Consider the following 72,089-nt stretch of genomic DNA (forward strand, 5'->3'; position numbering starts at 1 on the left):
TGTGAATTGTGCTAGAATCAGAGTGCCTAAATATCTAGACTAAGAATCCTAAAAATTACATATTTGCACAAGAGTCAACATTTCAAGGTAAATGAGCTCCATTTTTATGTTTTTTTTCATTTTTTCAAATTTTTTTTTTTCAAAATTTTCAATTTTTCAAAAAGAAGGAGTTATGTTTTCAATTATAACATGTGATCGTGGTATCTATACCATACCCCCAAACCTAAACTAAACATTGTCCTCAATGTTTCAAAATATGAAAAGAATTATAACATACGAAGAGGATTATGCTGAGTAGAGAAAAAGGAAAGAGAATACCCGATTTGACGGCGAAAGCAAAATTATAACTCCGTTATTCAAGGAAAAAATCCAACAGTAACTTATGTGAAAGCACATTGGATTAGCACAATATATACAAAAGAAAACATAAAAGATTCTACTAAACATTACCTACCGGATTATATACAAGAAATTCACTATATACATACAGTCTAAAGAGTTGAGGATCAACCCAAAAGACGAAGTGCTGAAACATAGACAGTTTCAAACAACTATAATTGGACTGAAATGGGAGTGAGCGTGAAAAACCGGATGAATCACCCCCAAACCTATATTTTTCAACAGGTTTACTTTGAAGCACAAAATCTTTTAATTTTAGGGGTTCAGGATTCACAAGATCTAACTCAGAATGGACTTTTTGCGGGATGGTTAGAGAAATTAATTCCAACTGTGGTTCTTTAAAGATGTTATATTTAGCAGATAAATAGTCCAAGAGGACTTGGGAAGCACACAGTTCCAATCCTAGATTATGGACTCTCAGATTAGTTGGTTTAAAAGTTTTGTTACAAACCAAATCTAGGTTGGGAGGAATAATCTCAATTTGTGATTTAGGCACATCATGCACATATTCATCGAACAAAACATCAAGACCTAAATCGGTATCATGATTATCCGAAGTACGCAAATCAATATTAGAAGAAATAGCATATTGTGACTTAGGCAAGGAATCAGACACATCAAATTCGTTTTTATGCATAATAAAATTAGTGTCTACAGAAGATTCAACTTCTCCTATGTCATGTTCATCTTCACTGAATAATTGTACAATCCCCATATCAATATCAAGATCATATGAATTACAATGATTATTATAAGAAACAACATTCATGAAGGTCGAGGACGAGAAGCCATATGTTATTGAACCAAAAGGTTCCACAATATTTTCGGCAAAAACATGTTTTTCTAACATAACATCATCATAATCATCATAATCCTCATCATGGTAACATGCATATTGGTCCTCATTAAAAGTGATGGTGTCCTTAGTCGATTCATGTTCATCTAAATTAGGTTCATATTCAACATCATTTTCATGAATGGGACTAGACGCTTCATTAGGGACAACATACATTTCCTCATGAATTTCCTCCTTTTGTAGGTGAAGCAAAATCTGATCTAACTTCGCCTGAATTCGTGATGTAGATCTATCAAAGTTTAGCTCACTGAGAGCTTCTATGGTGGAGTCTAAATTCATGGGAGTACAAAATTCTTCATGTTCAAATTGTGGTGATTGGTACATGTGTGCATGGTCATTAGGGTCTACAAAATATTGATCGCAACCCTCAAAGGATTGATTATGGTCCCAATGACTACCGGCCTCACAATCTTTGGGCATTTCATAAGTTGGATTTTCATGGTATCCCCTAGATTGCCTAAATTCATGCAAAATATAGCAATATTCATCAAGGTGGTCTAAACCACCACATAAGGTACAAGCATGCATTTCCGGTTGGCTAGGTTGATACATGGGTGAATAGTTATACGGGTTTGCATATTGAGGCTCATGACCTTGAAAAGGTCCATAATTATAATCCCTATAACTATTGACATCATGGTCTGTGGGAGGCTCATAAGGTGAATCTTGCCCGTAAGCTTCTCTAATAGATTTATTCCCAGTGGCAGACCAAAATCCATTCAAGATTTAGGGCCGAAGTGATGCTTTTAAATGGATGGCAATAAAATCAATGATGCCCATAACAAGTTATACAAACAAAGCAAACCCATAATCTAAAAAGGTTAAGCCCAAAAACACAAAAACACAAACCCACAGAAAATAAAAACCCAACTGTTGGGTTTAATATTACAAGCCCACAAGAAAAAAAGGAAGCCCACAGGTTGGGTTCTCTCAATGGGTTTAGGCTTACCTATTTTTGGAGGGAAGCCCAGTTGGGCTTTGGTCCCTTTTAATTGTGTTGCAAAAGCCCAGTTGGGCTTGGATCTTTCCTGACCTTGTTTGTTTGAGGCCCAGTTGGGATTTTGTTTTCTTTATTGCACATCCCCAACAGAAGCTTGGCAGCAGGATCACTACTGCAGTTCAAACAGCAAGCCCAGCAGAATTGTTCAACAGCAAGTGGGCTTGTTCAATTGCAGCAGCTTTTGTTCTGAACCCAACAGCAAGGCAAAAGCAAGAGCAATAACAAGAGCAAGAGAAAGAAGCAAGACAATGCACTAAAGAGGTAAGACAATGCCTAACAGGAAGTGCAAGAACAGGGACTATGCTTACACTAAGCTAAGCTAAAAGATGCAACTAAGTAAGCAAGAACAACAAAGATGCTTGGTAATGCAAAACAGTATGCAAGAACAGCTAAGATGATGCAAGTATGACAACGGAATGATTATAACTACAATGATTTCTACAATAAAATGCTTACAGAATTGACTAACATGTAACTAAGCCAAGATGCAGCTAGTATGAAATGCAAGATACAAAAACAGCAAGCTAACATGAGAATGAACAAACAGCAAAGAGCAATGAAAGAAAAACAAAGAAATATAACAACAGCGCCGCCACCGAGTCCCCGGCAGCGGCGCCAAAAACTTGATAGCAAAAGGAATAAGTCCTAAAACTATGTTTTAACCTAAACCTGCAAGTATACAGGATCTAAAGTAGTGAGTGAGCAAATAAGGGGAAGTCCACAGGGACAAGGAGGGAGCTGGTGTTGTTTTCTAAATCTTTCTACTGATTTCTAAGTTTCCTAACTATTTCTAGTGACAGTGACTAAAAGCACTAGGGAATTTGAATCCACCTAATAATCCTAAGCTAAGGCAATACCTATTCAACTTATGTTCTTGTTCCTTTCCAGGGAAGGATAAAATGGATAATATGCCAACCATTCTCACTAACTCACCCCTAGCATAAACTGTCTTCTTACAGTACAGCCTATCACAGGTTCATTTGATCAATTTAGCTAACTATCATCCCTAACAGGATAAAATGGATAATAATTCTAGCTATGTTATCTAATTCACTCCTAGCATGAACTGTCTTCTCACAGTACAACTCATCACAAGTGCATTTGAATGCTTTAGCTTATCATCCTACAACAGTGAACATCATAAGAACATTAAATTGAACGAAATTTTCTCAACATATGACTAAGGGTTTCATCACACCCTAGCAAGAGTAATTAGAACATACTAGACATGGTGAACAAATACAATTGAAATTACTGAACTTGAAATTAAACAAGAAGTAACGGTAGAGAGCACTGGCTAGTCCAGGCATCTAAGGTGGTGCTCTGGCTAATCCAGGCATATCTTTAACACAACACACAAGCCTTCTATTTATACCCAAAATTAGGGTTTACAATTTTCCCCCAAATTCCCAAATCAACAGTTAGGGTTAGGGTTACAACAAAATTCGAAAAATTGATGGGACAATTGCTTACCCATACTGTTGTTGCTGCTCCTCTTCCTCTCCATGCTCTAGCTTCATATCCATCATCCTATTTCACCACTTTCACACGCCAACAGTGAGAAGAGGGGTGTGAAATCGATGAAATCGATTGATAGTTAGTAGGGAAGGTTGGTGGTGATGATGGGTTTCTGTAGTTGGTGAAGTAGAGTGGGTATGGCAGAGGAGAAGGCGGCTAGGGATGGTGGCGATGGCAGAGTTTTCTCTGCAGACGGTGAGGGAGAAGATGGGATCGATGGAATTTGGGGTAGGGGATGTTTGGTTCTATTTTGGGTATAGGGTTAGGTACTATAGTGTTGCGCGGAGCAGCAGGGTTTGATGAACAGCGATGATGTGCGTTGGATTGTCACTTCTGAAATGAATCTAACAGCAAGATGGAAGCAGGCGTGGAGGGACCGTTGGATGTGTGATACATCAAAACAGACGTCTTAGATTGGAGTTAGGTACTATGATGTTTGACAGGAGCTTCAGAGTTTGATGCACGATGATGAGGAGAACGTTGGATGATGTGATGGATCCAATCTGACGGCTCTCATGAAAATGGGTATGGATATTGGAAATGGATTTGGGTAAGGGTTTTGGGCCTTGGGTATGCCAAGCCCATATCTTCTTTAAGGACAATTCTTCCTCTTCAAGCCCACTTCTAGTTGATCCGGCTCTTGCAAACATCATTCTTCGCTGCCTTTCTGCGGGAGTCTTTGCCGTTTCTTTGCTCTTTTCGCTCCGTGAATTAACCAGGCTTTATTTAGTACCTAAAAATGCAAAATTAATTGAGAAAAGTATTTATTCTTGAAAACAACGAAAACACAGAATATGGGATAAAATGTTGAATTAATGCACAAAAGATGAGTTAAATGCCAAGAAAAATATATAGAAATATGCACTTTTTAGCACTCATCACACACATTCTTATTGGAAGATTTTTCATTATCTTGACATGTGGCGTATTCTCATTCGGTGATGATGTGGTAGTGGTGAGTAGAAAAGGAAAGTGGATTCCTTTGAAAGCTATAAATACGTTGTGGATACAAGAAAAAGGAGAGGCCCGGAGAGTAGAGTTTTATTTCATTTATTTTAATTTATTTTTTTTAATAATGGAGTAATTTCTCCGCTAGGGTGGAGGAAGAAACTACTTCTAGCATGTAAGTTTTGATATTTAATTTTCTTTTAATTATTACTCTCCAATTAGTTTTAATTGTCTAGAAATTTTCTCTTCTTTATATGCTTCATAATAACTGTTTTGGGTAGTTTAGCTACTGATCTTTTATAAGCGAAGGAAAATTAGGCCTTATATTATCGACTTGAGTCGAATTGATATTTTATTAATGATAAATTTTCCAAGGCCTGAGATTGGGTTCAAAATTGCCTTGTGTAGTTTTGAGAGTAAATTAGAGAAATTAATTGTTACAACCGTTAGAAGTAGTGGAATCCGAAACCCTAGTCTCTCTCTCTTTGGTCAACAAAATTAGTTTTTCCTTAAAATATTTTCTTTATTAATCTTAAAACCAATCTTCATAAAAATCCGAGCAACGAACTTCTACTTACCACCTGTAAAACTACATCAAGGTTCTTAATGCAAACAATTCAATAATTAACAAACAACAAAAACATGTACAACAACTGCCTTTTGATAAGCTACTAAGTGAGATCGAACAAAATCAACATTTAACAACCCAGTTGGTGATGTTGAGGATGGCGATGATGAATTCGATATAGTGGAACCTCTTAATTAGATAATTGATGTAATAAATTGAGTTTTAAAATATTGCTTCTTTACAAATTTTGATTTTAAATGATATATTATTTGAATTTTAAAATATTGCTTCACTGCAAATTTTGATTTGAAATGATATATTATTTTTAATTTAACCTAATTCTATTTAAGAAGATTTATTATAAGGCCACGACATGGTATTAGAATCCCAAACGGGTAATGAGAAACTCCTTGAAGATGTGAAAATGAGCTTCGTATTCGAAATGTTTCTTTTTCATATTTGCGATTTCAAAACAAAATTTAAACATAGGTTTTTCCCCTAAATCTATATCAGTCAGAATTAAAACTATTGTTTTCTTATTGAAAATAGTCGACAGAATAATGTTGCACGCACCCGGTTGTGTGGTGAAATGACGAGGGTACCAAATACACCACAACTTTTTCGAAATCAACCTATAAAAGACACACCTTGTGTAATCTAATACAGATAAGCACTGTCAGGGATATTACTTAAACAAGTGTACACTTGGTATATAAAGTAAGTTGGAATCCAAACCAAACTATGGGATCAAACCAACTGCTGGATTAATGTACAAGTGTATTTACTTTAATTATAAAGAAAAAACAATATAACGGGGAACTAAAGTAAATCACACGACACATAAAATTTCATTAACAATGAAAACTGCAAGGCAAAAAAACCCGGGGACCTAGTCCAGTTTTGAATACTCTCGGAATTAAGCCGCTATACAAATACTACTACAACTTGTAAAGTTGATACCAAGTAAACTAACTCCAAGTTTCCCAGTTCCTTCGGTATCCCCCAGCCTACAACCAATCTGGTCTACACACGTGAACCATAAGATAGATTCCACCATCTTAAGTTGCTTCACTTGTTGTGAAGCCTTCAATCACTCAACTCCTTTGGATCGTATTCTAAAATTGTAAAGAACTAATTTGTTTCAATACTGCTCTATCAGTCTCCCATATCAACAATTTAATCAAATATATAGCTGAGTATAAAGGTTCTTCCGTTTAATCAATATAAAATTCTTTGTCCGGTTAGATGATCGAGATTAACGAAATAGTTAATCTTAGTTTATAAACTATAAAAATAGATCTCAAAGAAAAACATAAGGATAGATTGTCGAGCTATAAACAAGCTATAAAAGTATATACAAGATAAACCAGATTGTCGGTTCTCAGTCAATCTAGTGTGCACGAAGTTATCACAAAGATCAGAATACCAAAAAAAAATCTTCTAGTCTTCAATATTCAAAGTACCTTCGCACACAACTTGACTCAACTAATGATTGAACACACACATAATGGAGTCCGTTAACAGTGGATGATCAAAAGTCATATCTTCAGACCTTGAATCAAAAGATTCATATCTGAAATCGTTTATCCTTGAACTAGTTCGAGTGACCTTATACCTTAAGAGAATGATCACAAAATAAACAAATTAGATCTATCAAGGTTTAACTTCACCTTTAGTCAATCAAATTAATAATTGAAGACTAAAATAACAATACCATTCTAGTTTCCCGCCAACGGTACTACTAGTGCTTCTTTGATCCCATAAAAGGCTTTAAATTAAGCACACATAAGAGATTTCACCTAATTAGGATACTCTCCTCTCGAACGAGCATTACAAGAATACTTCAGTAGGTATAACACACAAACAATTAGTTAAGTGTATCCAACGGATAAGTTTGTAAGATTTAGAAACTTCACTATTTAAAATGACCAGGGAAGTTTGGAAAACAAAGAATTACCAAATCTGAAGATACTAAAGATGTGCAATACATGTTTATTTTCGGTTTTGTTAATATTCCAACTGTAATCCAACTCATACACCGAAATCTCTCATTAATGACAACTAATATTAGCTAGCATACAACATATACTTTACTAATATATTCACAGGAAAACATATAAATTCCGAATATCAAAATGATTTTTAGAATATTTCGGTTCGGGATCCGACCTTGAGTATCAAGGAAAATACTTGAGCATTAACTAATAAGAGTTTAACATACGTTCAAAATATTATATCGACATCTTATGAACTTTTCATATTAATCAAACACATTTCGGTATCTATGAAAACCTCTAAAGTAATAGATAAACTGATAACATTTATATTAGATCCATGAGATCGGTCCTAGTAGTCCTTGAGATCGGCCCTAGTAGTGATCATTGGGGATCAGTTCTAGTAGAGTTCCTTGTTTAACGGATCATTCGCAGAATAAATCTTTTGATTATTTCAATTACGAAGAAAGTTTTGTATATCTACTTCCTTAAACTCATGTAATTAAACATAGTCTTCGAGGTACGGAATCAACCTGAAATTTCAACACAGTTGTTAGACCACTGCTCGGTCGAACTCGCAAGCGTTGCTATCTCAAGCTTGTTTGTCAAGTTTGGTTGCCAAAACTGTAAGTCTTGATTTCTAGTCTACTTATAACTAAGTCTCGGATTAGGATAGAATGTATAGTTGAGCTTTAGAATCCACGTCGTTCATAGATTGAAGACGAAGAAATACTAAGGGGAGCTTGTGGAACTTCATAAACAAAAGGTATGTGGAGACTTGAACTCATCTATCGCTCAAAAGTATATCTACTCTATCTCCTATTTGAGACAAAAGTCGTCTAGCTATATAGACTTCGATTATACACATTTGATATTTCGAGCTGAGTTTAACTCGCTTACATATTTCTCGAAATATGTATTGGTAAACTTTCGCTTTAAACAAGTTCATCTTATATTCTTGACGAAAATCAAAAGATGATCATGTGAAAATCGCCTAGTAACATCTTACATGATTTGTGTGAGACAATCATTTGATGTAGACTCGAATTGTTTCGTATTGATCTATAGATCACTTAAAAATTGCTTTGAAGCTAATAGTTTGTGTGAGACATCTATTGTCGTCTTCTAAGAATGTTTCAATGATTGAAATGGGAGTTTAAAATAATTAACCATGATTGGATATAGCACAGTATGCGTACTTGTATGCTAACTGTTGCAAGTTATTCCAAGTCCGGGAACCAGAGTATGCATACGCGTATGCGTACTGGTTTGATAGTTGAAGTCTGGGAACTTATTATACATACTCGTATGCGTACCAGCATAAGTTCAAGTCCGATAATTAAACAGAGTTTGGTGGTGTACGACAGTATGCGTACCCGTTCGTATACTGGCGAACCCAGACCAAGTCCGGCTACTTAGGTATGCGTACCCGTTTGCATACTTGAGTAGGTTATCTTCTAAAATCGGTTTTTTCATGAACTAATACATTTATAAAATAAGATGCAATCTTTTGCAAACCGTGGCTATAATGTTCATGAATTGATTCGAGTGAACCAAAATCGATTTTGCTTCAATTGTGTCTGGTATACTTCTATAAGAATATAAACAATTGAACAACTCTATAACTAGTTTCATTTGAATCATTTGAACTAGTTGTGTTAAGATGAACAAGGTTGATATAAAAGTGTTCATATGGCTAACTTCGGTTAACTATTGTTGAGCCAACAAGTTGTACACCTTTAGGTGCGGTTACCCTTATCTAAATAAAGTCACTTTTCATTTGTGTGTAACAAGCTAAGTTCGATCTAACGGTTGAAAGATATTAGCTTGAGTCTAATCAGGTTTTCATCTAACGGTGAATATTGAATGCTTTGTTACTAAGGTAACATTGATTGCAAACCCTCATTTGAAGACTATATAAAGGAGAACTTTAGCAACTGGGAAACCTAATACCCACACCTCCTGTGTGATACTAGTTGCGACTAGAGTCGATTCTCCTTTAACCTAGGTTTTCCCTAAAACCATTATAGGTTAACGACTTAAAGACTTCATTGGGATTGTGAAGCCAGACCCAACTATTTTCTCTGTAGTTGCGTGTTCTGATCTTGCTGTATTTTATCGTATTGAGTATTATTTTCTCTAAGATTTGCTCGAGATTTAATCTCCGATAGGCAAGATAAAAATTAGTCACAAACATATTCATCTCATTGTTTGTAATTCCATAATATCTTGTTTCGCTACCATACGATTAAGATTATTGTGAGATGATTGATATTACTAGTCTGTTCTTCGGGAATATAAGTCCGGTGTATCAATTGGTTCATGTTCACCTTGATTTTTCAAAAGACGGAACAAAACTCACAGGTATTTCTGTGGGAGACAGATTTATCTATTCAACTACATTCCAGTCCAAAGTTAACTTGTAGTAGGATAATATCTGTAGCGGCTTAATACAGTGTGGTGTTCAAATTTGGACTAGGTCTCGGGGGTTTTCTGCATTTGCGGTTTCCTCATTAACAAAATTTCTGGTGTCTGTGTTATTTCTTTTCCCCATTATATTTTCGATATAATTGAAATATCACAGGTTGTGCGCAGTTCAACCAATTAGATAATCCAACCTTTGGTTGTTGATATTAATTGATTGACACTTGAACATTGATATTTGGTACCGTTCAAGTTGTTTCTCATAATAATCAGGCTCACGGATTCTATCTGTTTGATTTGTTGATTACATTGAGAAATGGAGATATAACTCTTGGATATATTTCCATTGATTGAGTCTGACTGTCTAGTTGATTCTCTTGGAAATTATATTGGAGTTTGTCCATACAGATTGTCTAAACGAAATATTGGGTGTGGTTGTTAGACCCCCGCTTTTCAATTGGTATTAGAGCAGACAAACACGATAAACCTAATAAGTTTGTGTTTTGATTGTTCCTAAAGACTGTCCCTATGGGAAATTTGTTCTGGGCATCTGTGACGCACACCAGAAATCTCCAAAGATTGTTCAGAGGTTATCCTTCTCTAGACTGCTGGTCTCTCAAGATAATCTCTTATCATCTAAGACGTCATAAATCCTAGATGATGGAAAACAATCTATAAGAGAAATTAAAGATTCCTTTAAAAAGGTTCGTTGCAGGAAACGTGCGAATAAAATATCAAAGATATGGAACCTCACTAGACTTCTTATTAATATTTTTGAGGAATACTATCGAGATGGATCAATTGACAAAGATCTATTTATGGCTTTTGAAAACGTTTTTAATTCTCTGGAACGACTTATCTTGATTAAGGAAATGGAATGTGCTGCTGTCATTCGTGAGACTCATTCGAGTTTTGGCAACGTCCCAGTCAAAATCGATAAAAAGATTTTTACAGGTTATGTTGCAAGTTCCAGCCATTGGAAAAATCCTTCCTTTAATCATAAGAAAAATGAGTCAAAATTTTCAAATAACCTTGAGTTTCATCATTACTATGATTATACTTCTGGTATATTTCACAAATATCGACCGGAGAAGGTGCATGAGGGTTCCTCTGCTCATCTTGCCTCTTGGTAACAAGATTGGCATCACCCCATTTGTATATAACTTGAAGTGGGGCAAGTAACTGTCTGATTTGTTTTGTGTCCTTGGATTATGGGTTAGTTTGTTTTTAACTTAAAAAAAATAAAAAAAATAAAAAAAAAATAAAAAACTCGTTCGACAGAATTTTTTGTCCATGTGAGGTTAAACAAAGTGATGTATTTCTAGTACTATCCTTTTAATGCAATTTGTTAATTTCACAGTGTGCGAACCTTGATGGTTGAACGTTGTAAAAAATCCCACCTTCCTTTTATGGGTCGTGGTTCATGAACGGGTCCAAGCCCATTAATAGGGAAATACGAGTTGTGGTACGCGTACCCTTCTTCTTCCTTCTCTTGTCTGCGTACGTGAACCTTTCTAGGGTTCATGTGTCATCTCAATTCAAATATCTTTGGAGATCCAAGGGAGGTAAAGGGTTTTATTAATCTTTGAGAAGTATATCAAGTAAGTTTTTCCTTCTTCTTGTTCTCTCATTTTCAGATCTCATGGGGAATTTCAAGGTTTCAAAGAAGGTTTCAAAAAACTTGGATTCATCCTCTTCTAGCATGATTATACCTAAAAATCAAGATTCTATTAGAATTAGATTTGTCAATGATTCTAGTAGTAAGATTTTTGAAAGAATTTCTTCTAGTGGTTTCATTATAGAAAAGAAATTGGATATGGTTAGTGGTCATAAAGAAGATTTGATTTGTTTTGAAAAATTTAATCTTGGAAACTTTTTCAATGGTCTTGGTGAAGGATTTGACACTCTCACAAGAATCTTCTATGCTAACATCCATGATGTTGATCTCGATGACATGGAATTCAAGACCATGATAAATAGAGAAAGGATTCTTGTTAATAGACAATTGATTTCAGGTATTACCAAAATCCCCTTAGGTAATTTTCGCCTTCCTAGACCAAGGGAAGAAAGACCATCCTATGAAACCATTTCTAATGTTCTTTGTGGCAATAATGTTGATTGGGTTGAAGGATTCCTACTAATTATCTTAGTCTTTCTTTGATGTCTTTCGGAAAACGTGGTATATCTAATCTTTGTCCCTCCACAATTGAGAACTCTCGGTGGAGTCATGAGTTTGCGGAGTTAGTCTATTTCCTTGAATTGGGTTCTCGAAGTCTTGATATTTGTGGATTCATCATTCTTCAAATGCTCTCAATGACGTCATCCAACAAGAAGTTAGGCTTTCCTTGCTTAATTAAGCAAATTTGTCGAGCATATTCTATTGCTCCTATTGGCAACTCTATTGGAACTCCCAAACTTGTTCGTCCTTGTACTTTCAAACATATAAAGGAGAATGCTTGCAAAATACAAAGATGTGATTCCCTTAACGGTTCTTGTGATCCTACCACCTTGAGTCTTCTTAATCAAATTCACAAGGGTGTGCGTAAGATCAATTCCAAGGTAAAATGTGTGCAAGAACAATTACGTGCGATTTCTACTAAGTTTCCCGAAATTAAGGAAGATATGGATATTGTTCAAGCCTCTTGGATGGTTTCTGATGATGAAGATGATGATTAAATTCCTTATCTCTTGTTGTTTTGATAAGTCTAGGAAACTTCTTATGAAAATTTATTCTTGTGTTTTAAAAAGGATAACTAGGGTTTGGAATAACAATTATTGTGAGTACACATAGCTATTGCCAACGTTTTTCATCTTGCAATGTTTTTAGATTTATTTATTTAAATTCTAAAGTTTATTTGGAAGATGATTTTGCAGTATTAATCTTTATTGATTTTTGAAATATTGGGTGTGGTTGTTAGACCCCCGCTTTTTCAATACTAACTAACAACAAGTTATCAACTAGTGTTATGTCGGACCCATGAAGTCCAAATATCTCAATTATACTTCGTAATCCAATATACCAAAGTTGTGTAAAGGAACTAGTATATTCTTCATTGACATTTTGATCATAATGAAAGTATCAAGTCACCAATATTAAAGATTCATAAATATACTTCGTATATTATTTTTTCAATGTAAATGACTTGAAAGAAATGTATATAGAAATGGAACAAGTAAAGTTTCGTTAGTAACCTCGAATGAAATGATGATGTGTTTGTTGATGCCGATACGTCTTCATGTTCTCCGGAGTAACACGAGCGAGTCTGTGACAGACCGGAAAATTACACTTAACATGTCAGGGCGTGCAGGCCATAACTCCCTGGTGCGCTACTCTGATGCTATAAATCGGTTTTTAAAATTTCTCTCTGCACCAGGCAAATGCACGTTCATTTGCGCTTGCAAGCATGTTTCCGTAAAACTTAACTTCCACTCCGTTCCAACTTATCCTTATCTACAAAGGGTTTAAAGCCATAGAGGCTAATGTCGATGCTTTGTTAATGTATCACTGGATTTCGTTAATTTTTAGGCATAGTACATGCCTGGTACTTGCACATATGCCACAATAAGCCTATTTCCAACTTCCATACTTAGCTTAGACATTGCTGAAAGTATGCAGTGATCTTGGTCGTGCGAAGGGTGCATCAATGAGACTCATGTCGTGCTTTCCTTAGACTTATGCAAGCTCTGCTAACTTGCATAAAAATATTGCTTACTTTCCTAGCGATGTCCAATGCGTCGTTGGTTCATGCCTATGTTGAACGACTCGATAGGAAGTATGAGCATTCCAGAATGGAATGCAACTTGACTCATCAAGTATGTCCACAATCATCTCTTGCATAGTACTACCGAGTCAGACGATATGAGAAGCCAATATATCACACTCATCTCACAATTAGATGATATGGGCGACAATGTGCTGGACTGGCAACGCTACAGCTCATTTGGGATGCCTACGTACCCTTCCCTATTCTGAAGGGATCAAGAACTGACCGTTGTTCATCCTCGAAGGGACAAACAATTTAAGTCAACTCTTATTGCAAGGTCGTGGCCAAGAAATAATAGCCTAGTCCGTATAGGCCATCCGTAAAAAAATGCATCAAGGAAATGCATTACTTAGTTCGCAACATGGCATAGTGATCGCATCATATTCCCTATTGTCAAGGCTAAATGAGGCCTAAGAACCATTTATGCTCTTCCAGCTAAGCTATGAAGCTTATGTTGTGCATAGTCCGCATATACACCTTCAACCACCTACCCCTCCCTATGTATGTCTTAAGGACATTTTTACAACTTAAACTCGGGGACTACTTTGATGTGCTTGCTTCACTATTCATGGTCGTTGCCATGTAATTCTGAATAACTGTCCATCATTGTTGTGTTCTCGTTTTGTCCCCTAGGCCAATTCCAATATTTATGGCCATGATGGTTGTACATTATCTCGTCCACCCTGCTCTGTCCTGATGCACCATTGTGGTACGATATTTTCCATAAGCGATTGACCCGCGTAAAGCGTTACGTTAGCGCTATATTGCTCAAGGCCATCCTCCCAACTGGCCTAATGCACCATTTGGTGCGACATTAGCTTTTGGCCAGCATAGCTTGCGTGTTGTGCATAGTAGCGCGTTATTGGCTCCAGGCCAATGTAACCCACGCAATGCGCCGTGATGGTATAATATTGGTCCTTGGACAATATAACCGAGGAAATGCGCCATACTTGGCGCAATACTGGCACCTGGATAATATGCCTAACAATGCGCCATTTTGGCGCGATTTGGCAAGTATGCCTCTTAACACGCAATGTAAACTTGAGATGAAGCTTCATCTCAGGTCATGCGCATCTCTGAGCATGCGCCATGCCAAAAATACGGGGTGTTACAAAGTCTCAATATTTTTATTGTTCCTAGTCTTACCTAACGAAGTTGACTCTAGTAATCTAATCAAGAAGATTCGAGTTTTGGAGTTAAAAATATGACAACCAAACTTGATATACCAACTCTTGGTTGGTTCAACCGAGCAATGATGTCACATGAGGGTTACATGCGTCATTGCAGAAGGTTTCATGAACTTTATCCCAATAACTCTGATTGACTAAACTATTTTCGCGCCCTTCTTCACCTTTTTTCGGGTAGTATATTACATAGTTTCTAGAAATACATAAACCTTCTTATAGAGTAAAGTTATGATTGGCCATTTTCTGGAGATTATGGAGTGAAAGTAGGATATTTTTGTAGAAGGTTAGTGTATAAGGTGTGATTTTTAAATGGGGATGAGTAGTGCATATAGGTGATTTGTTAAAAGCTAGTGGAAAAAACTAGCTCAAGTGTGTGTCACCCGATCAAATATTTTTACAAAAGGTAATATTTAGTAACAAACTACAAATAGATTAACAATCAATAAAAACCAACAAGCGACAATTGAATAGTTTTATAATAATTAATATTGGATAACAAACTAAAAACTAGTAACTAAATAAAATTCAAAAATCACGCCCATCAGATCTTCCATACTCTTCCCAAAGATTCACTTCCAGATCTTCTCTAAACCTGTTATACATATTCTGGTTCTGAAGGTAATAGCCATTTGCGCATAATTCGTTGCAGGTATCCCTCATTCTGGTTGAATCTCAGGCCTCAAATCTACATCATCATGATTAGTGAAATCCTTAGTACGACGAATTTCCTGAATTACCATGTTATATATGCAGATTTACATAAGTTAACATAGTCTTGTGCATTTTACGAGCACTTAAACCACGATATGGACCACAAACGAAAGTAAATTCCGCTTCAGTATTCCAAAAGCCTGTTCCACATCGTTCCTAAAATCCATTTGTCTACTGTGAAAATACCAGTATGAACGACCCAGTTTGTTGTCAAGGGGATGATGGTAACATTGAACTAAGGTTGAACATTTTGGATAAATCTCATCTGCAAGATAATACCCATGAGTGTATTGATAGTCGTTGATTGCGAAATGGACTTGGGGACAAATTGTATAATTTAGATCGAGGCGATTTGTGCAAAACAATAACGTCATTGTGTAAACCCATAATACAAAAAAAAACGTATCATATCTAACAATCATAAGAAGCAACAACTTCAAGAATAACAGTTGGTTTTGGGTAACGCCCATATATTTACCGGTCTAATAAGTAGGGCATCCTAGCCATACCAAATGCATACAATCAAGATTACCTAGCATTCCTGGGAATCTCTATCCTCGTTTCGCTTTAATATTTCTCTAATATCTCCACTCTGCTGGTTTTCGTAAATATGTTGGACCAGAATGAGTAATTATTACTTTGCAAAACAATGAAGGATACTTGTACGAAGTTGTTGTACTTATCATTCGAATCCACATGTTTACCATAATCTTGAATCCTTATGGTTAAGCTTTTGTTTAGGATTGTGACCTCTAATATTCAATACATCAAGCTGATAATTAAATCGAGGTTCTATCTGATAAAGCTCAGAAGTAATCTTTATCACCAAGTGCCGGGGCACAAAATCGGTGTTGGAATCTTGATCAGAGAACACAAGATCGGGAAGAAAATAATCGTGCATCGGCTTCCGGTGATACTCATCCCTCCCTCGGTACGCATATATGCTTGTGAGTACTTCTTTTGGCTTTGGATCTTTCTAGGAATTGTAAGGACCCTCAAACTCACCGCTATTAGACCAGTCAAGTGACGAATTAGACGTTAATGACTCGATTATTTTAACAAGAACGTTATTAATAAGAATTAATCTAACAATAATTTAGATACGAAATTAATATTACTAGATAGATATCGAAAATTTATGTGAAACGGACTATTAAAACGCGTCGATAGGACACCGAATGAAGAAGATATTGCACGCAGAGGTCGGAACCGAAAACGTTCACCATTGACCGGAACCGTTAACTTGACCTTAACTGTGACCGTTGACTTCTGTTGACCATACCTCTAGATTAGTGGACCTCTGTATAATAGGAAGATATCCCTTAGTATTCTGTTGAATATTAAATAGTAAAACTTAAGATAGAGTTTAAATGTTTTTGTGATATTAGAAGAGAGCGGATGTGACAGAGAGCTAGTGTGAGTTAGAAAAAGATCGGAAGGGATAAATATAGGTAGAGAAAAAAAATAGGTAAGAGTAAAAAAGAGTGATGGTTTAGTTGAGAAATTCCGTAAGAGTTAGAATAGTGAGGGATGGGTTAGAAAGCTTGTGAGATGAGAAGTGAAATCAAGAAGCTAGAGAGGTAGGGAATATTGAGAGTTAGTAGTAGTAACTAGAGAGGAAATATTATGGAGATGCTTAAGTAGATGGTGATGGAGGTGATTGAAGATAGTTAATGGTGTTGGTGATATTGATAATCATGGTGATGATGGAGTTTGGGTTCTAACCAATCCTTTACACAAAGTTAGTCTATATTAACAATGATCGATTAAAAAGATGAACCCGTTGATTGTGGATTTCAAGTTAGGCGTGGCTTGTCATCAAAACAGGTGGGAACTCTGTAATCTTCTTGTAATCATTGAGATTTCTTTATCTGCGAGCATGATGAGACTTTACTATCTGTGTGCATTTCGAGTATTTTGATGTACTACTCATGTATCTTTGAGTATGATGTATATGTTGAATCTGTATGTACGATGTATTGTGTGTGATACGCATTGTTAGATTTCCCTGCGAATAGTGTCTGTGTTTCCCCACAGCTCCTAGCTAAGTTAAGTATGGCGGTAAGTCATTCGTCGGCAATAGTATCAATAGAGCGGTAAGTCATCCATATGAATATTATTATAACTATTTCATTTAGTAGGTCGATAAGTCATCCGTTTGAATATTATTGTTTATTAAGATAGTAGGGCGATAAGTCATCCGTCGGCAATAGTATTAGTAGGGCGGTAAGTCATTCGTTTGATTATTATATATACTATTTTATTTTTGGAAAATCACTCGTGTGCATGTTATACTTGTTTGTTTAACTTTCTGATCTTGATGGTAATATTCTGAATCATGGTTTGTATGGGCACTCTGTGTGGACGATGTTATTATTATTGATTAGGGTTGCTCTCGCGTCGTCTTCTCCAATGATTTTGGCGAGGTTAGAGTGACACTTGCTTCTTTTTGCATAAATTATTGAATATATATATTCATTACTATTTCTTTCAATTAATTTTATTCTAGAACTGTGAAGCATGTTAGTGATTACTTGAGAGTTATACGTTTCCACTGGGAACCCCTTTCGGGATGATGTTGTCGCTCGTTCCCACTTCAGTGTTTTTCAGTTATCAAAAGTGATGGATCGCTTGAGGATATATGTTTCCGTAGTTTGAAAGCTTTAGCAGATTTAGAACGTTACGTATCTTTCATGTATATGTATTCTCTATTTTTCTGTAAAATAACACATTAATGTATACATACCGCTTGAGAGATTTTCATTTAAAATGTATCAGAGGGTTTGGGATTTATTTGATCTGCATTTTGTAAATATGATTCTGAAAATCGATAATCTAAACTTGATGCTTCAATTAGGTTGTAATCCTTTAGCTAAGCAGGTTTAGTAATTCGGGTGTCACAAGTTGGTATCAAAGCTCACTATTAGATCTTACATGGGCAACAACAGATGATAATTAGTATCAGCTAGTAAACTAGATAAGTTTAGAAATGGGTTGGGCTGTGAGATAAATTTTAATCACTAAAAATTTATATGATTAGTTTGATTGATTGACTCGTTTGCTTCTTGTGTGTATATGTTATGAAGTAAAAATTGTAGGTTAAACCAATTACATTGTGGTTTAGAAGTTGATAGAAATTATTGAATAATTAGTTTAAAGTTATAAGCTTTTAGTCAGTTCAATACTGAGAAAGAGTGAAGCTAGTAATTTTGATTTTTGACATATCCCAAATTCATTTTGAAACTTATTGAGTAGCTTTACATACATTTAAAACCATTAATCATTGAAATAGAAAGTTAGTGTAAATAATTTAGACTCCATACTTGTTAGAATTTAGAATAAGTTAGTTGAACCTAGAGATACAAATTTTATATTTTAGTTGTAGAAAACCATATAGGTTTGTGATGCATTTTTTTTTCTTCGAACTCATTTGAGATGAGTTGGTTTTTGCACATTTGTAAGTATGAGCAGTACTTTCCCGAGAGATAGTTTATCTCTATAAGGTGTGGAGTTTTGAAGACTAGAAGGATGGTTCGATTTTATAGGACGAAAATGAATAAGGTGGGGAGAACAAAAGGACCCTCAAGCTCGTCAACGCTATTAGACCAGTCAAGTGACGAATTAGCCGCTAATGAATCGATTAGTTTAACAAGAACGTTATTAATAAGAATTAATCTAACAATAATTTAGATACAAAATTAGTATTACTAGATAGATATCGAAAATTTATGTGAAATGGACTATTAGAACACGTCGATCGGACACCGAATGAAGAAGATATTGCATGCAGAAGTTGGAACCGAAAACGTTCACCGTTGACCGGAACCGTTAACTTGACCTTAACTGCGACCGTTGACTTATGTTAACCATACCTCTAGATTAGTGGACCTATGTATAGTAGGAAGATATCCCTTAGTATTCTATTGAATATTAAATAGTAAAACTTAAGATAGAGTTTAAATGTTTATATTAAGAAAATCGAATTTTGAATGAAGAATATCTCTTCATTTCTTTTCTCTTGCTTCACCTAGTTTTGTGATATTTGAAGAGAGGGGATGCGACAGAGAGCTAGTGTGAGTGAGAAAGATATCGGAGGGGATAAATATAGGTAGAGAAAAAAATAGGTAAGAGTAAAAAAGAGTGATGGTTTAGTTGAGAAATTCCATGAGAGATAGAATAGTGAGGGATGGGTTAGAAAGCTTGTGAGATGAGAAGTGAAATCAAGAAGCTAGAGAGGTTGGGAATATTGAGAGTTAGTAGTAGTAACTAGAGAGGAAATATTATGGAGTTGCTTAAATAGATGGTGATGGAGGTGATTGAAGATAGTTAATGGTGTTGGTGATATTGATAATCATGGTGATGATGGAGTTTGGGTTCTAACCAATCCTTTACACAAAGTTATATTCTATAATAACAACGATCGATTCAAAAGATGAACCTGTTGATTGTAGATTTCAAGGTAGGCGTGTCTTGTCATCAAAACAGGTGGGAACTATGTAACCTTGTTGTAATCATTGAGCTTTATTTGTCTGCGAGCATGATGAGACTTTACTATCTGTGTACATTGCGAGTATTTTTATGTACTACTCATGTATCTTTGAGTATGATGTATATGTTGAATCTGTATGAATGATGTATTGTGTGTGATATGCATTGTGAGATTTTCCTGCGAAGAGTGTCTGTGTTTCCCCACGGCTCCTAGCTAAGTTAAGTAGGGCGGTAAGTCATTCGTCAGCAATAGTATTAGTAGAGTGGTAAGTCATCCGTTTGAATATTATTATAACTATTTCATTTAGTAGGCCGGTAAGTCATCCGTTTGAATATTATTGTTTATTAAGATAGTATGGCGGTAAGTCATCCGTCGGCAATAGTATTAGTAGGACGGTAAGTCATCCGTTTGATTATTATTATATACTATTTTATTTTTGGGAAATCACTCGTGTGCATGTTATACTTGTTTGTTTAACTTTCTGATCTTGATGGTAATATTCTGAATCATGGTTTGTATGGGCACTCTGTGTGGACGATGTTATTATTATTGATTAGGGTTGCTCTCGCATCGTCTTTTCCAATGAGTTTGGCGAGGTTAGAGTGACACTTGCTTCTTTTTGCATAAATTATTGAATACATAGATGCATTACTCTTTCTTTCAATTAATTTTATTCTAGAACTGTGAAGCATGTTAGTGATTACTTGAGAGTTATACGTTTCCAATGGGCACCCCTTTCGGGATGATGTGCTCACTCGTTCCCACTTCAGTGTTTTTCAGTTATCAAAAGTGATGGCTCGCTTGAGGATATATGTTTCCTTAGTTTAAAGCTTTAGCGGATTGAGAACGTTACGTATCTTTCATGTATATGTATTCTCTATTTTTCTGTAAAATAACACATTAATGTATACATACCACTTGAGAGATTTTCATTTAAAATGTATCAGAGGGTTCGGGATTTATTTGGTCTGCGTTTTGTAAATATGATTCTTAAAATCGATAATCTAAACTTGATGCTTCAATTAGGTTGTAATCCTTTAGCAAAGGAGGTTTAGTAATTCGGGAAATCACAAATAAATTGAGTACTATCTTCTTTAAGATTTGCTCGAGATTTATTCTCCGATAGGAAAGATCGAAAAGTAGTCACAAACATCTTCGTCTCATCGTTTGTGGTTCCACAATATCTTGTTTCGTTAATCGATTAAGATTATTGTGAGGTGATTGATAATACTAGGATGTTCTTCGGGAATATAAGTCTGGATTATCAATTGGTTCATGTTCACTTTGATTTATCAAAAGACGGAACAAAACTCATAGGTATATCTGTGGGGGACAGATTTATCTATTCAATAGACTTTTCTGTGTGATACAAATTTGTTTATCAAGTCTTCGACTTTGGATCATAGAAACTCTTAGTTGTGGGTGAGATCAGCTAAGGGAATGAAGTGTGCAGAATCCGACGTGGTTCAAGAGGCGTAAGGAACTCAACTGTACCTTGATCAGTGTGAGATTGATTAGGGCTCAACTACATTCCAGACCGAAGTTAGCTTGGTAATAGGCTAGTGTCTGTAGCGACTTAATACAGTATGGTGTTCAAATCTGGACTAGGTCCCAGGGTTTTTCTGCATTTGCGGTTTCCTCGTTAACAAAATTTCTGGTGTCTGTGTTATTTCTTTTCCGCATTATGTTTTGTTATATAATTGAAATATCACAGGTTGTGCGTTGAATCGATTAATTGGTAAATCCAACCTTTGGTTGTTGATTGAAATTGATTGATCCTTGAACATTGGTCTTTGGTACCGTTCAAGTTATTTCTCTTATATTCAACCTGGCTCGCAAATTCCTATTTGTTGATTGCAGATTGAATTGAGAAATTGAGATACAACTCTTGGATATACTTTTCTTGAGATTGAGTAGTAATGTCTAGTTGATTCTCTCAAAAGTATATTGGAGTTTGTCCACACAGATTGTTAAGCGAGCTGTTGGGTGTGGTTGTTAGACTCCCGACTTTTCAATTTGGAAAAATAGCCATCGACGATCGATTTTTTGTCGCCCGATCAACTGAAACCGTAATTAAATAATTTTATAATAGTTAATAATGAATAACGAATTACAAACAGATTAACAATCAAATGAAAACCGCTAAGTAGAAATTGAATATTTTTATAAAAATTAATATTGCATAACAAATTACAAAGTACTAATAATTAAATAAAACTTATAAGTCACGCTCGTCGGATCTTCCGTACTCTTCCCAAAGCTTCACTTTCAAATCTTCTCTAAACCTGTCATACAAATTCTGGTTCTGAAGGTAATTAATTATTTGCGCATAATCGTTGCCAGTATCCCCTTTTCTGGTTGAATCTTAGGCCTCAAATCTTTATAATCATAGTTAGTCCAATCCTTATGACGACGAATTTCCCGAATTACCATGTTATGCAGAACTATGCAAGTTAACACAATCTTCTGCATTTCACGAGCTCTTAAACAACAATATGGCCCAGAAACGAAAACGAGCTCCCGCTTTAGATTTAAAATCATGTCCACATCTTTCCCCCAAATATATTTGTCTACTGTTAAAATACTGGTACGAACCCAATTCGCTGTCAGGGGATGTTGGTAACGTTGAACTAAGGTTAACCATTTTGAATAAATCTCATCTGCAAGATAATACCCATGACTGTGTTGATGGTCGTTGATTGTGAAATGGACCTAGGGACAAGTTATATGTTTTAGATCGAGGTGATTTCTGCACAACATTAATGTCATATTGTAAACCAGGAAGGAAAAAAAAAAGCATGTCATATCTAACAATCATAAGAAACAACAACTTCAAGGATAATAGTTGGTTTTGGAAAATGACCCTATATTTACCGGTTTAATAAGTAGGGTATCCCAGCAATTTCCAATGCATACAGTCAACACTACCTAACATTCATGAGATCCTCCTATCCTTGTTTTGCTTTAATATTTCTCTAACATCTTCACTCGGTTGGTTTTCATAAATACGTTGGACCAGAATGATTAATTATTACTTTGCAATACAATGAAATATACTTGTATGAAGTTGTTTTGCCTATAAAAAGGTACCTATCATTCGAATGCACAGGTTCGCCATAACCTTAATTTGTTCAAGACTATGTCCTTTAATATTCAATGCATCAAACTGATAATTAAATTGAGGTTGTACATGATAAAGCTCAGTAATAATCTTAATCACCAAGTGTCGGGCATGCAGAATCGACGTTGGAATCTTGATTAAAGAACACAAAATCGAGAAAAAATTTATCGTGCATCAACTTGGTGGTACTCATCTCTCCCTCAATACGTATATTTTCATTTGAATACTTCTTTTGGCTAGGAATATTGCCGAATGTATGAGCATCATAGTGTTGTTTAGTTTTCAGTTTTCATCTTCCTCTTCGTCAAGTTGTCGCAACATACACAAACTATTTCTTGTTGTGATTTAAACCGATCCATATGAAGTTGCATCTGTTCATCAAAATTCGCCATTAATTATGGAGTTTAAAGTAAGTAAATTTAGAATAAAGGTGAAAGAAATAGAAAAAAAGCGTAAAATTTATGTAAAAATGGGTGTGCGTAAATTAATGAAATAGGGGCATATATATAAAAGGATGAAGTAGGGAGAAATAACTGTTACAAAATAGCCGATAGAATAACCATCGAGCAATGGTACCTCCAACACCAGTGATCAATGTATCGCTGACGCTATCCACATGACTGCTTGATAGAAAGTCTACATTAAACACTTTTCCCATAATGACTCGAGTAATTTGTCTGGCTATCTAGCATGACAAATGGAAAAATAAACTAGTGTGCATCAGAAACCGGCCTTAATGCCTATATGTTTAAAAGCATATGAACATTTTAGATTTTTACTAATTCTTTTTATTTTTGTCAAAACCACAGTTTTCTTGAAAACTGTGGTCAACTCATAGGAATTAAAGATGTCAAAAGTAGCAAGATACATTGAATATATAAACTCAATCCGAAAGAATATTCACTGGACATTAATATAGGGAAAAGTTAGAATTGGATGCGAGGATAAGTAGCGGAATCAACCCACAGAGAGATGGACATGCAATATGACACATTAAGTTGCCTAAAGGCTGTAAAGTTGAGAATTAGTCTTTATTACTTTAATGAAATTGCATAGCTTGAAACCAATGAGGATAATCTAAATGCAAGAACAGGTAAGATTGTTACAAAAAGAGAAGAATGAATGAACACTGAAAGAGAGAGGAAACCAATGAAGATAATCTAAATGCAAGAACAGGTAAGATTGTTACAAAAAGAGAAGAATGAATGAACACTGAAAGAGAGAGGGTCATAGGTGGTGTCAATTCAATTGTCAATAATTCTTTGAAGCTGGACTGTTTGCCACATGAGAGAACACTTTAATGATGTATTTTTAAGATCCTAAAGTTGAGGCGTATAAGTTATCTGGAAAAAATTTCGCTTAAACTAAAGGTTTTCCAGGTTATTAAGAATAAGAAACAGTCATAGAGGTGGAATCATTTGGACCTTTTAGTCAAAGCTTCTAATAATCATATACTCCCTCTGCATAGCATATATAGGCGGAGGGACCAAATGTCTTATATTAAGAATTTTTTTTTGATTTCATAAATATCCATGATTTTTTCTGTTTTTCCCCTTATTATATTCCCTATGTTAGAAACATAAACTTAAATGTGAGGATAACCAAACAACATAAATAAGGGTACGATGGATAAAAATCATTTTGAAATTGTCATTCCGCCTATCTAATGATACAAAGAAAATGTCATACTCCCCCTATATAGTAGGCAGGGAGGGAGTATATTAACCCATGTGATTTGTTGATGAGTCATTGAATATTTAAACAGTTCATACGAAATCCAAAACGAATTAATAGTTTGAACTAATGACACATTAGCTCTAATCATTTTGTTGAGTTCAGAACATATAGACATAATTAATGATAGGATTCTTGATGCATGCTTTAAAAGTCCTCTCCCTATATGAGTTACTACCTAGTTAGTTAAAGTAAAGGAACTTATTCTTTCAAGAGCCACCAAACACCAAAAAAATTAGGAGTAAAAAAAAATATACTGTAATTGCCATTATAGATTATTTCATGGCAATTCCCAAGAATTTCAAGGGAATGGAAAATAGGTCAATGTCTAACAATCACAAAATACATAGTTTACTAGTTTCGGACTTGAGACAAAAATGGGTTGAGTAAATAAGTGGATAGGAGAGTTCTTGCTAGTTGTCTAATAATTGTAATTGCAGTTATTTGTTTCTACAAACGGGTACTTGTTTTTGCTTTCCCATACTGCCAGCTGCTTTTCATTCATTTGGTTATTCCAATTTCCTTTCACCTTTCTTTGGACTTCTATAAATTCACCACTCATATCATCTCATATTCCTCAATCACTCTCACATCCCACTCTCACTCTATTTTCTTGACAGCTTGGGTTGCAGATTCAGCCATTTGTAAGAGCTCTCGAAACTCTCTTATACAAAACCAATCAAATCTCTGAAGTTTTTTGTTTGTTTGTCTGAAAACCTTGAATTAATTTCCTATTTTGTGTACAGGCAAAAATGAAGTGTTTCCTTGGGTTTTCCTTGATAATCTTTCTCACATTTTTGAGAAGTGCTAAAGTCTATGGATCATATGGTTGGAATAGTGCACATGCTACTTTCTATGGGGAAGCTGATGCTTCTGGCACAATGGGTAAGAACAAAACAGAACTTAGTTTGAATCATCAAAATCTTGTAATTGTTTCTATTTCAAGAGTGTCAAATCTTAATTATGCTTTATTACGCTTGGTTCCATCAGGAGGAGCTTGTGGATATGGAAATTTATATACTCAGGGTTATGGGACTAACACAGCAGCACTAAGTACTGCTTTGTTCAACAAAGGATCAACATGTGGAGCTTGTTATGAGATCAAATGTGTTGATAGTCCAAATTGTTTAAAAGGATCTATTACTGTCACGGCAACAAATTTCTGTCCACCAAACAATGCTCTTCCCAACAATGCTGGTGGCTGGTGTAACCCTCCTCAGCAACATTTTGATCTTGCTGAACCTGTTTATCTCAAAATGGCTACTTACAGATCAGGAATCGTCCCTGTCTCTTACAGAAGGTATTAAATGCATTCATTCATGCTCTATCTCCCTCTCATTCTGTTGTTTTTTTCTTCTTCTTATAAGCCCATTTTGCTGTTATTACAGGGTTACTTGCAAGAAGAGCGGAGGGATAAGATTCACAATCAATGGGCATTCTTATTTCAACCTTGTGCTCGTAACAAATGTCGGTGGAGCTGGAGATGTTGTAGCTTTGGCAGTGAAAGGATCAAAATCTGGTTGGAAATCAATGTCAAGAAATTGGGGTCAGAATTGGCAGAGCAATGTTTACCTTGATGGTCAAGCACTTTCTTTTAGAATCACAACACGTGATGGACAAAGAATTGTGTCCAAGAATGTTGCTCCTCCCAATTGGTCTTTCGGTAAAACTTACTCCGGTCCGAAACAATTCCGTGCAGCTAGGTTCTAACCCGCCACTCCCGATCTCGATTTTACATTATTTTTTTTTTTGGATAACCTGGGGTTGTCCAGCCTTCTTAGAGCACCAATCTAGATCTTGGGTAGCGTCGCTCCTCTTATTCATTCTGTCTGTCTGTCTGTCTGTCTGTCTGTCTCTCTACTTAAACTAACCGAAAAACACCTTGCCATTTAAGCCTTTCTCCTCTTGCATTTATCAGAGTAGGACTAACTTAAAGAAGTTTAAATAGTACTCCATTAAAGTTATTTTGAGCCTTTTGAAATATCCTTAATGGTCTAACAATTTGCACCAACTCTTGTTTCTTTCTTTCTTTCTTTCTTTGCTCTTCTTCCTCTCTTTTTATGGGATCTGCAATATCTAAAGGGATCTTTAATTGGCTTAGAGTTGTTTCTCATTGTAATATCGATGGTAAATCTTAAAAAATATTTTTGTGTTTTAAGATTTCATTGAAATCATAACCTCAAATATTACTGTGTAAGATGTATTCTTGAAGTGTTATTATGATCAATGGAAATGTATATTTATTTATGCACTTTAAGCAATTTGTTGTATACAAAGTTCTATTATCTAAAATAAAAATGGAATTTGTATGGGTCGTATGGTTCTTTTTAATTGTTTTGCTTCTCTAACCACCTTCTCATTTTTGCTTCATTCACACCTAGAATCACTTAAAGAGATGTCTGTCTGGCACACGGTAATGAGGCTACAAGTCATCAATTTTAGGGTTTATTTTGCTTCATTTCATGGGGGAAAAAGTTTTGAAGAGTGTTATAGAAAATATAGTTCTAGTAAATTAAGGTTTGTAAACTAGTTGATGCATGCTCGTTCACCCACTAAATATTCACTGTTCTGTTTGTCTTTCCTTTTTACAGTGAAGGCTCCATGGATTCCTCTGGCTCTCTCAAGCAAGAAAACCTTAAATTTGGATTGTATCCACTTTGTCTTTTCACTTCCATGTCTCTTCTTACTTCTCTATGATCTCTTTTTTCTCCATGGAGTTAAGGTTGTGCGTCTCTTATCCAGGCTGAAAAGGGTGGAACTTACAGGTTTTAGACCAGTCTCTTCTCAGCATGTCCATGTACACACTTGTTAAATTTATCAAAATGAAACTAACAACCTTTTTTTTTTCTTTTTCTTTTTTCGTAGAGTTGGTGCAACTGGAGATATCGACACCATGGAGATTTTGGACCAGCTGATCAAGTAGCTCACTCCAGAAAGAGAATCTCAATGTGATGTTTGGAGTGCATTCCTGGTGAATCATGATATGCCATGAAATAACTTCCAACAATTTTTGTAACTTTTAAGAAAATTTTGCTTACCAATCCGTAGTTAATAAATCGTCTTATATGACATTAGTAGTTTCATTAGAGCTTTATTTATCTCAAGGATTAGAGGATGTTTTTTTCTTTTTTTTTTTGATCGTCTCAATTAGAGGATGTTATGCAAGAAGCCATATACAGTACTTCTTCAATCAATTTGGTATAGCGGTGTAATCCAGGTTTGGGTTAAATAAAACGAGACGTCTACTTTTTTTTTTTCAATCCTGCTCTTAAATTTTTATAACTAAGTACTATCCAAATAAGCAAGTACAAAATGACATCAATAAACCCTCTTGTTCTTCACAGAGCTGGATGAGTTCAATCAAGCTTATGTTTCATGTGTGCCTCTGTGAAAGAATCGCAGAATCATTTGTTTTTACACTGCACTGAGACTATGAAATTATGGCATCATTTTCTAGATAGCCTTATTTTCTGGCTATGTCGAGAAAGAAGAGTACAAGACTCATCAAACAGTTCTGGAGTCTCCTACCATTCCAATATGGTGGACATAGGAAGGAGAGGAACTGCAGATTCTACTGAACTGCAAACTGAAAAGATCCAAAGGAAAAAAAAAAAAAAAAAAAAAAAAAAAAAAAACGCCCACCGTGGGGCTCGAACCCACGACCACAAGGTTAAGAGCCTTGCGCTCTACCAACTGAGCTAGACGGGCTGTTGTTGATCTGACAGCTTGTTAAGGTCTCACTACAAAATCAAAGTTTGCATTTTATGCCTTGTAAACGGAAATGCCGCAATGCCGCAATGTATTGAATATTGCAACTTCTCCACGCCGAAAATTGCAACTTCTCCACGCCGAAAATAAATACAAATATATGGCACATGGGGAAATCCTCCGTGTGTAGAAAAAACCAAAAGTTAAATAGAGATGTATCATGTGCCCAAATTTCTGCGGAACTATGTTCATCAGCCAAATGAGTGCTCAACTTAACTCGAAGTGAGTTCAATCAGTCCACAAATGAAGATGATAAACTTAGGAACCACCCCAACCAATGAGAATGAACAAAACTATTAGTTGATTTTCATCGTCGTAGCCTCTTTGACTGTTGATCTAAATCCGTGACTACAAAATCTTCTGCTCGTACTTCTCCGCAGAAGAAAACCAAATGTGTTCTAAATCCTTACAAATATCCTCTTTCCTATCGAGAATTGGAGAATTGTGATTAGCATTAGGGATTATCCTAATCTCTGCAGAAGGCACCTTCAACTTTATATTGTGAATGCACTCTGAAGGAACTACTTCATCTTTATCACCTTGGATAACTGTTAGCATGAGTTCTGACGAAGTCACAGCCTCAAGATACCTGTCTATTAATTTTGCTCCTCCACATATTACATTATGCATGGTATGCCAGGCTGAATGATGCGTGTGCCTAGTCAAGTCCATGAACAGGAATGAAAGCTCCCTGAAAACACATGCACAGACATAATACTGGTGAGAGATTACTTTTAGGCATTCATATTGCTGAATTGGCGTAAGATCCCTACTTAACTGAATGAAAATTTCAATCTAATTAACTACTTCTTAACAAACTGATTGTTCCATAAAACTGATACTTATAAACATCCACATTTTTCTTATTCTTTTATGAAGTGCTTAATGAATTTACCTTTTTCTAGTGACTAGCTTGAGAAGCCATTCCCATGTTCTATGATTTCTGCAAATAATGAAACAAATGCTTCTCCCTACATGTTCATACCAGGACATAACTGAAGAGCCAAACAATAGCGGTGGCCATATTTTCCTCTCAGCTAGTCTATTGAGTGCATTTAAACTTGCTTGCTCTGTTGATGAAGGAAAGTAAGGCTGAAATATCAATAACAACAGTTATCAGTCTCCTGAAAATAAGCCATAAAACGTTTTACTTGCTCAGAAACATACCCTGCCAAAACATAAACTGCGATTGTACTTACAGGAGCAATCAAGGTTATTGATTTCACTGATTTTTGGTACTTAGCAGCTATGCCCAATGCAATTATACATCCCATAGAGTGAGCAACTAAATGGAACGAATCCAATTGAAACTGATCGATCACAGATTTCTCAACCATTTCTAAGTGATCGTTAATTGTATAAAAACAGTCACTTGGTTTGGGACTCTTTCCGAACCCTAAGAGATCCACTGCGAACAACCTGCAATTCTGATTTCCATTTTTTGAGAGATTAAGGAACACATTTTCTGTCCAAAGGTATGAAGAAGATAGAAACCCATGTAAAAGTATCACATTTTCAGCTGACTCCAAATTTTCTGTAGACAAAAATGAATTGAGAAAATCAGAATATTGTTTTCAAATCCATGATTCCACAGTCAAAGAGTGAAGTACGATTTTGTGTTGAGTCAGTACCTATTGGTGATGGTTGTTTAACAGCGACATGAAGATTCTGATCTTCAAATTTCTGCCATGAAAGACAAGATTCACACTTACAATCAGACCATCTATTTTTCACCATTACAGACCCCTCTTTCTTGATTAAACCCTCCTCATTCTCTTTTGTCAATTTAAAAAAACCCATATCTCTAAAAATGTTTTTTCTTTCGTAAAAAGTCTCTGAGAGTTCAGTATATTCTTCATTCTCACCATTAACATACTTTCTCTGTGTACCCCTGTTCTTACAGTAACAGAGGTGTGTGCTTCCTTCTTTAACACCATCAATAAATCTATAAAACAAGCATAACACAATGTCTAATAAATCAAGGAATGCAAACACAATGTAACTGATTGCTGAGACTAGGGTTTTGGAAAATATTCTAGGCAATTTTATAGGTACTACAAATGGAGACGGAGTCTTCAACATCTTTCAGAAGAAGGTGATTGGTTTGTTTTGGCCTGTAATAAGTCTTTGTTTTTATAGAGCTCTTGAGTCTTGATTCTTGAACACAAGTGGAAATAGTGATAACCGTTATGCCACGTCAAGCACCTTTCTTATCCAATAAAACGTTTTAATATTCACAAGTAATAGCGGTGGCCCTTCCAAAATTGTTTGGGTGCCTGTATCTGTAAGAACAAATCATGGTTTCTCAATAGATGGATTCTAAATGTTATTGGGTAAAAGATGCACCTAACACCTGCTCAGGCTACTCGGTGTATGGCAAACTCAGACAAACATATCCTTCTAAGATTAAGAAAACGATCAGAGTTACCCTCTCATCCAGTATTTATAACTAATTATCGCAGAAAAATATGCGGACACGGGACAGTAAATGCCGCAGTAGCAGCTTGAGCCTTGAATAAAACTGCAGACTAGGGACGGTACATGGCACAGTAGCAGCTTGACAAAGCTATCTGAATTACACTGGCGGTTTAGTATTGGCGATCTGACATCTGCTGTTTGGACTTTCCAGACTTTCCACACATTATCTCATGTTATCTAGCAGCTGGTTGATATAAGAAGTTAAACTAGAGTTATCTCACCACCTTCTATATCAATAAGCAAGTCAACTGGTTGATATAAGAAGTTAAACCTGGTGGTATTCCTGCATAACCGGAAAAAAAAAAGTCTGAGTGGTGCAGTTTTTCTAAAGTCAAAACCTCGAAAGAAAGAAATATTCAAGTACTACAACTTGTACCAAAAACATTAAAAAACAATGCAACTTGTACCAGAAACTTAAAAAAGAAGAAGAAGAAGCACTGACGTTCCACGGACCACAGTACTTAACGCCGTCTAATTAGTGAAAAAAGTCCACTATCTGATTTATTCTTTTCTGTGAAAGGGACTAAAATCTGAAAGACTTTCACAAAGTCTTTCAATATCCTTATATAATACTCAATCTTAGAGGATTAGATTTGCAAGAGAAATGTACGAAGGCATTTGTTCCTTCTTCTTTTATTTGCAAGAGAAATGGAGGATCAGATTCAAATTGTAGACGCATTCTCAGTCTTATTTAGACCAATAAGTAGTCTGACTCTGTGTTACATAACTTCTCAATCAGGCTAAATAGGTTAAGCTACTTACCATATGTGTTGGCTGTCATATTAGCAGTGTCGAAAGCACATAGTGTATCCAGCGAGTTTACATGAGATTATTCAATTCGAAAGTTACTGATCTGCATGAAATGGAAAGTTGTGTCTCGCTATTTACGTGAACTGATTGTTTACACAGATGTATAATTGTCAGACTATCTACGGTGTTGTTTACATGTATAAAGTTCTTCATTCTACAATATAACTGTATATCTGTTGCAATAAAATACTGCTTCTTGCTAATATAGACAGTTATCAACTTACAAGACACTAGTAAAAACAAAAAAACATATCTATGAAGTTGAACAAAACACATGCAGATGAACGAGTCTTCGTCAAATTGAATTAAATGTCGCACATCATCAAGATATACGACACAATCACTTTTAACTTGAGTACATAGTTGATGACATCTAATATTGATTATTAACAAGGTTAACTCAACTTGTGTAGGTCGTATGTGCAATGCGTAATTTGCGTCTCAACTCTTAATTCATTGAATTGGTCATACATGCATGTTAGCATAAAATAATAATTACATGTCTTTATTGGACAATTTGATACATAATCATAATATGATAACCCAAAACAAATAAGTATTCAGCAATGGTCCAATGAGGACCAAATATTTCTATTAACTTTACATGCATATTCAACTAACATAATGGTTTGAGACACACAAACCGTACATCTGGGATACAACTGAATCAAATTAAATTAGTATATACACTTAATACTAGGTGCATCGGAAGTATACTGCAGTTAAGGCAATGCATAAGCCATCTTTGCTGAGACACGCAAACTACGTATCATGCATATGATTTAATCAATTTCAATCAACAAATCAATATTGGGTGTCATTAGAAGTATGCTTCAACTAAGGTGATTCGTCACCATCTCAACCAAGTGTTATTTTTTAATTCAACAAACCAAGTGCTATTTTTTTAATTCAACTTGATCAAGAAACATTGCTCAACATCATACAAGTAATTCAAGTTAACACTGAGATCATAAAATCATCCAAAATAACTTTCCACGTCCATCAAGCAAAAACCATCTTAGATCAAGGATCAATTCATGTTGGAGTAGATACAACAACTAATGCTAAGATATGCTCATATTTTGTTTTTCTAATAAAATCATAAATCTGATCACCAAAAAGAGCACATTTTCAACTTAGTACCAGTTAAAAATTTACCTGGATATATTTACTTGAACCCCAAATCCAACTTCATAACTTACAAACCTACACATTGAGAAATTTGGTTAAAATCTTTACTTTCCCAGAACAGTAAAAATATATCAAAAGAAAATGAGTGATAGCAATGCATTAACCTGTACCCTTTTCCTCACACAACCCATGCAATATGCTTGACTTCATCAAGTATCCATGCCATCTTACTCAACACATACAAGACACAACCACTGAAACCCTCGAGCTGAACTGCTTAAAACGTGACTACCAAACCTTCAAAAATAATGGTTCAAGTATCATTTATCTCATTGGGGTTTGATGGAGATATGGTTTTAGCACCTGCTAAGCGTTTTAAACGAATTTCATCTAATCGTATAGTTGGCAATTCCCAAAACTAGCTTAAACTAGGGTTCTAATTTGTAACTGCCTAACTTCAAGGATAACTGATTTCTATGCTGGATTATCCTAAGATTCCTAACATGCAAAATGCTATTACTTAATCTCAATTTAGATATGGTCAAAACTCCCCTTGGATTGACATCCAACTTAGGTACTTAAATATTCCAACACGCTGAAAGTTTTTCCATTGTAAAGTCCGAATGGCCAGATTCTCCTCCAACTATCATCGCTACATAAAAACCTTAATTTCTCAACTTGAAAAACTTGAATTTCAATTTTTCTTTAACAATCAGAAAACAAAAGTTTTGCATCGAAATTGGTTTAACACTTGCTCTTAATCATCCCTGGGAACTTGAGAGTATTTCTTTGTCACAAATTGTCCCTTAAACTACAGATGCAAAGAGTTTTAATTAAAAGTAAAATCTCAAAATGGACAAAATGGTGGAATTTCACTTACTGATTTTACCTCTTCTTATCAATCCTTCGCCTTCTTCTATTAATCTGTCATATACACAATTTCTCCACCTAAATTTCTCACTCTCGCTTCTCCATTTGTTTTAATCTCGAAAATGTATTGTAAGATTCTTAACAAAATCATCACGGTGCTTCTTCTAAATTTGAAATTTCTGGAGTCCAACAATCGCAAATTTTTACCATTTCACCCTTTTCTTACCTGGCGTTTTTAGGGGCCACTCAAAAGGATTTAGGGGCCAAAAATAAAACAAAAAAGGTCACCCAAAGGGAAAATGTAGCCAACCCTTATCTCGCGTAATTCGTAATGGCGAAATTAGCCTTATATATTCGGAGGATATGATAACATTGTTACCCTCCGAATGCAATCGGAAGCCAAAATATTTCCCAGACTTCCGATTGTAGTCGGTGCAGTATTTCTTGGTTCGTGTTTTGGATTCAGCGTTAATCGGGAGTTAAATATATTACAAAACCTACCGATTATAAGTTGCCGCAAATTCAAATTTTGAAAGCTACCATAATCGGTAGATATGCTAAATCCAATACCTACCGATTATTGGTTTCTCCACATTCAACTTTCGTCAAATTAGCCGTTGGAGTTTTTGGGAAAAACAAAAAGAGCCGTTGGACCCTAAAACTATATGAAGAAACTCATATCTATCACCCCAATTGCACCAAACTCTTTCCTCTCTTCAGTTTTAATTTTCATAACAAAAAACATGGATATTGCTTTTGCCGAAAAAAAAGATTGTGCTATTTATAGAGCGTGGGTTGTGGTAAACAAACTACCGATTGTAATATTCGGTTATGTTATGAGTCAACTTTCTTTCCGATTATGGTGTTGTTTGGTTCCGATTGTAATATTAGGTTAGAATAATCGAAAGGGTAATAAAAATTAAACTTCCGATTATGTAATATGGCCCAAAAATCAGAATTTGGGAAAAACTGATACTTTTCAAATTTTGAAATTGAAATAATCGGAAGTTAAACAGTTACCCAAACTTCCGAATATGGGCTGTCTAACCTTCTATATTGGCCCTTGGAACCACCTAGAGCCATGGCGTGGTTTGTTTTGAACTTGTAATATTCGGAGGATAATTTTTTTTTTAAAGTTCCGAATGTACGATGGCCCAAAAATCAGAATTTGGGAAAAACTGATACTTTTCAAATTTTGAAATTGAAATAATCGGAAGTTAAACAGTTACCCAAACTTCCGAATATGGGCTGTCTAACCTTCTATATTGGCCCTTGGAACCACCTAGAGCCATGGCGTGGTTTGTTTTGAACTTGTAATATTCGGAGGATAAATTTTTTTGTAAAGTTCCGAATGTACGATGGCCCAAAAATCAGAATTTGGGAAAAACACAAATTTTGAAATTGAAATAATCGGAAGTTAAATTAGTTACCAAATCTTCCGAATATAACACACAAATCATTGTCATTTGAACTTGTTTAACTTAGTTACCCAAAAAAATTTCCGAATGTACAACAAAAATCATTGTCATTTATCTGCTCTTCTTTACTTTACGACCGTGACTACCTCCCAGTCCTGCACGACCACGGGTTTGAGCACCTTCAGTTGGAGCAGCTTCAGCGCTCGATGAAGCTCGAGTTCTTTTACCCGTCTTTGATACTGCCACCTTGGGAGGATGCCTCTTCGTGACTTTCTCCCCAAACTGGGCAGCATAATCTTCGTTATCCATATTATCAACTAGATCTCTAGCCTCTTTGATCTTCTCAGCTGGCATGGTATCTCCGCTCTTCAGGCATGCAGTTAACATTTTGGAAACACGCTTGAACCTATTCACCTGTTTTTTATACGTAATGACATAACATCAAACGGTAATTACCTAAGATTTATAGGAATCATATAAAATGAACAAAAATATAAGAACACGCACCAGTCTATCATAACCAACTGGTTTGTCTTTGATGATACAATTATAACTTGAACCCGCCGCAGTAGTGTTGGATTTGATTTCACGGATAACCAAAGGATGTGATACCTTGTTATACCAACTCATATAGTCTGGAGAAATTTCATCACCTCGGTTGGTTCGTCTACCAGTGTCGATAATGAAGTCATTCCTCTTATCCCAGTTATCAAGAACAGTAGGTGGGCCTGTGTGAACAATTGTAAGATTATCACCACTAGAAGAGCACAACTCCAACTCCAATTTGTAGTAATCCCCCATTTTCTCCAGAGGTTGTTGTTGTATATACCCGTGTTGTCGCATCACCCTAGAGGGGTTATACATCACATATCCTGTGGGGTGCCACAATGGTCCAAAATAAATGGACAAGTCCGACCGAAAATTTATATGCCCACTGGCTCGATCTTCCTTGTATGGATCAAAGCATACGTCCGAGGCCTTCAATTGGTCCAAAATCTCCCTCATGCGAATCAACTGCTGCTCTTTTGTCCTAGAACGGTTGTCTTCAAATATATACTTTGTTCCTCTAGGAGTACCTTTGCACCACCCCGGGTTCTCTCCGGCCAACTTCAGGATAGGGAAGTGGTCATAGATCCATGCCTATATACATAACAAATCAAGTTTTAGTAAATAGATTGTGTATATTCGGTAGTAATTTCCAAACATAATTTCCGATTATATATAATCGGAAACAAAACTGAGTACCTAGCCACCGAATAACAAACATTCGGAAAATAAGATGGATCAATTCCTACCGAATATGCGTCCTTTGGAGTTCAGTAACCTCTAGTTTTTCTGGCCTGTATATTCGGTGGTAATATCAAAAACATATTTCCGATTATATATAATCGGAAATAAAACTAAGTACCTAGCCACCGAATAACAAACATTCGGAAAATAAGATGGATCAATTCCTACCGAATATGCGTCCTTTGGAGTTATGAATATGCGTCCTTTGGAGTTATGAATATGCATCATATGTATTGTCTACCGAATAACTATAGAGTGAGTTATAGAGTTAAAGAAAAAACCTGCAATAGAGCCACGTTCCCGGCAACTTGGCAGGTTCCTAGCCTCGACGCCTTTCTCAACTCTTCCATCAAGAATGCTAGGCATGCCGTGCCCCAAGAATAGTCACCGACTTCATGGAGAGGATCCAAAGTTGTATAAGGTTGGCGTCGATCCGGTTGCCAGAAGTATTGGGGAATATGACACATCCCAATACACAGAGGAGATATGCAGTGGCAGCGTGGTTCACTTGCTCATCAGTTAACGTTCCATTCTTTTCCTTCTCCAAGGTGCCTCGGAACATATTCATCAAAGCTGTAATGTTGATCTGTCTTGTTCTATAACTGGCATGCCTCCTAAACTCTGCTGTTGTTGTCTCTCATCCCAACTAAGCACTTGTTAGTTAGAGAATAAAGTTGTGCCCAACTTAACTGCTTTGTGTAGTTAAACTTCACAGTTGTGCCTTGGTCGGGAAGGTTAAGAATCTGCACAACATCATCCGGGGTGATCGTCATCTCCCCAAACGGCATATGGAAAGTATCGGTCTCAGGATACATTCTCTCCACGAACGCTGATATGGCCACACGATCATGTTCCAACAATGAATTCTCGGCGGCATTAGCTAACCCCGAGTTGGCAACAATTTTCTTGAACCTTTCACATTCACCGGATAAAGGCCACGCAAGCATTTTTGTTGGTGCGGCGGTAGGTTTGAGTAGACGGACCGCATCTTGATGATCCTATTAAAGTACATAAAAAAATCCTTAATACAAGTATTACGATATAACACATAGACAATACATTAATAAAAAATAGTAATTTTATTACCTCGGTTTCATATATTTCTCTGGCCCATGAGTCTTTGTATCCAAATAACAATTTTCCTCCATCCGCTGGTAGTCCAAGGATTGTGCCTGCTGGAATACCCTTCTTCTTCAAGTGCTGAGGGACAAGATGTGATGCTTTCTTAGCAATATCCTTCCTTACAACATCTTTTCCTTTTTTGGATTTTTGGGTACCACTTGGTTGTCCTTCTTCTTATACTCTTGCCACTGGATCAACTGGTTCAACACTTGGTCCTGCACTTTGTTGAGCGGCTTGTTCAACACTTGGTCGCACCCCTTGTTCACTGCCTTGTTGTTCAACAGTTGGTTGCACTCCTTGTTGACTGCTTTGTTCTTGTTCGCTTTGTTGAGCACCTGAATTATCTTTGGCACTCCTTTCCCTCCTAGCACTAGCTGTCACTTTCTTCCTCCCTTCTCGACTTTGTCTAAACAACAAAGAAAGGAACAATATTTACAAACTATACAATCGGAAGACAAAGTATGGAAATATAACCCGAATGTACACATTCGGACGTAAGAAGACACATATTGTTCCCGAATACAAAACAATCGGAAGCTAACTAAACATATTTGCAACCGAATATACATCAATTGGAGTTCAGAAGCTGTAAATTTTTCATCCTACACAATCGGAAGACAAAGTGCACATCTATAACCCGAATGTACAAATTCGGAAGTAAGAAGACACATATTTTTTCCGAATGAAAAACAATCGGAATATAACTAAACATGTTTACAACCGAATATTCATCAACTGGAGTTCATAAACTCTAAAATTTTATCCTACACAATCGGAGGTATAAAACATTATATTGTCTTCCGAATAAATACTGGCCCCAAAATGGGATTTTTCCTATATCAGAAATTTTAAGATTTTTTCAATATATACATTCGGTAGTGAGTGTTCTTCCGAATACTTTGTGTCTACTTAAATATATTCGGTAGCCAAAAAATTCATTAAACTACCGATTATTAGCAGTTTGTATCCAGGAAGATATGGCCACCAATATTCGGCAGATAATCATCAAATATTTCTCCCGAATACTGTCGATGTTCTTGAAAAATGAGGAACACGACTACATTCGGAAGTAAATGAGCATGCATATCGTCCGAATCTGGATAAATAACCGAAAACCCTAGAAATTTTTTTTCTCGATTCGACGAATTAAAGCGAAATAAACCCCAAAAATGATAGATTCTTACCTAATTGGGGCCATTTGAAGTTGACGAAGTGTTTGAGTCTCGGAATCGCCACCACCGACTACATTGCCGGGTACTTCTTCTTCGCGTTCTTCGCGTTCTTCTTCATTTGCAGCAAGAATTTCTTTATTTCTTGCTAAAATTCCAATGTTTGGATCGATACCCTGAGCAACATTTTTGGTTCTAGGTCTGTGGGTTTCATTTATCTTATCCATTGTTTTATAATCGAATCGACGATGTTTTGATTTTACGATTAGTGGCGATGTTTCGGTTGAACGAGGAAATTTTTTTTTTCTTCCACAATCGGAAGATAATATGAAACTGGAAGAAGAATAGTTGAAATGAGTAGAATTTTTTTTGATTTGGTTTTTATACAGTTTTACCAGAAGGGCATTTATGTAACTTCAATATCATATAGGGTACCCCTTAACTAGAGTCTTTGGCTGGGTATAAATTGATGGCCCCTAAATCCTTTGGGGTGGCCCCTAAAAACGCCAGGTTTTCTTACCTTGGATACCAATTTTTTTCCCACGAGTGATCCACACATGTGATTTAACCTCATTGGACGGAAAAATCTAACAGAACGGTTAAAGATTTGATTTTGTTCATATACCAGAACCATCTTATTCGAATCTGGTTCAACGAAAAACCTCTACGCCTCCACTTCCTGAGAACGACGAGCGAGCGAGGAAGATGCTTCAACATCAGCCATCGGCGATAGCGAACCAGCAACAGGAAACAATGGAGACTGTAGAATCGACAGCAGAAGCACCACCTAAACAGGTAGCATTAGCTATGGAGAGATTATCAAGTGCAGCTCGTTTAATAGCAGATATTAGGTTAGGAGCTGATAGAATTCTTGAAGCACTCTTTGTTGCGGCACAACCTCATCAAACTAATAAACCCTTACATTTAATATTAAATGAAGAAGCTTCGATGCGTAAACACCTTCAAGATCTTCGAAACGTCGGTAATTGCTTTCATAAAATACCCTACTTTTGATATTTGGGGTTTGCTCATTCAATTCTAGTTTTGGGAATCACTGGCTTGGTATGATTTTAGCATACCAAGGTTGAATTGACCTAATGATAGGTGTATGATTTTAGCATTTGGAAATTTCAGTTATACCACTTAGAAATCTTCTATTAACCCTACTTATACAACTCAATGCTCTTAATACTTAGTTCAGTACCATAATGGTCTGTCAAGGAAATATTGCTGAAAACTTGTAGAAACCTGCTTTGAAGTTTGTGTTGAACAAAGTAGCTTCTAACACCTATCAAATTAAGGATGAATTAGACTTGGTGAAATGATGCGATTTCTAACATGTGGGGACTGTACCATCTCCATCTAAATCTGTGACTGATGGAAAGGCCAACTCAATCCCTTTGATTGATAGCTAAGTGTCCAGAGTCAGATTCCAATTAGGGGAGGATGATCCACTATTAGGATGCTTTATACCTGGAATCGTTCTTAAATCAAAAACCTAGCTAAAAAATGTTTAAGCTTTCTGAAATTCTTGTACCCCAAAATCTACAGCTGCGATGTATTCAATGAGTCTTGGATCAAGTCCATATATTCAGGAAGGCTATCATAGATTGCTATGGGGGTATTAGAGGGGCATGGTTTTATGTATGCCTACAGTAGATTGAGAAGTCACTTTGTAGCTTCCTTTTATTGTTCCTACAGAACTCGTCATTGTCTTCATTATATAGAGTATGTGCGTATATTTGAACCAGGTAAAATCTTGCACTTTTTAATGGTGACTCTAATTTGTTAGGAAGGCAACTGGAAGAGTCTGGAGTTCTGAATGAATCTCTTAAATCACGAAGTAATTCTTGGGGTTTGCACATGCCCCTCGTTTGTCCTGATGGTGCTGTTGTTGCATATGCTTGGAAACGTCAACTTGCTGGCCAGGCTGGTGCATCTGCTGTTGATAGAACCAGGTAGGTTGATATAATAGGAGTATGATATGTGTAGTAAATGTTCAAGGTGATTGAGGACAAAAGATGCCAATTGCGTAATTCTTGTTTCTGTTAATTGTTTGTAGGCTTGCTCTTAAGGCTTTTACAGATCAGAAAAAACGGTTCTTTCCGCATCTTGGAGATGATTCATCAGGCGAGACTTCTGGTTCAGATACTGGAAGTTCAAAAAGGCAATGTGGTCCCCATGGTTCAGTTTTGGGGCACAAGGAAGAGCTGAGTGAACTTAGTGATGACAAAACCTTGTCTGATGTTCTAACACGTTTGGATAAACAAGCTCCTAATGTTAGAGTGTTTACATACCAACGTCTAGACTGGTTAAAAAGAGTCTCCTCATTGACGAATTCATCAAATGAGAATCCTGTAGACAAACAGGATAGACAAAACACAGGTTCATTAGGGGCTGCGCCTGCAGATCAAGCTGCCGTTATTGAGTTGTTTCTTCCTTCTGTTTTCAGAGCTATAGTGTCATTACATCCGGCCGGGTCTGTAGTCCCTGATGCAGTGGCATTCTTTTCACCAGACGAGGTAATGTGCATTGTTTAACTAATTATCAGCCTTCGTTAGCTAACAAAAGTTATATTCTAAGTTCCCTAGTTTGCATGATGTTGCTTGAGTTTCGTCCCTCCGAATATGGGTTTCATGATTGCTCTCTAAATTCCGTGAGAAGGCATTAGTTTAATTTTGTGATTATCTTGCTTAAACAGTTACTTTTTTATTCCTTGACATGCTTGGGATGCCCATATCCTTTTGTTTAGATACTTCTATATAACCTTTATACTCCATCAAGCTGCATACTGCAATACAACGACGCAGGCTAGTTCTTACCTGCATAATCCATAACCTCCTGTATTCGTACATATCCCTTTGTTGTTGATAAACCATGACAAACTTTCAGGACATCTTTGTAATCATGATACTTGCATATCATTTTTACATGCTGCAAGATGACGAACTATTTCTTACCTGTATAATCCGTAACCACTTGCATTTCCTGTAGCACAACACAGCTTATGATTGTATGTGCAATTTGTGTCACTTGAGTTTCATTCTGCTGATTATGGGTTTCATGACGGCTATCCAAATTTCTTTGAGAAGGCATGTTTATAAGTTTAGTTTAGATATAATCTTGCTTGAGTAGGCACTTTTTTGTTCTCGACATACCTGGGATGCTCATATCCCTTTTATTCAAAGATAAAACACGACTAACTACCAAGCAGGGGCAGGCAAGCAGGGATTGCTGACCCCCAGTCAATTCATTAATCTTGTAAACGATCATTTTTGTTTCTGCTTTTGATTGAGGACTTCCTAAGCAAATCATGGTCACATATGTTCGATAGTTATTAGATATAGTTTCTTGGTTTCAATAGTCATTAACTGCAGTAGACACGTAATTCCAGTTATGTGCATGTATAACTGTGTATCCTTTTACGTTTACTCCATTAAGTTTTGGACTTATCTCCGGACTTTAAAATGATTTATCACTATGATTTCGTCGAGCAGCAGAAGTGTAACAAGAACTAGGGTACAGTTATGATGTGGGATTCAATTTTTAATTAGTAAACTAGTACCGATATATTCTGTTCTTGTATTTAAATATTTGCCCCCTCTAGGTAAATATTTTAGGTCCGCCACTGCTTTCAAGGTATGTTCATAACGGCGTAAGGATACTTGCACATCATCTTTATCCTCTATCACGATACATCATACTGCAAGATAACGAAGCAAACCTACTTCATTGTTAATATAAACATTACATCTTCCAATATTTGTTATTCGTATCTCAGCTCAAATGTTGCTATTCAACCAAAATCTCTATCAAAAGTTAGTTGATATTGCTTCTTTTTTTCTTCACCTCATAGGAAGGCAGCTATATACATGCAAGGGGTTTCTCAGGCTATCATGTATTTAGGCATTTAACAGTAAGAAATGCAGTTTTCTTTTTTCTTTTGTTTTTTCCTTACAACTTGACACTTCCCTTTTACCTTGGGCTGAGTTAGAGGGATTTATGTGCGGTTAATAATGCTTGCATCTTTTGGATCTCTTTTGTTCTAACCATTGCAGGAGCATGCTGCTAGGGCTTTGCAGGTTTTTCTTGGCAAAAGACCTGATTCGGCATTATATCTTCTTTTGGTACTCCTTCCCTCCTGCCCTCTAGAAACTAGCTAGTGCGCATCAGCCGGTTTTAATTCCTCTGACCCTCTGATATCCTTTTCAGCACTGGATCTGCAGCTATCAAACTCTATTCACTTCACCATGCAGGTATCAACAGTGTCTCAACTCATGTTTTCTTTATCTGGTTGTGCATTATGTTTGCACAAAGGCCTTAGGGTTATTCATCTATACTTTTTGATTATGTGTTGCAGTAAATGCAAGCGGCTGCTGAGAATGGATAAGATATCTGCTATAATCCTGCCTCCTGTTAAACGATCTTATCACCATTCTTCTGCATTTAAAATCTCATCATCAATCCAATCAACACTCGCTACAAATGATCAGGATCCAAATCTCATCAAAGCTTATCACATTGGGTGTTCCTCTGACGAGGACTAATCTAAACAGATTGCTGGTTTGTATGATATATGGTGTGTGAAAGCAGCAAAAGCACCAGTTCAGGTCCCAAGGATTAGCATCGCAAGCAACCAAAGCATTGCTTCAGGTCCCAATTTCCAACGCACCTTTCTTCTCTCAATAATTTATTAGATGGTACTTACCCTGGTGTACGTACTACATACACACCTTGACCACTCCTGCTTGTTTGGGCCCTTGATGGAGAGAAGACCCAAAGGACTAGCCTTGGAAGGTTTTTTTTGTCTTGTAAACAAGAAAGATGTTTTCCCATGAGAGTGAGCTAAGTGATGTTGTTACAAACCAATGTTGCCACAGTTTGATCATCTTCAATAGATAATTTAATATCTATTTGCACGCCTAGTGACAGCTTATCATCAATTATCATCATCATCATAGGGTTTTTATGAGTTTGTATTTGCTCAGTTCCAAAACCTAAATGGAGTGACACCATTAGCCAAGCTATATATACGTAGGTTCGCCTAGTCAATCAAATCAGAGAGGTCGGTATAATAAAATCCTAAGCATTGTAGAATACTTGATCACTTGTCAGTGATTAGATGTGTACCATTGCAGTGTCGGTTGTGCACTGAAACATGCAATCATCAATCAATCTGCAGTCTCAAGAGAACAAACACAACATGACAATGGTGTCTGTTATTCCTCTTCTTTTTTGGCGAGTTATTGTTATTCCTTGCTACCTAATGTTACAACAAATTTGGTTCGTTTTCTCTGATCCCATCCATCAGGCCATCAACTGATCATAAATACAAGAATACCTACTACACACTCGTTTCATCAAATCCATCAATAAACTAATACATGTTCATGTTCCTGTAGATCCTTGTGTTAGATGTCTACGTGTGATGCACATCACGCGTGGACTAACACGTGCAAAAATGTCAGCTAAGAGGTTCATGCAATAGACGAGTGTGGGTTTTGCGAAGATCCTCACTGCAATGAAACCAAATCTCTATCGCTTTCTCTCTCTTTCAGAAGCAACAAGGTTGTGTCTCTTCAATAACCAACTCCAGCTTACCATAAATGGGGTTTTTGATAAGAAATCCATCCTATTTCAAAACCATAAACCAAATGGTGCATGCTAACAATTATGGCTGGCTCTCTCTTATCATTAATATTGTAAACAACCAAGAAATACTCACTTTTTACTGCATCATGTTTCTTTTTTGGCAGAGAGGTGGTACATCTTTATTGATCCCCACCAATATCTTTTCTTCTTTAAAGCCAAATGTATCAAATCTTTATTTCCTCTCTTTCTAGACAGCAGAGTGAGGTGCAGGGTCTGCAGTATCATGATAGAGAAGGAGACAGGGAACTAATGTTACTCATGCCACTGTAGCCGTATCGGATAATTATGTGTTTCTTTATTGTTAACTAACAAAACCCGCACCAGATAAGATTCAATTTGTTATTTCTAATTAAGAAAGGAAAAAGATTTTAAGGTTGCATGTCTTCAATCAACCTAGTTGAAATCGATTATAAATATGTCTTATAACAACCCATCAATTTCTTATATTTCACCATCAACTTTCTTAGTGAAGTTTGGACAAGGTTTATAGAGACAGGAACAACACATTAAACAAATGATATTACGTTAGATAGAAAGAGGACAATGTTTAGAGTTAACCAAACAGATTCTCCCACCACATGATCTAAGCAAATGCCTTTTTTTTTTTAACCTGCTCTGCCCTTTCATCTCTTGATTTGGCTGGATTCTCGTTGAGTTGCCAATTTTGATTATGTAAGATTAAAACACAATTAGAGAATGTATTGAACAATGGGATGTTACTTTCTTACTTGATCTCTCTTCCTATTCTTTTTCCTCCTACCTTTCTTGAATTTTCTTTGTAACTATTTTGGTCCATATTTGAAATTATTTACTGTACATTGAGAGATATTCTAAGATTTACTTTTCTCGTCACAAAGTTACAAACACATTTCTCCACCTCTACATTAAAGAGGGAGGAGAAACTTTCAATGTAAAAAGACTTAGATTTTCTCCTTGTAAGTTTTTCGGTAAAACACAAATAAGAAAAACACCCACTTTCTAAGTGGCTCCAACTCCAAGGAAATCAATGAAAGGTGGAGCAATCTTCTCACCTCCATTATCATCGCAATCTCTATCATTATAGAGATTTTTCTTGTTGTTTACTACAGATTCAGATACTGATACATCAGAATTGGATTCTGAATATCCTGTTTGATCTCCTCCTCCTTCACCCATAACCATCATCACCACCACGGGTTGTTGTTGGTGTCCAGGTTCATAGAAACTACAACCATCATGTTTCTGCTCATTACTAAATGACACCATCTTTTCTTCAGATGATGATCCTGAAACCATAACAAAAAACAATAAATAAATTATATATTAAGATAAATACTTATGGAATATAGTATAATCGACAAAGTTTTTAAAAATTCAACGTACCCATTTGGAATTGCTCATCAAAGAGTTGGTTTTGTTGAGGACTAAACCTAGTAAATAAAACAGAAGAAGGATGAACTCTGCTTGAAGAAGAATTGAGAGAAAGATTTGTACAAGTTGATGCAGATTCATCCATTGTGGTACTTGTTGATTCACTGCATGCATTATTGTTTTCATGATCAATAGTTTTTACCGTTCTCTTATGAGAAGAAGCAGAAGTGGGTTTTCTTTTCCTATAAACACTTGATTGTTCTCTATGTTTTCTTGCCATAATTACATGCCAATGGTTTTTAACTGCATTATCAGTTCTTCCAGGGAATAACCTAGCTATCATGGCCCATTTGTTTCCATATAATTTGTGAGCAGTTAAAAGTGTCTCCTCCTCTTCCTCACTAAATGCCCTTCTGTTAATCCTTGGATCTAACTGGTTAAACCATCTCAATCTGCAACTTTTCCCTACACAGATTAATACAACAAAACAGATATAAACCTATCTTAAAACAAGGCATACATGACGAAACCTAATGGATCTTAATCCAGAAACAAAGAATATAACAAACTATTTATATATGATTACCTGATCTTCCTTCAAGTTTTTCAGCAATAAGGTTCCAATTCTGAGGGCCGTACTGACAAACAAGTTCTTTAAGTTTAAAATCTTCAGCAGGTCTCCAATGTCCTCTTGCGCACAACTTGTTGTTAACAGATTGTGATCCGGTTTCATTATACTGCTCTGCAATAAACATATCATCTTCCTCCATTTCACCAGTACTTCCCTTCATCATCATCACATTTTTCTCATCATCTCCTCCTGAGAACCCCTCATCCATTCTCGTACCTTCAGAGATCTGAAAATTCCATCGTCTCTCTTGTTTTTCCAACGGATGACTTAAATTTTGAAAACCCATCTCTGATTTCACACATAATCTCTTTTTAGGAGAATCTAAAACCCCAAAACATGGAGAAAGTGGTGGTGGTGGGAGAAAGTTATTCACTCCTGAAAACCCTTTGTAACTACCTCCACTACTATCATTCTTTGTAGGCATGATATTAACACTGGAGTGAAGTTGTTGTAAGCCCATTTTTCTTTATAAGGTAGTTTTAGTCTGAAACAAACGCAAGAAATTTAACCGAGACTGTGATTCTGTTTAGTACCTCTCTGAATCACTCAGAGATATAAAGAGCGGAAATTAACACACACATAAAAATAACAAACTCAAACCTCTCTCGCTCTCTAAACTTTAATTAGTAGCTATATTTGGAGATAAAATGAGCCCGGTCTATACTGAATCTCACAAAAGTTTGATTGGGAATTGGGAAACCACTCTTTTGTTTATGATTTGCGGGGAGAGAAATATATGGGAGATGGAGAGGGGGTTTCCTTTCTCTACACCAATGTGCGTTTCTGTTATGTGGGAGAGAACTTTAAGGACATGATAATAAAGAGACGTTTACAAAAACAGACAAAGTTGGAGAGATGGGAAATGGTTATTTGTGACAGACAAAGTTGGCAAACAAAACGAAATACACCCCTTAAAGGAAGAAGAAAAACACTCTATACGGTTTAAGGTCAGTCAGGGGCTGGTCCTTGCATCTTGTTTGTTTATAACTGACTCGGCGTCTGGATCTGAGTCAATATCTGACTCGGGTCGAGTCAGCAGTCAGACCGTTTGTTTTGCATTTTGAGTCAGATCTGACTCGATCTATGACTCGGACATAACTTCTGACTCGGATTCATTTGAGTCAGGTAACAAAATATCTCTGACTCACGAGACCAAACCACTGACTCATGTGTTTTTGAGTCAGATGAGTCAGATCTGACTCAAAACAAACATATCGAGTCAGATCCAGATGAGTCAGGTGATTTCACTCAAATTCAGATGACTCAGATGAGTCAGAAGTAAACACACATAGCCTGATCTCTCTATCTCTCTCGATAGTTGGTTGCTGTACATGCAAATTCAAGAATCCGCTCGTGTGGTGTGGGTTTCACTTTTCTCACTCACTCTCTTTCTTGCTGCTGCACTATTCTTGTGTTCCTGTGCTGCTGTGTGTCTCTCTCGACCTTGACACAAGAAAACCAGAATTTGTTTGTCTTCTTTTGTTTAAATTTTTGTTTTTTTTAGCAAGAAAAAAATTGTTATAGGAATAACAAAGGAAAGTGACGAGTGTGTGAGTTCTCAACAACACTCCAAATTTCCAACCTGTCCTTAAAAATTAATTCATTTTTTCCCCATCGTTTTAACTATTTATTCTGAAAATTCTTTCATGAATTATTCAGTTTTTGTGTCTTCCGTGTTAAAGTTTTCCGTTAGGCTTAGTCCAATGGTGTGTTAATCTAGCAGCTAGATTAACAGTCCACATCAGTTAGGACAATTTCCTAAGTCTTATGGCAGTGCTAGTCTAGCATGCTAGTTGCAGAATTGAACATCGCCATCGTTGAATGGTTCAGCGCAGCCAATTTCAACCGTTAAATCAAAAAATAAATCTAGATGCTCTGAACCATTCTGCGAAAAGATGATTTTTGTGGTGCTGAACCATTCAGCGCAACTATCTCGACTAGCGAGCAAATGTTAGAAGAGAACTAGTGTTAACAAATAGACAACACTTTTTTTTTGAACTGCAACACTTTTTGGCTAATATAGCACCACCATAATAATAGCTAAAAGGTAGAGTTCAATGATCGATTTGATCTCCCAAGTTACACTAATGATTTTGCAACGTAATGTTTTAGTTTTACTAGCTCAACCATAATAAATTTACCTTAAGCTGATTAAGGCTAGTCCGGATTCGAATCTCAGGCGTTAGGCCCCAATTTTACTAAATAGCGAACATAGATATAAGTATCTTTTTGGTTGTTGGTACAAAATATCCTTCAATGTTTTGATATCCACATTCATCAAACAAATCCCCCCTGAATCACACTATAAAACTAGTGCTCGACTTAGTTTTCCACAATCAAAAGTTGCTTTTTGAATATATAATCTACATTTGTTCACCCTTCAAGAAGATGGAATATTTCTATGTCCCCAACTACTTCTCATTAGTTTCTTAAACATATTCTTTTTTTTCTGTTAGATTGATAATTTTCTATATTTAGCTTTAACGTCGAAGTTCAGTTTAACCTAATCGAACTTAACTAAAAATTAAATCATTGTTTAAGAGTCTCTTTTGACTCGCATGAAATCATTCTCCCACTAGCTCTTTTGACTCCACTCATTCTTTTGCTATATCCTTTATCTTGATCAAAACAGTTTTATTACGTAATGATCAATCAAAAGCTATAAATTATTCCCTAAACAAAACATTAAGGGTTCAACTTGATCATTTGTTGGGGCCAAACCAAACTTGTATAAAAATGCATGTAGCATGTATTCGTGGATGGTTACGTAAACACAAATTGTTGTTTGAACCACTTTTCTATTCCACCGTTAACTAGTACGTATGCAAATCATCTCGTATCTTATTTGTTAGATTATGATATTTTATAAAGTATGATGATCATTAAATGAAATAGTTACATACTTATGCGAATTTGACAAGGACCAACACAAGAGTTTAGACTCTAATAAATAATATGCATAAAACTTTGATTAGTTAACATAATTGAGAATGTAATTATCATGGTGCGCACATTTCAATCAATTATCATTTTGTCTCACCGTTTGTTCAAATGCGAGACGCGTAATGATGTTCAAAGTTTTTAATGATAATGAAGATTAGTTGGGTGATTAGATTAGTCCATATAAACCGCATAAGTTGCGTTGATCTCTTGAATTCAGTCGCTATTTTATGTCCTGTAAAATAACTAGTACAACCTTTGTCCTTGTGGGAGGGCCGATCGAAGAAGAATATGAAGATGGGTTTGTCTGCGATTATTTTGTCTTGTTTCAGAAAAAGTGATACTTTCGTCTTGTTTCAGAAAAAGTGATATTTTCGCCCCATTTTAGAAAAAGTGATACTTTCGCTCTGTTCTGGAAAAGTGATACTTTCATCCCGTTTTAGAAAAAGTGATACTTTCGCTACGTTTCAGAAACCGTGATATTTTCACCTCGTTTCAGAAAAAATGAAACTTTCGCTCTGTTTCAGAAAAATGATACTTTCACCTTGTTTCGTAAAAAGTAATACTTTCGCCTTGAAAGTATCACTTTTTCTGTAACGTGGCAAAAGTATCACTTTTCCTGAAACAGAATGTGAAAGTATCACTTTTCCAGAAACGGAAATTAGTTGATCCATAAATATGATTGCATGATGTGTTACGCATGCATTCAATTTTCTAAAATTGTGCTTAAAGTGAAAGTATCACTTTTCTCAAAAGGGAGGAGTACATCGTTTTATTAGTTGTAACGGAAATTAGTTGATGTATAAACCAAAATATGGCTACATAAATTATTATGTATCCTTTATGGTGGTTTGCATAATGGATATACTTTTAATTTTCTAAAATTGTGCCTAAAATGATAAATACCTCCGAATTTTTCGTAAAAACTCTAAATGATATTGCTGTTTGTACTCATCAGGTAGATTTTTTTATAACCTTTCCAACGAGATAAAATTTGTAAAATTTCAAGGCATGGATTTTTAGATATGTTATATTAAATTTTGCTTTCCAATTATATCCCTAAAAAATAGGATACATAAGGAGTTATAATAATTGGACTAAGGCTAAGTCCTATGGGATAGATTGAGCTGCTAGATTTAGCAGTTAAGTGTTGCAATTCAAAAAAAAAAGGTGTGGCCTAAAAGTTAACACTATTTCTCTCTCCTATCATGTGCTCGCAGTTGAACTAGCAGCGAGATTGAAGCGCTGAATGGTTCAACGCTCAAAAAGTGACCTTTACGCTGAATGGTTCAACGCTCACAAAAATCACACGGATCACAAAAATCACAAAATTTGATCTAACGACTGAGATTTAAAGCACTGAACCAAACAACGCTGGACAGTGATCCCATATGACGTGGACTGCTAGATTAGCACTCCCATAAGACTTAGGAGGTTGTCCTACTTGACGTGGATTGCTAATCTAGCTGCTAGATTAGCACCCATAGAACTTAGCCTAAAAGGGAGGGATAATTGTGTCAAGTGAAAAAGACTAACCATGGACACCAAATCCGATCTTTTTATATTAATTGATCACTTAGATTATAAAAAATTAACCATATAAAGGTCCTCCTTCGCTTCGCTCGGTCGACCCAATAAATAAGAAAACCATGGAGTGGTCTGATAGTTCTTATGCCCTTTTTTATAGGAAAGGTTAGGATCTGAATCCTGCAACTACCTACAAATTTCTAAAAGTAAAGGATTGAGAAAGTAGTCCAGGCACTACTGCTCTATCATATTTTAAGAAAAAATAGTAGTTGTTCGATAATTGTCATATGTTACTTTAATCCATAATTATTAAAAATTTAGTGTGATGGAGTATTTATATATTTTGTATATAGAGTTTTTAATCTTTTATAGAATTTCCATTTTTTAGGTAGAATTATAAATATGCATAAACTCCAATTTTTAGAAATTTTAGTCACATAGTATAAGTTTCGCTATGTTTACATATGGCGTTCTCACCAACGTCCTTGTTATATCCCCATCCTCGTTTTGGTTGGCTTTTAAAATAAAATGTACTCATGAATTTGTCTAAAGAAAACCTCTCAAAGTATAAGGTGAAAATTTTATTTAACTCAGATACGAGCGATAAAAGTTTTTTTCGCTCACAGTTAGGTAAACACATCTACCAACGTCTATATACTAACAAGTCCTTGTATAAGAAAACATTTTCTCTCTAAGAAAACAGAGCTCCAAATCATCTTACAAAAAATTAAAATTCTTTCGCAACTATTTCCATATTTGTTATTTGGTTTCCTTGTTTCCCGATCTTTAGCGTTGTTTAAAATTTTTAATTTGTCTCTCTAGATCGTGTGATAGTTTCATATTTTCTCTTGTTTTTGTGGTCTTTGATTCATGAGGAAGTTAGATTCTACCTATATGTATGGAAATCTCTTTAGATCTGTTCTTCAATCTTACATAAAAGTATCTTCATTGCAAAAACAACTATTTCGATAGCATCAAAACTATCACCTGATATTAGAACAAAAACAACGACAATAATCACCATTTTCAAAAACTTGATCCGTATGAGTATTCTTCCATATTCCATATGATTCCTATTATTTTAGACATTAGAGCACCACTCAGTAAAATTCACAAGTTTTGGTATGTCAAGCTTGTCATCAATTTTAGTTGATTAAAACTAATTCTTGATATTGAACCTACTAAAGTCAGTTTCCGACTAAAATTAGAGTATGGTAGTTGAGTATCATAAATCACCAATCAACATTAAAGAATTGAAGACTAAAGACGGAGTCAAGGAAAACTTCATCAACAAAGGTATGTGAAGACTGACAATCCTATCTACTCAAATTATTTAGTATTCTATCTACTTGACATGTGGTATGACTTTAACATTTTGATGGACATTGCAAAGAAGATTGCAATCTAAAGAAGTAGTTCAAGTTAATTCTTAAAGTTCACAAACTGTTTCACCAGTTCGCGAACTTGAACTTGTAAATATAAAGACTTGATTTTTAATATCCCAATTAAATCGCCCACATGAACTGTATAGGTCAGTTCGCAGACTAGTCGATTTTGAGATAGTACTGGATACTATTTATTTCTGCGTACACGAAGTAGTTGATTTTTTATGTTTCATATACACATTTTATTTTCAAGTACACAAAATGTTTTGCACAGTTCACAAACTTGTCAATATAAAAATTCCAAAAATTACGAGACGACTTTTTAGTTTACAAACTTCTTTGACAGTTCACGAAATGATTCAGTCTTATGACAAATTAAGCTTGTCGGTTTCATAACTACATAACCGTGACATTCTGGCAAACCATATGGTGCACTCTAATTGTATACATCTTCTTTATAATTCAAAGCAAACTTCTCATATGCTTTCATGCACAATATATAAAGAGAAGTTTCGTTTTCTTGGCAGTTCTGTACAAGGAAATAGTTCACGAATTTATCTTTGTTTGTAAGCTACCAAAGTTGTTCATCAATATAAATAAGGACTCTCGGCACACTAGAAACTTAATCTTGTAACTTCTGTTTCCTAGTGGTAGACTAGAGTCATCCTCTAAAAACTTATATTTATTTACGAAACTCTATTCTAGTTTACGACTTTGAAAGACTTCACTAAGGGATTCGTGAAGCCAGGCCAGACTATGTTTTACCCGATAGTTCTTGTTATCCAGATCATGTGCTTATTGATCTTCTAAGTTCTTGAAACTTTAAATCAGGAAATTGATTCATAGGAATCATAAAATACTCATCGTCTCAGACTTTATGTTTCCACAAGATAAATATCTAAATGATTTCTGATTTGATTTGTTTAGATTTTTCTTGTGAGGTAGAATTGATTAGGCATCTTAATGAATTTTGATGAGAATAAGTTCAAATTAGTCTTGAGTTTGCTTGATATATTTTTTTCTTAAAGATCCCTCATAGCATATATAGATTTTTATACCTTGATTGGATATCTTTCTAAAGGAGATCGAATAGGTTTTCTGTTAAAGGAAGAATAACCATAAAAGTTCACTTAGGTTGAAGCAACTCCTAGGCCTGCAAAGGACGTCATCTAGGGAAACATGTTGAGTAGGGTCTTGCGAGATCCAAGAAACATAAAAGAGCACAACTAGATCTGAATTACTTGTAGGGTCGGTTCAGTTTCAAATACAGTCCGGTCCGAAGTTTGATAGTAGGATAGTGCCGTAACGGTTTAATACTGTATAATACTCAAGTTCTGGACTATTGACGAGTTTTTTTCTATTTTGTAGTTTTCCTCGTTAACAAAATTTCTGGTGTCTTCTGATTTGTTTTTCGCATTATATCGTTTATTTTTATAGTTGAAATTTCACAAGTAAAATATTAAAATAACCTAGACAGTTTTTGAGCCTAAAATACTGTGCAGAACCTACAAGATTTATCCTTGAGAATTTTTATCTTGAAAGAAAAATGACAAGACTTGTCTTGTTGGAATTCGGTTCACATTACAGTTCGGGTACACGCTAAGTTATTACTTGGATATTAATTTTTGAGATCGTCCAAGTTAAACTTGTCACTGTATGAGATATTAGATCATTAATACTGTTGATCTGTGCCACTGATTATGACAAGTTTTTTCATGCAAGTTTTCGAATTAAAATATGGAGGTACACTTGGCACTCCTTCTTTTTTACTATTGTCATTTTAGTTGTCCTTTTCTAGTTAAAAATCTTGAAAATTGGTTGAACCGTTATGTGTTTCTAACACTCATGCTTATAGTAGAACCGTTATTTGGTTTGGTGTTAATAGAAAACCAAATATGGTCGTCTAACTTTGTTGTGATAAGTGTGGTTCTGATTCGTTTGATTAGAATCCACAGGTTATAACTCATTCTTTAATTTATAGTTGTAACTGTTGAACTCTTTTATCATTGATGGTGGGTTTTTTTTTTCTAATTTCTAATCCTCGTACGGGTTGTCGATTCAAACCTATGTTGCATTGTTAATGAAATTTAGAGATTCTCTATAATAATATAAAACATGTCTTTATATCTAACCCCATATTATTTGTACATTCTACACGTTATCAAGATATTTTCCCCGTTTTTTCTAATTTGTATCACTTCATCTTTATTCATAATAATATACTTTCTTCGTCCTAATTTAATTGCCATAGTCGTGTGTTTTTATAATCGTTTCATTCTTGTTAAAATTGATCTTTTTTTCACAAAATTTTCAACAAGAACTTTGCATATTACCCTGGAAATGTAGAAAAGAAGATAAAATGCAAGAATATCAAAAATTTTGTGAAAAATATCAAGTCTAACAAGTATTAGACGATTATAAAAAAGCCTATTATAACAACTAGATAGAGGGAATAGTAAATGCTGAACTTTTTTTCCCAAATATTCTCACAATAAAGTTTTCATTTTCAAGTTTTTTATATGATAGTCTAATTACGGGTTTTGGATAAATTTTGGTTCTCTAAGTTTCCGAGTACGTTATATCGGTGAATCTCAAAATGTAAGTTGTGCAAATTTTAAAACGCGCGGCAAACAGGGGAAGGAAATGAGGAATCCGTTTTTGAACCTCCTCCAACCCAAATACATGCTCATTTTTTTTTTGTAAGTTAGGTGCATTCAAAAGACTAACTAAGGGAGTTAGTAACCCTTACATCAAGATGAGTAGAACCATCGAATGTTGGGCTATTAGTTTCAACTCTAATATTTGATTTATCTACTTCTAAAGCATAATTAATACAAGAAGGAGGCTCATTCCTCCAAATGAGAATGTTTCTAAAGGATTTGGCTTCCTTGGCCAATACATCAGCTACATTGTTTGCTATTCTTGGTACAAAATAAAAACCTAAAAAATTATGACACTGATTGAACTCTCTTTTAACTTCATCCATTATTGTCTGGTTCTGCCATGCAATTTGAGATGCCTTCTCATTCAGATAATCAAAAAGGTTCTTGCAATCACCTTCCACAGAAAAGTTGGACAGTCCTCTTTCAGCTGCCCATTTAGCTCCCTGCAACATTCCTATGGCTTCCACTTCTCCCGAGGTAGAAGCTGTGAATGGTCATGCTCTGCCTTGTTCAAAGTCTCCTGCATCATTCCTAAGTATTAAAGAGAAACCTTCAGGTGTACCCATGGAAATCCAAGAAGCATCTATATTGAGTATCAGCTGTGTTCTCCTAGGAGGAGACCATTTATGAATCTCAGGCTTGTCAGTTGATGGTTGCCTAATTGGGATGTTGTCCTTATACCAGAAATCTAAAAATCTTTGTATTTCTAAACCTACTTGAGCACTAGTTTGTTGTTTGTTTTCAAAAACTCTATTATATCTTTCCTTCCAAATGAACCAGGGTTTTGTCAAGATTATTTCTATGGGTATAGATGGATTTGTTTTCCCAATCCAATCTTTACAGATATCCAGGAAGGTTATGGAACTGTCAAAGTTAAGCACTACAGGGGATGTCTCGTAGCCCAGACAGACTTTGCAAAAGGACAAAAAAGTAGTAAATGTTCTATGGATTTTACAACATTGCAGCCAAAAGAACAGTTAGGATGAATATCCTCCATAAATTTAGACAATTTGAGATTTGTAGAGAGGGCATTATGTGAACACTTCCATACAAATTTTTTAATTCTTTGAGACACATTTAGATTCCATAATTTGTTCCAAAAAGAGTCTGGTTGTCCTAAGTTGTAATGATTCACAATTCTTTCAGTAAGTTTGTTATACATGGATTTCACAGTAAAAACACCAGATTTTGTAAGGAGCCATCTAAGAGTATCTGGTTTGTTTCTGACTATTCTAGTATTGATTATTTTCCTAGCAATATGTTCAGGAAACATTTCAAAAATTAAGACAGAGTTCCACTTCTTAGTGAGTGGATCAATCAAATCCTTCACAAGTGTTAAGTGCGAATTTGTAGCTATCCTAAAGCTACTAAGGTTATTTTCCATTTTGGGTATCCATCTATCATCCCAAATATTAATACTTACCATCCCCTATTTCCCATATGCTATTTTGTTCAACAAGTTGTATACCCCTACTTATACATTTCCAAATCCAAGAACTAGTTGTAGGGGTTTTAACCTTAAGACTAGAGGAATTTCTGAAGTATGTAGGTTTAATTGTGACACCCATAAAACTTTTCGCTCAGTTATTAGTCTCCAGGCTAATTTAGTTATCATTGCGATATTAAATAATGGTCATTCATACACACTATTTCAAAAAAAAAAATTAATTACAAAAAAAGGAATTAACTTACTCAACGCATAGTCATCACACACTTGCTTAAAAAAAAATCACCCACTTGCGGCCCCTTTGAACTCCGAATTCCGAGACCCTGCTTTTCCTCGTTTCCTTTTATCCCATCTTTGTTTCTTTTTTAGTTTCTTGTTTCACTTTCTCCGTTCATCAATTAACTGTTTCGATTTTTGTATGACAACATACTTATATTCCGTTACACGTGCATGCTCGTCGTTCTTTTTGTTTCTTCACGTTCACTTTTCTCCGCCTTCTTGTGCAAATCTGACCTCATACATGTAACAACCAATATAGTGTCACAACCATTCGTCTAAGTGGCGAATATTGGAACCTAGTATACCTGTTCCGCTAGATAGTGGCTGTGCCACGATTTCAACATTGGAGGGGCCATTCAGAGCATCTCCAATAGAATATGGGTCTCTAAAAATATTAAAGCCACCTAGGATTTTAGAAACTCTCAACAAAAAAAAAAATTCTCCAATGGTGGTTGGATATTAAAAATTTAATCTGATGTGGAAGTTTGAGTTTGGAAGAGAGTATGGGTTTTTAGACTCTCATCCATACCCACATCATCACTATTTGTTTTTATTTTATTTATTTTGTTTGATTTTGTGGATTAACTTTCTACAAATAAGTGACAAGTGTTTCAAAATAGGTATGAATACAATTACCACTAGAGATGCTTATCAAAACGAAATAAATTATTTGACTCTATGTTGTTAAATACCTCTTTTTTAGGTCTCCACATGGGATAAATATCCATACACCATTGGAGATGCTCTTAGTATTCAATTTATAACAAAAATGTTATAGGGTTTCAGCTTTAGAGTAGCCATTTGAGAATCAATTTATAAAAAGTATTCTTAAAATATGAAAATTTTATAACAAGAACACCCAAAACGATTTCTTGAAAAACATAATAATAAATACAAGAATTTAACACGAGAAGACGAAATTACGCATTCCCCTAAATAATTTAACTCGTTAATAAGATAGAAAAAAAAATCCGAGATTCGTGATTGTTGATGGTGGATTTTGACGAAGGCTAAAATCGTAAAATCATAACTTTTCATATTCCTGATCCAGCAATCAGACGAGTACGTGAAATTCATGTCTTACATTTAAGCATGAAAGCTCATGCCACGATAATTTCTAAATGAGATTTCAACATATTTCATTACTGAGCAATTTCAGTATTCACTTATGTATAGAATCGATAATGATTAGACGGCTCCTAGATGGATTTACCACTAGTATAGAGCAATAATGTCTTCAGGATGTCGCAATGTTCTCTGAGTATACAGAATAAATATTAAGAATGAGTATAACGCTTCCACTAGCTCATACCTCGACTCTCGAATAAATATAATGCTCCTATACAAATTGTCTACTAGTATAGAGCCATCAATTAATTAATTCTAGTCACGAAATTCATCAATTGAATTCCTAGAAAATATTCTACTTTCATCATAATATTTCATCACTTGAATTCATGGATTTTCTCGGCAGAATTCCATGGGTTGGTAATAAATATTCAACGTACGGGCATCTGGGCCACCACCAAGTAAGCCCCGATGGTGCGAGTGTACTTAACAATAATGGACGAACGAGCACCTAAATGCACAAACGAGCATTCAAAAATATGGACGAACGAGAAAACCTATGCAAAATAGGTTTCCTCGTTTGAGCGAAAAACCTAATTTTTTCCATATTTCTTCAATATTGCTCAAACCTCCAAAAAGCCAAAAAGTCAAATGGTCACATGACCGTCCGAGCTTCCCACGAAAAATATCTTAAAATATTGGTCGCATGAGAAAAGTCCTACTTGCTCATTCAAGAGAGTTTCAGTCAAGATCAAACTCTTCTGAAAATCCAAAATATTGTTCGAACGCACACCAGAAAATATCAAAATTCTCAGAATTGAGCCACGAGCAACATAGTGACACGGGCATGCCACCTTGGTCGGGCAGGGTCGCCCCTTTGGCTTGCAAAAGCCGGTCCCACATATTTGATGATTTTGACCTAATTAATCTTCTATAATTCATATTGGGTTCAAATTCTTTCCAAATAAATTGGAATTTGATCGATCAACCATTAGATGGTCCCAAGACCACCAAGGGACAGTTCCATACCCCTTGGTCGGTCCTCTTCTTTCCACAATTACGTTTTATCACTTAATGCTCAGAAGAGCACTATTATTTTAATGATTAAACGAGCATTTAATAATCCTTTCACAAACTGGTCTACAAAGGACTTTGGTCACGCTCATTCGAGCATTTGGGCGCTACATGGTCGTCCCACCATCTCATGTAGCCGATCCCTATCTCACTCATGGTTGATTTTCAGTAAATCATCCATTGATCAACAATCAATCAAAATTAGGGTTTCAAACCAAATGCTTTGCTAAGCATAATTTTGAACAAGTTCAAACACTAATAATTTTATGTTGATCCAACAATCAACATTCTAATTAATTATACAATATTCGGTCCAGTTGCCAGTATTTTAATTAATATTTTATTTGGTCTCGCTACCAATAATTCATTAATCGAGCAATATTTGCTCAAACAGGCAATATTTCATGGCTGCTAATGGGGGGTACCATTTTGCTTGGGGGTGTATCAATCCCTTACCAAAAAATGTTTTGTCTTATATGTAATTTTGTACACCCCCAAGCAAATTGGTACCCCCCATTTGTAATACCCCAATTTCGGCAGTGGTTCGCCGATGCAATGGAATATAGGTAATGGTTTGTCCTTTCCTAACACCGATGCCTTTTCAGCACAATTGGCTCCAGAGTTGGCAGAAAACTCTGCAGTTAAGCGTGCTCGGGCGGGAGCAATCCAGGGATGGGTGACCATCCGTGAAGTTTCTGCTGGATAACCTCAGCGATGCCCGTTGAAAACCCCACACTGTCGGATAACCGCGGTGGATAAGTGGGGACAGTATCAGTGGAGGGATGGGTTATTATAAAATGGTATCAGAGCCGACGACGAGTCACCTGCCATGGGTGGGAAGGTTCGTTGTACGAGGTTGGTCCAGGTGCTTCTCATGAGGGGCATGGAACGTCGGAGATCTGGGATTGAAAATATATTCCGGAGCCGAGGACGACTCCAATTTTCGGCAGTGGTTCGCCGATGGAATGGAATATAGGTAATGGTTTGTCCTTTCCTAACACCGATGCCTTTTCAGCACAATTGGCTCCAGAGTTGGCAGAAAACTCTGCAGTTAAGCGTGCTCGGGCGGGAGAAATCCAGGGATGGGTGACCATCCGAGAAGTTTCTGCTGGATAACCACAGCGATGCCCGTTGAAAACCCCACACTGCCGGATAACCGCAGTGGCTAAGTGGGGACAATATCGGTGAAGGGATGGGTTATTATACCATTAGCAACATTGCAATATTTGATCAAACTAGAAATATTTGCTTTGCTCATTTATCAATACTAAATTGCTTAAGTTAGCAAAACGTTCAGAACTCACTTCTAGCAATATTGATTCAACTATTAATTATTCGACCAAGCAATATTTCTCATGTTGATTCAATTATCAACATTCGAGTTCTAGCTATTAATATTACATTGGTTCATCAACCAATATTTGGTTCGTCAGTCGACAATTATAATCTTTCTTCGTCATTCGATAACTCAAGTGCTCAACAACATTTCCTATCAACAAGTCCATGATCGAGAAATCTCATTGGACGCTCGTCGATTGAAACTATCAAAACATCATTATTACCTCAACTGGTAAAATGATGTATCACAATCCATCAAGACTCAACATCTGTGCATTAATGGTAAAATGATATATCACAATTCATCAAGACTCAACGTCTTTCCATTATTCTGCCCAGCAGACACCTAATGCTCAATCCATGAGTCTCAGAGCATACCACATTATTTCATTATGCTCGACTCATCAAGGCGAAGACTCATGTCTAGTCGAGTCAACAATTGACCAATTAAATACACGTCTTCCTTGCAGACTCCACATTCATGAGACATCAATCATGTCACATGGGGGATATTCACTAGGGTTTTGGTCTGGCGGCCTATGGCACGTGTGTACACCCACGATGAGAAATGTGAGTAAGTCGTGCAAGCAGTTGAAGGAGTTAGCAAAGTAGTGAATGGACAATCAAGCAAGTTTCCGCACGACGTGGAACTGGTTTAACCACGATTTCTGACTTTCCCACTCTTTAACTCCAGCAACTGTCACACTTACTGGGATCAATGTGTCTACTATTCTTGCAATATATATAAGTCTATGAATACACGATTCAAGAACAAGAATTCTCATCTGAACAAAAACTGTCAGCAGAGCAGAATTGAATCAATCAGTCAGAACTTACTCGAAGTCAACAGTTCACTTGTAGAAATCTCCAAACACATCCATAATCCTCGATCATCATTGATCTCATACACTTCTCAGCTTCCCTCCTACAGATCGACCATCATCCCTCTTTGTGACCGAATTGACTCTGGAACGACCATTGTCTTGGTTTAGGCCGAAGTCTTACAGATTGATCTCTCGAACTCAAAGCACTCCCGTGCAGTGCATCTGTTTGCAAAAGGTTTAAGCAATTTTCTCGGTGGAGGAGTCTCCTTCCGTACGCTCGAGTCTCCACTTTCCCAAAAAACTAGCAAATCGTTTTCACCCATCAACAGTGATATAAAGAATCATCAAGGATTAACTTCGTGTTAAATGTTTCAGCGATTTATTTTTTGGTGAATATATAATTATGCAAATCATCATTTATCTTGTTCTGAGGCGAGTTTTGATGATGCACAACCAAAAATGGGCTTTCTGTTTTTTTCAAAAGAAACGTAAGAGTAAGCAAAACCACAGGCACCCTATAGATACATAATAAAAAATTAGCTAAATTTAGGATTTTAGTTAAAATCCGATAAAAGAGATATTCTTGCAGTATCATATGTGTGTGTGTAAAAGGGACTCTTAAGCCACAGCATCACTCACTTTTACCGTCGTCTTACTCTATTTACCAACTCTAATAGTCATTAACGTTTCAAACACAATGCATTTGGTAATCCCAACAGTCACTAACAACATTCACGTCCGTTTAAAAACACAAAACTTAGTTATAACTACCAAATTGTGAAGGGTTTGTGTTCATTCATGAATCTCGAAATGACCAGGGCACCAAGTACACCAAAATCTTTTCGATATGACACACACCTTGCGTGATCTAATATATATAGAGGTTGTCATGAAGATATCAACCACAAGGTATACACTTGGTAAATAGAATAGGTATCGAAAACGAACCCAACTATAAGGATCAAACCCAAGGGTTTTGATTAACGTACAAGTGCAATTACTTTATTATCACTAAAACAATAATTATAATGCGGAAAGTAAAGTAAAATCACACACAAGATTTTGTTAACGAAGAAACCGCAAATGCAGAAAAATCCCATGATCTAGTCTATTTTTGGATACTATCAGAATTAAGCCGCTATACAAAGACTACTACCAACTCCATATAGTTAAGACCAAGTAAACTAACTCCAAGTTACCTAGTTCCTTCAGTATCCCTGCACCTACTATCAATATGATTAACGCACATGAATCCTTTGTTCGGTTTAGATCAACCAAGATCTAGATTATCAAGATAATCAGATATAGGTCACAACCTATCAGATTCGGATCCTGAAGAAGACCACAAATGATAGATCGTCGATCTACATAACAAGTTATGAATATCAAAGATAACCAAACTTGTTGGATCCTAGAAAATCAAGTGTGCACACAAAGTAAATCACAAAGATCGAAAACCAATAAGAAATCTTCCTGTCTTCTTGTCTTCAATCTTCAATGTACCTATACAAAAAACTTGATTTCGTTGTTGTCGATCACGCACAAAATGGAATCTGTTAACAATGGATGATAACAAGCCTATTGTTAGATCTAAAGATAGATATGAACTATGTCGATCCTTGATCTACTTTGAGTGACCTTATATCAGAAGAAAAGGTCATAGAATAAACAAACTGGATGCAATCAAGTTTCGACCGTCGTTAGTCAATCAAATCAATAATCAAAAATAAAAATAACATTACGATTCTAGTTTTCCACCAATGGTACTATCTAGATACTTCTTGATCCCACAGAAGACTTTACACTAGCAGACATAAGATATTTCTCCTAATTAGGTTACTCTCATCTCCGAATAATATTTCATGGAATGCTATTTGTTGGGATACCATTCGGACAACAAAATGAAGTACGAGTCTCAAGATCAGTTTGTAAGAAGAACAAACTTCACTATTTATGGACCAAGGTAGTTTGGACACTAAGGAATTTCCATAATCGAAAATATCCAAAAATATGCAATAAAAACCAATTTTCGGTTTTGTCTAATTCCAGTAAATATCCAACTAATATACCGAAATCCCTCATGGATGGCAACTCCATATAGCTAGCTTACAAGAAAACTTCACTAATATATCTGTTATTAGACACTGCTCGGTTAAACCCACAATTTTTTCGAACCGAAAATTCTTAACTAGTCACCTTAAGTATGCGTACCCGTACGCATACTGGTGGAAGTTTTCGAACCAAAAATTTCTGCTGAGTTTGGAAACTAAAACAAACTCAAATCTGGTTACTTAAGTACGCATACTCGTACGCATACTTAAGTGGTTACTTTCTAAAATCGGTTGTACATGAACCTAAAACATTTATCAATAAGGAATGCAATCTTTGCGATCCGTGGCTATAATATTCATGTATTGATTCGAGTGAATCAAACCGATTTTTGCTTCAATTGTGTTCTTGTATGAATCCATGAGAATATAGCAATTGAACAACTCTTTAACTAGTCTCATTTGAGTCATTTGAACTAGTTATGGTTAAGATGAATAAGGTCGATATGAGAATAATCATATGGCTAACCTCGGTTAAATATTTGTGAACCAACATGGTGTACACGTTTACGTACGACTAAATAAACCTAAATGAGGGTACATTTCATTTTTGTGTAACAAGCTAAGTTCGATCTAACGGTTGAAAGATATTAGCTTGGTTGAATCAGGTTTTTTATCTAAGGTGATTATTGAATGCTTTGTTACCAAGGTAACTTGGATTGCAAACCTGATTTGAAAACTATATAAAGAAAAATTCTAGCAACTGGAAAACCTAATCCCCACACCTCATGTGTGTTACTAGTTGCATAACTAGATTCGATTCTCCTTTAACCTTAGGTTTATTCTCGAGACCCTGTAGGTTAACGACTTGAAGACTTCATTGGGATTGTGAAGCCAGACCCAACTATTCTCTTTGTAGTTGCGTGATCTGATCTTGCTGTTTTTATCGTGATTGAGTGCAATTATAAAATTGGCTTGAGATTTATATCTCCGATAGGCAAGATAGAAAAGTAGTCACAAACACCTTCGTCTCATCGTTTGTGATTCCATAATAACTTGTTTCGCTAGTCGATTAAGTTTATTATGAGGTGATTGATAATACTAGGCTGTTCTTCGGGAATATAAGTCCGGTTTATCAATTGGTTCATGTTCACCTTGATTTATCAAAAGATGGAACAAAAACTCTTGGGTATTTCTGTGGGAGACAGTCTTATTCAATCCTATAGACTCTTTTATGTGAGATAGATTTGTTTATCAAGTCTTCGACTTTGGGTCGTAGCAACTCTTAGTTGTGGGTGAGATCATCTTAGGGAATCAAGTGCGTAGTATCCTGCTGGGATCAGAGACGTAAGGAGCGCAACTGTACCTTGAATCGGTGTGGGATTGATTAGGGTTCAACTACATTCCAGTCTGAAGTTAATTGGTAGTAGGCTAGTGTCTGTAGCGGCTTAATACAGTGTGGTGTTCAATCTGGACTAGGTCCCGGGGTTTTTCTGCATTTGCGGTTTCCTCGTTAACAAAATTCCGGTGTCTGTGTTATTTCTTTTCGGCATTATATTTTGTTGTATAATTGAAATATCACAGGTTGTGCGTTAAAATCAATCAATTAGAATATCCAACCTTTGGTTATTGATTTATATTGATTGACACTTGAACATTGGTCTTTGGTACCGTTCAAGTAATTCCTCTTATATTCAATCGGGATCGCAGATTTCTATTTGCTGATTGCGGATTGAATTAAGAGTTAGAGATATTAAACTCTTTGATATACTTTATTCTAGATTGAGTCTGACTGTCTAGTTGATTCTCTAGAAAGTGTATTAGAGTAAGTCCTCTCAGATTTCCAAACTAATTGTTTGTTGTGGTTGTTGGACTCCCGCATTTTCACTTCTGTCTAGTGTTGTATCTTACAATTCTAATCATTTATATTAACAATATTTTATATTTCAATTCTGTATTGAAGGCATATTACAAGGTTCCCAAATCTGTAATATATTCGGTCATGAACCTTTGGAATTTTTGTGTTTAAATATACCAGTTTTCCTTTTATTCTTGAACTCTTAATTTTGTTGTTCTCCTCTTATATACATTTCATTCAACTCCCTAAGAAGGTAGAGAACAATGGCTCCTGTTACTAGAAGTGTTACGGAAAAAGATGTTGATGAAGCTGTCAATGTTTTTCTGTACGAATGAATCACATCTTCAAGAACTGAGAGAAGAAGATCTTCAAAAGAAACGTTTCCCTTAGCTACATGTATGATGCCTAGCTGTCAGCATGATAATGATTCTAGAGCTAAGGTAAGAGAGTTCGTGGCTAGAAGAGATGATCCATTGTTCAAGATTAGTCATTCTTTGAAGGAAATAACTCATTACGAACAAAAGCTTAATCTGTGGAAAAAACTTTATGTGGTCTTGAAACAGAGCTTAGTATTAACTAATATCTTTAGAAGCAAGGGAAGATCTGTTATCAATGGATTTTTCAACAATGATAATGAATTCTCTGCACAATATCTCAGGGACAATTTTTATTTTCACTAGCTAACTCCTTATAGGAATTTATCTTCTTATTATTTGAGGAGGAACACTAGTTTTTGGAGTAGTTTTTATGTGTTACATTAGCTATTCCAGATATTCTTCTTGCGTGTTTAAAGTTTATTAAATTAAATTTTATTTTGGAAGATAATTTGCAATACCTAATTCTTTTGGGTTATATATTTGTATTGCGTATTTTGTGAGATTTGTTCTTTGCTATTATTTTGGTGATTAGAACATATATCTCATTTTTCTCATAGGTTATGCTCTTTCACTATTGAAAAAGGGGAGAAAATTATTTTGAGAATGACAATTTTGATTTCTCTGTGAATAAACTGCTAACAGGATTCCGTAAGATGTTTTTTTAGGATCGACTTACTTCCTTGATTGTGTCACCACTAGGGAATAAGTGGTAAACTTGAATCTCTATGTTCGTACATGGATAGAGAACTATAATTCTTATGTTGAGTTCAATCGCACTAATTGTTCTCTTGTTCGTAACTGGCATAGAGAATAATTTGTGTTGATGATTTTTCTTACAAAAATCTTGTATCTTATGCCTCTAACGTTAAGATCGCTATTTTTAACTTATTTTTTCATAACTGGTGATTAAGATTTTTGATTGTGATTGTAGTAAATAGGATTCGTTTCAAACTTGTGAAGGAAATGGAATTTTAGATTTAATAAAATTATATATACAAAAATATTAACAATGGGTGCGAGAGGTAACCAAGACACTAGATTCCACTATTATGCAAAATTGAATGATAAATATTTCAAAACTCTATTCAATTTAAGTCCTCTTTTATCTTTAATTCACTATCAATCATACAGATTCTCAAACATTATTTGTAAACCTTAAGCATAGATTATCAAGAGATTAAACCAAGCATAACCTATCAAACTGAATAACAAATAATTAAGACAATCATTCAAATAATTTAAAACTCTGCAAAAGCAGCGATTAGGTGAATTATATAATTAAATGAAATAGTTACCCATTTATGTTGCGTGAATATCTTCCTCCATTGCCTTGGTTACGAGGGAATTAGCTCATCATAGTAAAAATGCTCTCAAAATAATTTATTATGGCTCAAAAATGGTTTACAAATGATGAGAATGTGAGAAATACAATAAAACCGGGTTTGTAACAATTATATTTGTTACAAACCAGAGAACTACGACCCTCAATGACAAAATAAGACTGCTGAAGTTGTGTCGCAAACGCTGTAGCGAATAAGTCTGCCTGATGTACGACCCACATGTGTGAGTCGTTATTACTGTAGCACAACGACTGCTAGTGCAGGTCCGTTCTTCGTGTTCTTCATGTTCATCAGCAGCAGCAGCAGCAGCAGAAACCGAGTTTGGGAAAACTCGAATTTCTTCTTCTCTGGATCTCCTCAGCCCCCCAGACTCTCGACACCCCTTCTAGGACACCCAGGGAACCTATTTATACCCAACAGCGACAAGAAATCACGCTCATTAACTCTCCATGATCCTCCATTACTCGGTGTTAAAAGAAAATATTTTCCGAATATTTTCTTCTTTGAAATGATTCTCCACGCGTAAACAGCTTCTGATACTCCCTTATTTAGATTCTACACGCATCTTCAATGACTAAGTGTCATCCAAACACGAGCAGCACACATCAAACTTGCTGAAAATCCGTGAATATCATTTTCAAACCCGTGTTGCCCTGATTTCTTCCACGTGATTATCCAGCCAAATTCAGTCGAAACAATCACCCGTACCAGCTCTGTTATGATATATTACATCTTTCCACAAAGTTTCAGCGATTGAATCGCACAAAATCACGTCCAAATGCAATCGAGAAAATCTGCCAGTGAAGAGAAAATATTTTCCCGGCAAAATATTTTTTTGAATTTGTGAAGAAGGTCACCCCTTATCCAGTGGTTGCCCCCTTATCCGTTGCTGGAGTCCGAATAACACATGTCCCTTGGGGTGCCTTTAGTAATTCTTCTGGGGTGTTTCCAACACTTTTTCTGGGTTCTCCCGGTGCATTTCTGGGGTGTCTTTAGTACTCTATCCTAGGGTGTAAAACACCACTTTTCGAGCCAATTTCGCCGCAAGAGCTTATTTTTCCAAAAACATCTACAAAAATATATAATAAAACAATAAGTATTTAATCGAGTCTAACAATATAGAACATTGAGAACAAAATAGACACATAAATGCGTCTATCAAATACCCCCAAACTTATTATTTGCTAGTCCTCGAGCAAAATTTATTTTTGAAAAGTGACCGAGTTAATCTCGGGTGGGTTTATCATAGGTGTACCCACAAAAAACCATTTACTCCAAAACCTAGCTATCTACGCAGAACCTTGGAAGGCACTAAAGAATCTCCTTGGTTGGCATACAAACATTTACCATAGGAGGAAGTACCTTGATGCGAAATTCCAAAATTCATATATAAGTGACAGAGCTCTACTCAGATAGTTTCACTATGGACATCATAACCGGAGTCAAAACTAATCACATAGATAGATAATGAGATGGATATAGAAAAACATAGATGGTTTTGATGTTTACTAGGTGAACGGTGTTTCCCATATCTGTCTGAAGACCACTACTAGGATGAACCTATCCTAATGGACTGAGATACCGGTCTGACCAATATCAACACACTGGCATATACAAGGGAACCAGTGATTGACTACATAGAACAATTTTTTTTTTTGATTAACGACATGAATAGATCTTTTGGATCCAAGCGCATGCTTCTTGTCAGCAGATTACATGATAGTTCCCACGGGTCCTGCATTCGACGCTTGCTTAGGCGACGGAGACAGGGAGAACACACATATTGCTATCCAAGTGTTAATGTTTATTCCGATTGGTCTAATTGGTATGGTCTTTTTTTTTTCACTAAAGAATCTAAATCACTCTATTCCACCCTAGCAGTGGTAACAACTTGAATCGTGGGCCCCACCTACTCTCTTAGAGAAACATAGTTTAAAAACAAAACAAAATAAGAATAGAAGTGAAAAGGACTCAACGAGATATGGTGAAACTATCATGTTATTACTAAGACCTGAGCTCTGTGTTTTTATGAGTAGACTCTTTTGATGTTTCCATCTAATCAGATTGGTTCCTCAACTCCTATAACCAAGATGTTCCCATCCACTTAGATTGGTTAGTGCCAACCTTAATAAGCATAAATTTCTAGGCTCTGGAGTTTATTTATTTATTCTGCAACTGAAAATTTTCTCCCATACCCCCAAACTTAAATCTAACATTGTCCTCAATGTTCTAAAGATAAAATTAAAAGCATGAACAAGGAGAGAAATTGTTACTATTTGAAGCAAAAGAGTTAAGGAAAGATATTACCGTGTTGCATGAGATTGGGTTACCTCCCAATAAGCGCTAAGTTTAAAGTCTTCAGCCAGACATCGGAAGGAATTAGTCATCTCATAGAATCAAAAAGTAACAGTCGAAATAACTGTGGGTCTTCAAAACCAAAAAGAGCTGACCAAAGGAAACTACAATAACCCAAGAAAGTGAACAAGGATAGCATGCCCTTATCTAGTTTCCTGATTAAGATATTTATATTTAATTGTGGTTCAGGTTCAGGTTCTATGAAAGGGTCTAAATAAAATATTTTCATTGGTTGCGTTTTTTCATAGGTGGGATCCGAATCATTAGGTCCTAGAGTCTGGAAAAACTCAAATAAGAACTTAGAAGCACAAAACAATAACCTAAATAATTGAGGATCCTCTAAGTCAATCAGGTTTGACTTACATAACTGACCACAATGAGAGTAGTGGTCATTCTTAAGAAAATGTGTCGATTCTATCAACCTAAAGTACTTAGGATTAGTCTCAGAACTTAATAAGTGACACATTTGAAATTTATACGTTCCCACAATTGGAAGCAAACTATTTGGTGGGAAAACAAATTCAATCTTGGTATTATTGCCTGGGCAAACCACATCAACCAGAGGATGGGTTTCTAATGACTGAACTTCTTCCTGGACATCATTAGGTTCGGAAAAACGAGTATGAAGGTAATCTTGTAAAATAGTCGAGGCAGAGATATTAAGTCCAAAATGAGGGATCTTTGTAAGAGCTAAAGGTATGGCACAACGAGAATGATAATCACCCCCAAACTTAGATTTTTGGGTATCTCTAGATAGACTAGCTACAATTTCCTTAATTTCTAGATCATTGGAATCTTGAAAATAGTCAATTGCTCCTTCGAGGTTATACTCAAGCGACACATCCTTACTCATATTTAATAGCTCTACGAGTTCATTTTCTTCGTCTAAGACTATTGTTTCTAAGTCGCTAGACTCTAAAACAGCATTTTCGGAATAAACCCGTTCCTCTAAAGCATTATTGGCTTCGTAATCAAAAGGAAAAACTACATCGTCTAAAACGGTGGTATCCCTAATCAAATCCTCGTCCTTTTGAATAGGTGAATAATCATAAAAATTATTTGGATTTGAACTAGAATCATTATAAAGCTCAATTGGATTAATAGATTCCTGATCACTATGCCTACACATTTCAGATTCTTCATTACTACTATCCTCATCATAATAGTACGAAGATGATTGAACCTTATCTAAATAAGTAGTGTCTTTTATTCTAACCTCGTCCTCTAAATTAGGCAAATATTCACTATTGATATCAAGGGTAGAATTAGAAGCACTATTTTGGAAATTTAGATCATTTCGAGCAGCATTAGCTAACTGTTCATTTTATGCCTCTAGACGTGCCTGAATTTCACTGAGCATAACACTTATACGTTCACTACTCTCGTTTATCATCTCAGAATACCGTGTACACTCTTCTTTTAAACTATTCATTGCAACTAAACGTTTATACGTCATTTTAATCTGTTGTTGGGTCTCTTCTAGAGAAGGAACAGGTTCAAAAATATCATAATCAGGACTAGTTTTTAAGTAATTTTCCAAAAACGCATAACTAGTACTATAATGTTCCTGATTTTCTTGCTCATAAGACCAATTCGCGTGTGGATAGTAATTGGGCTCACTATGGTATGAACCATAACCTTGAAAAGGATGGCGTTCCCAACCACTATTCCCAACATGGTCATAAAAAGGATGATGTCCATATTCAAATTCAGGTTGATAATCATTGTATTGGCTTCTATCATACCAGTTCGACATTCTTAATTGCAAGGGAATTCTACACAATCACAAACAAGGCTGACTCGACCAAATCAAACCTATAAAATCTAGCAAACAACAAGCATGATGGCTCCACTTAGATTGTTTTCTAGACCAGCTTCTATTCCTTCGAAAAGGAATTCGTTACAATTTGAGCACACCCCTCTGGAATTAATCCGAGCTAATGTAAGTTGAATCGAGGCGAGGGAAGCTCAGTGGAGCTTTGATACCCAAGGCCTCACCGCTATCACAAGGCGGCGCAGTCACGCATTCAACTTACAGAAACCATCAAGAACTTTGAAGTATGCTTAAAAGAGTAACCAATATTTTTCGAAAGATTTTCCTACCAAGCTCGTTACCCTATCGGTCTCGTTCTAATCAGATTTTAAGCTTGGGTTCGCGTTAGGTTTCGTTTACCTAAGGCGGGCAAGAATGGAACGGTGATGAAATCCGAACCCTTATCTTATATGGCCAGTTCTTGCCCTTTACTAGGAAATTAAAGCAGCCGTTTCAGTCCTCAACATATAATCACCTTAAGGCAGACAGTAAACCCGCTGACAGGAGATTCGCGGGTGTTTAGAAGTTTACCTCCCGTACCAGACGGGCGAAGAACCGTTGAAGTCGACTTGGGCCACGACTCCTATGTCATGTGCGAACCCGAGGGGCCGAGACGATATTGTAATCGTCGTCCTTCCCTGCAAACAGTTTATATTTAAAAAAAAAAAAATTTATATAACCCTTCCGTAGGGTTTAAAGTTAAAATAAATTGTCCAAAGTCCAGTCCACAGAAAAAAATAAAATAAAATAATAATAATTACAAGAAAAATGGAAAGTCTCTTGAAAAAATAAAATAATAATTCTCTCTCATTTTTTGTTTTTTTTCTCTCTTTTTTTCTTTATTTTTTTGCTTTGTCTTTTTTCCTTCTCTTTTAGCTTTAAGCTTTGATTCCAAGGTCTTTAGTATCCAACTTCAAACCTGTAATACAAAGACACAACCAAAGAGACGTAAAAAGAACAAATGGAATAATAAAAAATAATAAAAACCTAAAAATTCTACCTAAGCACAAATCCGTGTCGGCGGCGCCAAAATGATTAAGATTTTTGATTGTGATTGTAGTAAATAGGATTCGTTTCAGACTTGTGAAGGAAATGAAATTTTAGATTTAATAAAATTATATATACAAAAATATTAACAATGGGTGCGAGAGGTAACCAAGACACTAGATTCCACTATTATGCAAAATTGAATGATAAATATTTCAAAACTCTATTCAATTCTTAAGTCCTCTTTTATCTTTAATTCACTATCAATCATACAGATTCTCAAACATTATTTGTAAACCTTAAGCATAGATTATCAAGAGATTCAACCAAGCATAACCTATCAAACTGAATAACAAATAATTAA

The 72,089-nt window shown here is 35.8% G+C and overlaps 4 protein-coding genes and 1 non-coding gene across 10 annotated transcripts; 2 read left to right on the top strand and 3 right to left on the bottom strand.

Moving 5' to 3' along the window:
* Nucleotides 1-25,270: 25,270 nt before the first annotated feature.
* On the top strand, nucleotides 25,271-27,968 carry LOC113308855 (expansin-A1-like). Its single transcript, XM_026557303.1, has 6 exons — nucleotides 25,271-25,357; nucleotides 25,460-25,598; nucleotides 25,704-26,013; nucleotides 26,102-26,416; nucleotides 27,305-27,478; nucleotides 27,579-27,968. Exons 2-5 carry the CDS (start codon nucleotides 25,466-25,468, stop codon nucleotides 27,408-27,410), a joined length of 864 nt encoding a protein of 287 aa, XP_026413088.1. The 5' UTR covers nucleotides 25,271-25,357; nucleotides 25,460-25,465; the 3' UTR covers nucleotides 27,411-27,478; nucleotides 27,579-27,968.
* A 176-nt stretch (nucleotides 27,969-28,144) lies between these two features.
* Nucleotides 28,145-33,896, bottom strand: LOC113308854 (probable lysophospholipase BODYGUARD 4). 6 transcript variants are annotated; one of them, XM_026557302.1, is made up of 8 exons: nucleotides 33,790-33,884; nucleotides 33,065-33,197; nucleotides 32,928-32,975; nucleotides 31,231-31,242; nucleotides 30,113-31,143; nucleotides 29,681-30,015; nucleotides 29,377-29,573; nucleotides 28,145-29,172 (listed from the first exon to the last, which is right to left on the bottom strand). In XM_026557302.1, exons 5-8 carry the CDS (start codon nucleotides 30,561-30,563, stop codon nucleotides 28,830-28,832), a joined length of 1,326 nt encoding a protein of 441 aa, XP_026413087.1. In that variant the 5' UTR covers nucleotides 30,564-31,143; nucleotides 31,231-31,242; nucleotides 32,928-32,975; nucleotides 33,065-33,197; nucleotides 33,790-33,884; the 3' UTR covers nucleotides 28,145-28,829. The 6 variants fall into 6 exon arrangements, with proteins under 6 accessions (XP_026413087.1, XP_026413086.1, XP_026413082.1 ...); XM_026557301.1 differs by having other exon boundaries at nucleotides 30,113-31,242; nucleotides 33,071-33,197; XM_026557297.1 differs by having other exon boundaries at nucleotides 30,113-31,242.
* On the bottom strand, nucleotides 28,349-28,421 carry TRNAK-CUU. Its single transcript has one exon. It is a non-coding gene; the product is annotated as a tRNA-Lys (tRNA).
* A 5,526-nt stretch (nucleotides 33,897-39,422) lies between the features above and the next one.
* LOC113310763 (mediator of RNA polymerase II transcription subunit 27-like) lies at nucleotides 39,423-43,694 on the top strand. The gene is made up of 7 exons (XM_026559536.1): nucleotides 39,423-39,751; nucleotides 40,562-40,727; nucleotides 40,832-41,291; nucleotides 42,626-42,685; nucleotides 42,828-42,896; nucleotides 42,982-43,025; nucleotides 43,130-43,694. Exons 1-7 carry the CDS (start codon nucleotides 39,475-39,477, stop codon nucleotides 43,314-43,316), a joined length of 1,263 nt encoding a protein of 420 aa, XP_026415321.1. The 5' UTR covers nucleotides 39,423-39,474; the 3' UTR covers nucleotides 43,317-43,694.
* Nucleotides 43,695-45,247: 1,553 nt separating this feature from the next.
* Nucleotides 45,248-47,259, bottom strand: LOC113309435 (transcription factor MYB52-like). The gene is made up of 3 exons (XM_026557864.1): nucleotides 46,358-47,259; nucleotides 45,784-46,236; nucleotides 45,248-45,686 (listed from the first exon to the last, which is right to left on the bottom strand). Exons 1-3 carry the CDS (start codon nucleotides 46,860-46,862, stop codon nucleotides 45,400-45,402), a joined length of 1,245 nt encoding a protein of 414 aa, XP_026413649.1. The 5' UTR covers nucleotides 46,863-47,259; the 3' UTR covers nucleotides 45,248-45,399.
* Between the last annotated feature and the right edge of the window lie 24,830 nt (nucleotides 47,260-72,089).

Source organism: Papaver somniferum, chromosome 9 (assembly GCF_003573695.1).
Source record: "Papaver somniferum cultivar HN1 chromosome 9, ASM357369v1, whole genome shotgun sequence".
NCBI classification, from domain to species: domain Eukaryota; kingdom Viridiplantae; phylum Streptophyta; class Magnoliopsida; order Ranunculales; family Papaveraceae; genus Papaver; species Papaver somniferum.

Excerpts from the sequence above, each read along its gene's own strand:
- LOC113310763 (XM_026559536.1), top strand. The coding sequence starts at position 39,475 with ATGCTTCAACATCAGCCATCGGCGATAGCGAACCAGCAACAGGAAACA. Across the intron at positions 39,752-40,561 it reads TCAAGATCTTCGAAACGTCG|GAAGGCAACTGGAAGAGTCT; the intron begins GTAATTGCTTTC and ends CTAATTTGTTAG. Across the intron at positions 43,026-43,129 it reads CTATTCACTTCACCATGCAG|TAAATGCAAGCGGCTGCTGA; the intron begins GTATCAACAGTG and ends TATGTGTTGCAG.
- LOC113308854 (XM_026557299.1), bottom strand. The coding sequence starts at position 30,563 with ATGTTGAAGACTCCGTCTCCATTTGTAGTACCTATAAAATTGCCTAGA. Across the intron at positions 30,016-30,112 it reads TAAACAACCATCACCAATAG|AAAATTTGGAGTCAGCTGAA; the intron begins GTACTGACTCAA and ends TTTTGTCTACAG. Across the intron at positions 29,173-29,376 it reads AAGCTAGTCACTAGAAAAAG|GGAGCTTTCATTCCTGTTCA; the intron begins GTAAATTCATTA and ends ATGTGTTTTCAG.
- LOC113309435 (XM_026557864.1), bottom strand. The coding sequence starts at position 46,862 with ATGGGCTTACAACAACTTCACTCCAGTGTTAATATCATGCCTACAAAG. Across the intron at positions 46,237-46,357 it reads AAAACTTGAAGGAAGATCAG|GGAAAAGTTGCAGATTGAGA; the intron begins GTAATCATATAT and ends TAATCTGTGTAG. Across the intron at positions 45,687-45,783 it reads TGATGAGCAATTCCAAATGG|GATCATCATCTGAAGAAAAG; the intron begins GTACGTTGAATT and ends TTATGGTTTCAG.
- LOC113308855 (XM_026557303.1), top strand. The coding sequence starts at position 25,466 with ATGAAGTGTTTCCTTGGGTTTTCCTTGATAATCTTTCTCACATTTTTG. Across the intron at positions 25,599-25,703 it reads TGATGCTTCTGGCACAATGG|GAGGAGCTTGTGGATATGGA; the intron begins GTAAGAACAAAA and ends TGGTTCCATCAG. Across the intron at positions 26,014-26,101 it reads GTCCCTGTCTCTTACAGAAG|GGTTACTTGCAAGAAGAGCG; the intron begins GTATTAAATGCA and ends CTGTTATTACAG.